The 72,089-nt window shown below is 38.2% G+C and overlaps 1 protein-coding gene across 4 annotated transcripts; it reads right to left on the reverse strand.

Moving 5' to 3' along the window:
• Positions 1 to 14,437: 14,437 nt before the first annotated feature.
• LOC121861693 (inositol hexakisphosphate kinase 3-like) lies at positions 14,438 to 41,961 on the reverse strand. Of its 4 annotated transcripts, none has more exons than XM_042359607.1 (6): positions 41,883 to 41,961; positions 34,801 to 34,881; positions 33,990 to 34,246; positions 21,671 to 21,909; positions 20,002 to 20,177; positions 14,438 to 16,858 (listed from the first exon to the last, which is right to left on the reverse strand). In XM_042359607.1, exons 2-6 carry the CDS (start codon positions 34,849 to 34,851, stop codon positions 16,166 to 16,168), a joined length of 1,416 nt encoding a protein of 471 aa, XP_042215541.1. In that variant the 5' UTR covers positions 34,852 to 34,881; positions 41,883 to 41,961; the 3' UTR covers positions 14,438 to 16,165. The 4 variants fall into 4 exon arrangements, with proteins under 4 accessions (XP_042215541.1, XP_042215524.1, XP_042215551.1 ...); XM_042359590.1 differs by having other exon boundaries at positions 34,789 to 34,881; XM_042359617.1 differs by having other exon boundaries at positions 41,864 to 41,948.
• Between the last annotated feature and the right edge of the window lie 30,128 nt (positions 41,962 to 72,089).

Below are 72,089 nucleotides of genomic sequence, written 5' to 3' on the forward strand. Positions count from 1 at the left end.
TCTGTGTTTTCAGTGAATCAATTACTGTACAGAAATTCCAGAATTCCAAGTGATACAAATCTATGATACTGTGGTCCCTGGAAAACAACATAACTTAGATACTTGGCAGGAACCAAGAACAAACACATACTCTTTGTTCCATCACTGTCACTCATTAACAAGAAATAGTGTACATACAGGTATTATAAATCTTCTAATTTATGATAAATAAGGAATTTTGAATACTGTAGTCTGAATGTTAATGCTCTACAGAATGTCAAAATTTATTTAATCTATAAAGTTCCTGTTCCATCTGGCACTTGCTTAATCAGTACAGTACAGGGTACTGGTAAAATAATGACCATAAAGTATTTCTATGAGAACTTTGGTCATGTTTGATTTTTTTAGTCAAGAACACAGTACAGTACAATATATATGTTGCAAAAAATTTATTCATTACTACAAAAAAAAAAAAAATCACTTGACTGAATTTCAGGTAGAATTTTTATGACGCCTCCAAAACACAGGAAATATGAAACCTGTTCACAACATGGGATAGGTAAAATATGTACACCAACATTATATACTGAATAATGAAAAAAACAAAAACTACCATAATGATTACCAATTATAAATACTGTACAAACTTTTTATATCTGATCAAAACCATAAAGTTTAACTTATCAACGGCTAAAAGAGACTATAAAAAATAATCATATCATCACACTCAGTGTATTAATTTACCTTTAGATATCAATCTTAATATCCATATCTATTTTCAATGTATTTAAAACAAAGAAAACATGTGTCTCTGAAAATCTCTAAAGTACTAAAAATATTTAAGTATTAAATGACATCACAAATGTGATATTGCACTTAATCATTACAAGGAAAGGTACTAGAATTAACTTTTTATACAAATCTGTGCATAACAATAAGCCCACTACATTTGATTACATTTAATTTGCACCATGATGTAGCAGGAGCCACTATTTTTTTTGTATAAATTAAAGTAACTTGATAGTCACACAATTATAACTTGATAAATTAAGTTACTTTTGTATGTACAGTACTAAAGAGAACAGAAGTAACTCAGTTCATCGCTAATATATACAACCCACTAAGAATGGTCTGACTTTATACATACAGTTGTACCCCACTTAACGCGGTCAATTGAACCCAGAGGGTCCCGCGTTAAGTGAAATCCGCGTTAAGTGAACAACAGAACATATGGGATTAATTCCAATAGAAACCAGCCCGACCCCCAAACTCCACTTTTTGACGACACATAACTATGTTGTAGTAAAAATTCTATCTTAACTTTATGATGGTATGAAAAAACAAGTAATATAGAAGAGGTTAGGTTAGGAAAGATAAAGGTTAACATAGGATAAATGAAGGTTACCTTAGAGAAACTAAAAGTTAGGTGGAACACTTACGGTAGTAGAAGAGATGGGTCGGCATACGGGGATGGAGGCTGGTTCCGAGGCAGAGGGCAGATTACTGGCCCTCAGGTGAATCACCATTACTAGGTGAATCAACATCACTGTCACTTACAGTTGTCAGGGCTTCCCTGACAAATCCCTCAAAGTCAACTTCACTTTCACTATCACTGGCTTGGGCTGGCTGTGGTGGGTTGCGGGCGAAGAACTCGGTTATGCTTTGCTGACGGCTGGCTTTGATGTTGTCATGATACACCGTGATGTACGGCTCCATAGCCTGCACCAGTCGGGTATGGAAGACTTCATAGCGTTCATCGTCATTGTCGCGGGAAAGGACGGACTTAATTTTTTCTGCAAACTCTATGGCACACTTAATATCACTATGACTTAAACTAGGTTCTTCGGAGAATGACGCACCTTCTTCCTCCTCTTCACTGGCGTGTTCTTCTTCCAACATCTCGTCGGCAGTCACTTCAGGATCTTTGATCACCTCCAGGATGTCTTCGTTGGTGGTCTCGGAGAAGCCTTCAGCTGTAATATTGAGCGCAGCTTCTCTGGCAAGGTCCACTGCTACTGCAACAGTCTGAACCTGACCAGTCACAGGTTCACTCCTCCTCTCACCTGGTATGCCATGCAACACATGTCTCCATGCGTGACGAATCGTAGCAATAGTCAGCAGATCCCATGCCTCCACCAAGAAGTCTACAGCTTGTTTAACGTTAAACTTCTTCCAAAATTGTTTGACGAGAAGTTCTTGAGTCACCGCCTCTTGTTCCTTGTCCTCGTCGCTTTTGCTCTCGCTGTCGGTGTCACCCAGCTTACGCAACTCATCCTTGGTGTTGGTAGAGTCGTTCAGGAGCTTGAACTTCTTTGCAGAGTACGCAGCTTTCACATTGCAGATCAACTCCTGGTCCATGGGCTGGATTAATGACGTAGTGTTGGGAGGAAGGAAGACCACTTTTACGTTGGGGTGACGATCCATAAGTAGGGGCGAGTGTCCAGGTGCGTTGTCAAGGAGCAACAAAATATTGAATGGAACATTCTGTTGCTCGCAGAATTTCTTCACGTCGGGAACAAAACAGTTGTCAAACCAGAAGAGGGACAGAGAAGAGGACATCCACGCCTTACGTGCGGTTAGCCAGTGGACATTAAGCTTGTTCATGTCCATATTCTTGTAGGCGTGCGGCTTGCGGGCTGTGTGAATCACCGATAACTTTGGTTTACAGGTACCGGAGGCATTGGTGGTAAACAGGACGGTGATGCGTTCCTTCTGCAACTTCCGACCCCTTACCTTGCTGGCAGACTGGACAACGAAGGTCTTGGAAGGTAACTTTTTCCAGAAAAGACCAGATTCGTCCATGTTAAACACCTGGTCGTCACTGTACTGTCCTTCCTCCATAATCTCACGTAAAAACGGAGGAAAATCTCTAGCCGCCACACGGTCAGCACTCGCTTCCTCACCACCAATGTTGATGTTGGTGATCTTGTTCCTCTTCTTAAACCTATGCAGCCAACCAGAGGAAGCATTGAAGGGTTTGGGCTCTGCAATTCCCAGTTTACGTGACACTGCTGCGTATAGCTCACGTGCGTACTCCTGCACTGAGCGCGTGTCCACCGCCATGTTGCGTCGCGCCTGACGCACCAAATAACTCACCAGCAAATTTTCCACTTTTGCCAGCACCCTGTTCTGGCAATACCTGATAGATGAAGCACCTGCAGACTTTGTAATTTTCATGTGCTCTTTGATCTTGGCTGCATCCTTCTTGATCGTACGAATCGTAGATTCGTTGACGCCATGCTGGCGCGCGAGATCAACTTGCCGTCTTCCTTTCTCCAAATCTTGAACAATTTGGTACTTCATCTCGTAGCTTAATGAACGTCGTGTCTTCTTTGGCTTAGTGCCGCTGGGTCCAGGTAAGGAAAGGTCTCTCTCTGGGGGCGGTGGTGGTCCGGCGGAAGCCATTTTACGGAACAATGGATGCGCGTTAACCCAGGGTGGCCTTGAGGGATGAAACTGCCGCGGCTAGGTCAAGCATCGTCTCTCCTCCCTCCCTCCCTCCCCGGGGTGGTCACGTCATAATACTTTAAGCCAATTACAGCTAGCAGCAGAGGGGGGTAGGGATGCATGGCCAATCACAGTCCGATACGTCATATGACGTCAGTGATAATGCAACAAAGACACACACTGCGCAACCTTACCGCGCGGCTTGCCCAAGCGGAGGGAGGAGGAGGGAGAGGCGAGGAGCACAGGCAGGCAGGCGGGCAGGTGGCGCGTGGCGCGTGGGCAAAATCTAAAAATAGCATCTCGAGCCGGACACTCACCGCGTATATGTGGAAAAAATCCGTGTTAAGTGAAAGTTCAGCTCTGGCAAGGCACCGCGTATATGCGAAAACGCGTTAAGTGAAACCGCGTTAGGCGGGGTAATACTGTAATCACATTTTATGTTGTAACTAATTCTTATCATAAACTGAGTAAGTAGTTGCATGCAAACCTATTTGGAGAGTTAAACATTTATCCTGTATCAGTATCACATTTCCCAAACTACCATATACAGATGAATACAGTTTCTTAAACTTGTAGGATGCTCCCATTTACCTCATGATATGGCATACATTAAATAATAACATTTCAGAATAATTATTGACACTGACAGTAAATTAAGCTATAGTCTGTTCACTCAAACTTTGCAACTGAGACCTTACTGCAAATTGACCCTTGGCCTTAGTTGCAATGTTTGAGTGAACAGATTAACTGTACAGGTACAAGTACAGTATACAGTACTGTAGTCTCTTTCATAATAACATTTTCTGATCACTCACTTCCTGTGGTTTTCATCCTTCTACACTGGCACCTTCATAATATGAAATAATACAACAAGTATGAACAATTCTAATAGTGTTCAACATTAGGTAGGACGTTAAAACAAAGATAAAGTTATAACTGTCTTGCACAATACTGATTTATATTTTTTCTTCAAAATTCAACACACACACACAACTTTGGGTGACTCATACCGGTAATTATATAGCCTAAGTCAAGTAACATCATATTAAATGGAGGATTACTGTACTACAAAAGTTAAAGGAAAGCCTCATCATTCCAAACATTGCAAACTTGTTAAGACATATACCAGACACACTCCTGTTGGATTGCTTTATCTTCTTGGTGGGTTGCCAGTTCACCAAAGGGTTACTCCCACCAACCACAAGTGCATCCAGTACAGTACAGTACAATACAGGGTACTCATATTATTGCTAAGTGTGCAAGGGAAATTGTACATGGAAGGAATTCAATTCTCTGACACAGAAATCAAACCTGGAACTATTCCTTTGTGAGGTGAATGTTCTCCCACTGAACTGTCATATTGTACAGTTGCTTCCATTTATAATGGGTACAGTGGCTGGTGTGTTTTGTGAAATGTGGCACCACTGCCCACCAAACAATAGGTACAGTAGTAGCCAATGATATCCTACTTGGTAATCTATATCAAAACTATAACCACGCAAGAAATGCACGCATTCACAGATAGAGTGGGACTGATTATTTAGCATCCTTGGTCTGGCTACTATAGTGAGGATAGTTCTGTCCCTTCTGCTAGTTTTACTATGATGTAAACAAACAGTCATGCCACATCTCACAAAACATGCCAGCCACTGTACCCATTATAAATGGAGGCAACAGTACAACATTAGCATTTAGCTAAAGCACAATTAATACTCTTCATATCTTCTTTAACTTATTGTTTAATGTACAGTATTTAAATGAACATTGAACTTGTTCATCTCCTTTACTCAAAATTGAAGAATTTTGTAAACACAAACATTTCTAAACTTACCCAATTTTTAACAAAATCTAGAAACATTAAAATTTTTGATTAGGTAAACAGTACTGGATATTAAAAGATTCATATCATTTATGTCTTCTGAATATTTGGTTTTTGAGGAAAAATTACTCGAGCAACGCACGCACGCACACCACATCCCACTGTACATACAGGTGTAAATATGATAATCCTTTTAAATAATTGTCTGGTTAAGAAATGCAGCAGTCTACAATAACCCGTACTACACGATCCTAGTGCAGACAACCGAGACATGGACCATGCCAGGCTAGTGATTTAGGTTTCTAAGTTGTGGGATTCATAATACCGGTAATACTTTTCAGATTATTGAATAAATAAAAAAGCTGTGTAATTCTGAATACTGTAGTTGTAGAGTTGTTGAACATGGATGAAACTAGAAGCATATTCAGTGTAAGAAATTTAGGCTTCTCTTAAAGGAAGAATAACAGTTTGCCCACCTGCAGTTGAGGATGGCTGGCCTTTGGGTCACAGAGGAAAGAATTTGTTCAAGGAATAGAAGGTGCCACCAATAGAACCACCATTCCCAATGGTGGTGTTGCAGCCCAGTAGAGTAAAAAGAAATAGCCCAGAGCTCAGATAACATGCCACCTGCACTGGACTTAAAGGTATAATATGGCCCTTTTAATGTCACCTTTTCTCATTGATTGTTCACTTTTGTCAGGTACATCAAGAGAACAACTTCCTAAATCAATGGTCAGTTGCAAAACAAATTACAATTATGTTGCAATTCTTTTGTTATGTTTTTGGAACACCTTAATTTCAGACTTACTCTCTATTAATTTATGTTAATAGTGGTCAATAACAATTCTGAGACACCACTTTCCATTATAGGAAAACGTCCAATGAAGAATCCTTTACAAACCCCATTGGTTATGGCACAAATGGTCACACTGCCGGCATGCTCTCTCTCAAACATACACTTTTCAACTCGTTTTCATTTCATATTTGGTCTTCATTTTCTTGTACCCTCTTAACTCACTCTTTCTATCACGATACCATACTTATATCTATACTATCTTATAGTACTATTATTCTACTGTGTGTTTTTCTTAACTAGTATGTAACTAAGTTGACACTTTGTTTCTAAAAAAAAATGCAGTTTACAATTCATCATTCACAATTTTGTTTCCAAAATTTATAGAGGGTAAGATGAGATAATCATAGGTGTATTCACAAAAATGGTATGTGGAGTAGTTTATCAATTATTCTAACACTTTTTGAAACTTCTGGCATAAGAAAAGAGCAAATGAACTCAAAAATAATACAGTACTAGATGTACTGTACAGTATAAACTAAATTAGCATATGCAATCCAGTAGTAAGCAATAAATATTCTATGTAGTTGGACAGACAGATAAGAAAATAATATTTTTTCAAGGTACTGTACAGTACTGACATGGAATGTACTAGGTTCAGTGAGAGTATGAAGAGGCAATTATTTATATCCATCCTCAATCTGTACAATATGTCGGTTCGTGGAATATCGATATTTTTTCCTACAGTACTTCTGTCATGAGACTTCCTCTACAAGTACTTGTACTGTACTTCCCTATTCTGTTTCTGTCCATACATCTTATCTTTATTCTTCTACAGTACTTACCCCCTAACACCTGATTTTCTGAACTCTTCATGTGTCAATATCGTTCAACCGTGCTTGTTTAATGTACAGGTGTACTACAAATTATTTACACAACTGTAACTTATCCATCTTTGATCCATCCAATCATCTTTTACATGCTGCCTCTCCTTTCTCAAACACAACCATCTAACATACATTTCCCTTCATGCTCAGTTTTGTCTTGGAGTTTCCCAGCGAGATCTTCAACTGTCTCTTTTCTCTATCACAATGGACCAGATTTATATAAAAAACACCTGGTACAGTATACCATTTCTTGTTTACAATTTCAAGAATAAATGCTTTATCAATACACACTTTTAAGTTTTGCAAACAAAAAGATTAAGGTACCGAAGATTGTAATTTTATCTACCAATAATTAAACAATTATTTTCATTAATTCCCACTATACCAAATGAAAATCTTTAAATTATCTCTAAACAGTGAAGACAACACACCTTGATCAAGTACAGTGTGCAATTCAGCAATAAGGGGATATTTGACATGCTGAGATATCTGAATTAAATATTAAGTGGAGCAAGATTCTGGATGGAGAATAATTGGAAAGAAATAAGAAGTGACTCAGCTTGGAGATACAGGCAGACCCCAATTTACAAGGATCTGATTTAAAAAAATTTGCAGTTACATTTTTTTTTTGTCCTGGCTTTGATTTGCAAGCACCCCCCCCCCCCCAAGTCAATTTTTTAATAGTTATAATGAATATATGCAAAAATTTATGCATTTTTTTTTACTAACAGTATGCTTACTTATTTCACTAACATATTTCAATATTTAACACGCAATTTTATCAAGTCTACAAATAAGCTTTCAATGTGTCAACATTCTCCTACAATTACCATATAACTCCCTCCTCAAACTAAATGAAGACAAGTGCTCTAGAGTGTAGGTTCATCTCTACACTCTTAAATTTCATATGCTAATTATGTACTGTACTGTACAATAAAAGTGTCAAGTTACAAGAGACAGTGTGAAATTTGTAAGTGAACAAATATTTGGAGATGTGGAGATTGTTGGTAACAAACTAGGGAGGGTGAGTGTAGTATCAGTTGATGGCTGGGACAGCATTCACACCGTATAAACAAAGTACAGTAGCACTAATTTAGGATGACACAGTCACACATCAGGGGTCAAGTGTGGGAGTTTTCTCATTGAGAACATACAGTATTTCCAATTACTACGTATATAATAAAAGTCAATGTATTACTATACTGTACTGTAGTTAAATATGGTAATTATTAAAGATGTTGGCTTAGAGTTTCATACTGTTCAATTTCTCACAAATACAGATATAAAATTACAGTACAGTAATACTGTTCTGTAAACTGTTCATTATTGGCTAATACTGTAGTCAATAAATACCTGTACAACAAAATTTATAATTAAAAACAAGTTATGCAGTATTTTAAGATGTTTTGATTAACAAAAATCTATTTATGTAAGGTTTTTCAACAACAGAACCCTTTCATAAATCAGGGTCTGCCTCATTATACTTTAGATTTTTTTTTTCACAAGATTGTGTTAAATAAGGTTGAAGGAGGTTTACTGAAGAGGATAAAATTTTTGGAGGATAAAGTATACTACAGTATAAAACTCACTGGTGGTGACAAAACAAGAGATCTATATACTAATAGAGCAGAACTAGAGATGAAAAAAAATTAAAATGGATACAGCGGAATCAATCAAAACAGGTTAGACAAAGGTAAGAAAAGCACCTTGGTACCTGAGAAATGGAAGATCATGGGTAGGAATCAAATGGAGAAGAGGGGAACCAAAAGACCAAGTCACTGGATGAAATGAGTGTATGCTCCCAAACAAGTAGATATACTGTAAGTGTGGACAAAAACCATGGGTTCATGACAAGAGAGTGACAGATGGGACAATAGGAGTGCAGTACTGTAAACATAGCTCCAAGTGTATACAGATAAAAGCAGACATTTCTATTATATAAGGTAAAAAAAAAAAAAAATATTGTACAGAATACATATTTTCCTTTATATTGGTGGGTAATATTTATGGTAGAAATGCAATTAATTGCAGAGAAGAAAACTTTGAGAGTGAAGAGTCAGGTAAGAGCAGGATGTTGACTGTATTTTAGTAATGTCAAGTTGTGGATAAAGTTTAAGATAAGAAGATACCATAAGCGTACACTACAAATTTCATGTCTGGATAAAGCATGTGAAAAATGTGAAATGAAATTATATTTGACATTGTTTGATTTTCCATTATTGAAGTAAAAGGAGTTGTAAAGAGAATACTGCAGCTTGAAATGAGAATGGGAGTAAACTAGAGATCAGTGACCTATAAACCCTTTGAGTTGTGAAGGGTTAAATCTTCATCATCAACGGGTAATTCATCATCATCATCAAAAAGTTTATAACTACCGGTAGGTTACTGGCCACCCTGCATTTAAAAAAAAAAGAAAGAAAAAGAAAGATGTAATTTAAATGAAAATAAGAAAGATACAGTTACAGTAAATCATGGTGTTAAATTATTGGAAACTGTTGTTACTATCACATACAAGTTATGGTGATTTTAGTTAGGTAAGGATAAACAGTTTTGTGAAGTATTGAAGATGAAGATAAAAAAGAGCAAAGGACAATTCTCTGCTTATATTACCTTGAATGTTGTACAGTTTACTCATATATTTGCTGATGAATATGGATGAAAATTCAGAAAACAAATGTCGAGATAATATGGGAGGAGCGGTAGCATTAAGCGATTGGTATGGGCTAAAACAGCAATTAGAACCATCCACTGTTGTCCACATCACTCTACACAAGCACAGCATAGAGCAATTCTTCACTACCAAACTGATTCACAGAGCTTCATTTGGACTAATTTAGCTTCAGTTTTGCTCAAGTTATCACCGTCACATAATAAAAAACCCACTGTTCAACATCTACAATCACATTTCAAGCACCATCAAATATGACATCTCAAGGCCCTAATAATTCACCTATATAATCTCTTGCTTTCACTCGTGCCTCAACGATACTGCCATACAACTTTCTTACCACTCTCGCTTATATGCCAATACCTATAGCTACTGTAGTACTTTAGTGCAGTTATCAACTTGACTCTCCAGAGAATATTTAATACCAAACTGTGTTTTAATACAGGATATTCATTCTTTACTCTATTAATATAAAAAACTCCCATAATTCTTTTCAAGCCACCTATTCTACAGTACTGTGCTAAAAAAAATAAGAGGCCAAAATTACTAATCAATACACTACCATTACAATAAATATTTAAGTAGAAACAATGTAAGAGACCTGTGCAGTGTATTAGTATATTCAAATGGGTGGAAGTCTGTTGTAAAATGTACAGTACTGAACAAGGAGAAAGTGTGACAAAAGACAGACTGGTACAATAGAGGGTGTAGCACAGAATGGAGATGAGAGTATAATTCAACATACTTAAAACTCCAGAGCCATTTGGATGCTCTTGACTTAATCTATTGCCTTCAAAAGGAGTTTAGAAATATGAATAGATCTATATTCAAATGTGGTGTGGATGAACCTAACAATTGAAACAGGACAAACTAACCAACCATTCATTATAAATTTGTTTGATTTATTTTCATTAATTTAATCTTACATATTTTGTACTCCAGTTCCACCTGGCAAGATGCAAAGGGAGGTCAGCAGTTTTATATTAACACTACATTGTACACAAAATCACCTCCAGATAGTTGTACACCAAACCACATCTGGTTAGCTGTACATCTTACTACCTCTTAGTTTCTGTACACCTGATTATCTCCAGAAAACAAGCTAATACCTCAATATAATTTTTACTTATTCTTTGCTATCAATCCTAAACAGCATCAGTACAATTCTGTCACACTAACTTCCTTCTATGATGTTGGACTTTATTTGGAAAGCACAAAAGCACTATCTATCCTCCCTTCCTGCAGAGGTCATACTATGTTTCCAAATCACCCATTGTGTCATGAGTGCACAGTAGCCTTGAGTAACATAAGGGTCTGCAAAGTAAACTACAAACAACAAAAAGATATACAGGTACTCATCTTTCTTTCAATATTTCTTTCATAATCACTGACTCCATGATCCCTTTCTCATATGATACACAAAACTTCTTACTTAGGTGAAGAGAGCTGACTTGACTTTGACAATCTGGAAGAGACTTAGAAATGTAAAAGAGGTTTGTTCATCAATAAGAATTTTTCAGGAATCAACTGGTTCACACAAAGCCAAGAGAGATAATTAGCTGTCTCTAGCCCTTACATGTGTACAATTTTTATTTACATATCTAAATTACATCTTTATAATTTTGCTTCTTGCTCCAAAAAGACAAAGCAGAAAACAATAAATTCTGCTGAGCAATAAAATATATATACTGTGTGTATATATATATATATATATATATATATATATATATATATATATATATATATATATATATATATATATATATATATATATATATATATATATATATATATATATATTAATGTACAAACAGTAGTTTGGTGGGAGTTAAAGATTAGATTTATGGCAGGGTGGTACCAGGCAACTTCATACTCTTCTGTAGATGCACATTTCATAACCATACCTAAGTGGTTGCAATACTTTGAGCAAGCCTCTACACAATTGCAAACTCACACATTTAATATTTTACTGACTTCATTACACCAGCATTTTGCATACTCTTCTTGTGAAACTTCACTAAAATATATAAAAACAGGATTGTGAACTGCCAATGGTTGACATTCATACAGTACTAAATGATCCAGGGCAGTAGTGGGATAGGTACAGTCTCGTTCAAGATTCTTCAAACACTGCTGGAGACAGCTGGCAACTCAAGGCCGTTTGTTTACTATAGTACGTAGAAAAAATTATGAATAAATGTAAAAGTGATCGGTTACTTAGTTCCCCGTTGCTTAATTTAATGGTTGGGCTCTGTTTTTTCGTATTATATTATACTACGTACTATAGTACACAAACGGCCTTGAGTTGCCAGCTGTCTCCAGCAGTGCTCAAAGAATCTTGAACGAGACTGTACATAAACAGTTTTGATTAGGATCAACTTTCACTCTCCCAACAGATCATTTTGTTTTCATTATTTTCCATTTATTTAGCAAATAAATAGAGCAGACACATAATCTTATCAATTATATTCACCAAAATTATCTCCTGACCAAAGATTGAAACTTTGTGAAGCAAAATGTTTTAAACTGTTGCAAGTTGTGTGATATTGAAAAATATATTTTTTGACAGTGTTCCACAGAATGCTGCTAGTCTGGGATATAAATTAATTTTGACAGGCAGAGAGGTTCTGGAAGTTGGAATACTGACAAAAAGGCAAGTGTTCTCACAGATGCAATCATGATATGGAGGAGAAAAGAGGGATCTGGGCATACCTTACGTTACAGCAGTAGTACTGTACTGTACTTCATGGTTGGCTAATGCTTAAAGCCTTCTACACACTTTTAAAACAAGTTCATTCAAAATCATACTGCAATTAAAAACAAATTACTGAGAAACTGTCAACCATCAAGCATACTAGAACTCCTTTGTAAAAAAATCATTAATAATAAAAGTATGGTTCCTTTGGAAAGTTACCGACAAAATCTTTTTTAATACCAAAACTGTTTACTCTACCCAAGTAATTGGTTATAAAAATTGTAAACATTTCTTATGAATACTAATTACACAAAATTAATAATTAAGGTATTTTTTGTAATATGACCATGGACTAAAAAACACGTTAAAACAGTTGTCTGATCCTGGAGACTCAGTTTCATTCAACAATGGTTCCTTGTAACTGAGGCTCAGATCACAACTACTTACAATAGAATTTTGCTGAAATTTTGACACCATTTGCTATCTTTGCATTGAATCCTGAATGAGCCAGTGAAGCATTTTCACATTCTAGCCCGTAGAGAAAATATTAACATGTAAATCTACACTATGATCTTGAGGTGTGGAGGCACAGTACCTGACATTCTGTAGTTACTTGTAATTTCTGTGACTCAACATAAAATACAGTATTGTATATCCTATCTGAATAATCAGAGTCAAACCAGAGTGATTCAAATAAAGATCTAATCTTTATTTCCATACAAAAGTATGCTTAAAAAGTATTTGCATATACTATATATCATATGTTTAATACCTAAACTTGTTAGATACTTACTTGTAACGCAACATTCCACTTGACTAGGGCACAAAATAACGTCTCTTAATTAGCAGGCTTTGCTAATTAAAAAGAGTCTGATTAAAAATAATACATCACCCTCATTATTTTGTATAAAATAGCATTTTATGCATCAGAATATAAAAAACAAAATACTTTTCATAACTGTACAGGTAATTAACTGGTGTAACTCTGTAATTTTCATGTTCTATTATCCAGAACAATCAATATGTACTGCTGTATCATCCAATAGTTCTACCGATGAAAAGATATTATGATAATTTAAATAAGGGCTTATGATCCCTGAGAAGATGCAAGATATTATTACAATCTGAAACTGCCAGTATGGAATAAAACATAACACAGGTATAAGCCCAAATTCTTCCTCTTAAAATGAGAGTACCCTTCATATAATAACTCTTACTACAGCATTTCAAATATTCTACTACTGTATATACAAAGGCCATTTATGCATTCACTGACATGAGCACACAGTAATAATGACAATATGAAACTAACCTGCCAGTATGCCAGTTCACAGTGTGTCAAGATCCTGGGAACTTGACATTCCATGATGAGATTGACAAACCTTGAAAATATCATGAAAACGACATAACCTGATATTTCATAGAACAGGAATGCAGAGTTTTCATGATGTCCCAATGATGTGTGTGTGTGTGTGTGAAAGTAGCTGTTATAGAAGGGTTGCACTGACATCACAAAATGCATGGGCTTATGTTTACAACTGAAATGAAATTGTGAGCCATTTTTCACTAACACAACTTTCTGATTATGCTTGGAAATTAGAAATGATTAGTTACTTTAAATATACAGAACCATTATTTGTAGTAAAGCACCGGTGTTGACTACTGTACTGGACCAGTAAATAACCTTGGGCCTGGCATATCTAGACTCCAGACTTGTACAAATTATTGCTTTCATCATAACCAAAGTTTTTATGGGTAAAATGATGGTAAAACATAAAACAGCCTGAATGTGTAAAATAACTTTATGGCTGGATATGCAAATCATATCTTGCCATTTTTAGCATAAAGCTCATTACAGTTAGGTGAGAACGTAAGGCCTTCATAATTCATAGTTCAATCCATTCACTCTTTTGTGTTTAATATTCTAATGAACCAAAATAATTCATGTGCCAAATTATACCCACATGCTTTCTTGAACAATATTTTCAAGGACCAGCACATTTACATTGCTACAGCCATGCTATGCTGTTAACTTTCAGAATACAAAGTACCGGGGTAATTATTTATTCTGTTGGAGCAGTTTTGTCTCAGCACTGCAGAAGAGGAGGAAAATAATGAAGGAAGGGAAAAGGTGAGAGAGGAACAAAGATGTTTTTGCATTTCAAAATCTAATCACAGCCCATTTCCAATTTTTGGTGAGCAATGTCATTAAGCACTGATGAAAGAGGATTGTCATTCTTCTTACTCACAAAGATTATTATTAAAATGAAAAGTAGTAAAACCATAAAACCACTAAAATGAGAACACAAAAAATATGGTGGCTTGCCTTGGCTTGGCCTGCATTAAGTGGAAGAGAGCTGATAGAAATACTGTACTGCTTTGTTTAATAAAAAATGAGCGAGTTAAGCTTGTGGTGAGTACTGTAAAAATTTATTAGTGACACTTTTCCCATAACTAACCAACACTGGAATAATTGTGCTCTTCAAAACTCAGTGGTACAGAATTTACTCTATTGCAAGAACATCCAAAAACTCTGTCTGGCTTTGTGATAAATCTTTTACAATACTGTACATTGATATGGCAGAAAGAATAATTAATTTGTTCTCCGTTTATGGGACAATTAACTATAAAATTCCACTAAACTTTACTGCATTTAATGAATTAGCTTATACTACCACTTCAGTGTAGATGACGTTCAGCCTTTTCAGTTTATTTCTCGTAGCCTATTATTATTTACGGTAAAAACTAAAATATTAATCCCCAAACTTTCCCTTGTGTGTCTATGCACCCAAAAGAACATCACTGATATATTTTGATCAGTATTTGGTGATATCATATTGCCAGCAACAACCATAAACAAACCATCAACTCCTCTGTGACATCAAAATGCAACCTTACTACAGGTATTGATCACCAGGGTTCATCTCAGCTCCAGCATAATCTGTTATTAGCGGATCTGGTCACTTAACATTTCTGGTCCGCAAAAAATCGAATTCTTCAGCCAAGACACTACCACACTACTCATTGGGTGTAAATTTTAAATGTAATTTGTTTGTTCACCATCAAAGACAGAGGCAAAACTATGAAATAAAAAAAAAAGCAAAATTTTCAATCTGTCAGTGACAATAATATATACCATCATGTTCTGTAACACGGTAACTTGCCTGCTGAATATAATAATGCTCCTACAGGATAAGCATGAAATTCACTGAGTATGGATTAAAAATTCTTAAAATATATCTCTCCTTTGCGTAAAAATCATACAAAATGAGGTAAACATGGCAAAAGCTGAAAGTGCCCCTTCAGTAGAGAAGAGAGAAAATAACTCAAGAGGTACACACAACCAGTCTCTCAAGGCTGTTTACTGCATCTCTAGACCAATCCAGCAATAGCTTTACCTTCAATCATTCCCATGATTACTCTTATGATTATACATGTACAGTGGTTCGGGGCCTAAAGTGTACTACCTAAATCATTCAGAATTATTTAAAACTTTATCAATCTCACTATTCATTACCTTTACCCCCTCCCCCATAATACACAATTTAGGATTGTTGGTGCTTTGGCACTGCAATGAGTTGATGTATAATAATGAATTTACACAACATGAGATTTTTACCACAAAAGTGACAATGGGTCAAAGATGCCTAAGCCATAGGTTGCTACACCTATACTCTTTTCACAGAATATAGAATTTGTGATACCCTATGTACAACCATCTTTCTGACATGGAATAATAATAAATGTACGACTACATTTGCACATACACAACAGACTGAAATATTCATGATGTGATGAATCTGAATATGTGATGTGTTGTCTAACATAGACAAAAAACACATTTAAAGACCTAGAATAAATAGGTCTTGTGAAAATGTCAATGGTCAAAGGATTCTCTGATATCAGTAAATATTTTTGTAAGACTATCAAGACCAAGCATTATACCTTCATCAGGTCCACTGTATACTTTTGAATCACCCATGCCTTTGTGAGTGGAGTGAGCAAAATCTATGAGACGTATGTCGATCGGAGGTTTATAGTTCCTATTTCTGTATCTGCCTTTTGCTTTATATGGAGGCTCACCTTCATTTCGACTTATCTGCTCTCTGGGGGCCTTTCCTCCACCTGTAGTTGGAGCCTCACGCATATAGGCAGGATGCTTAGCCCCTAGACTCGGTGTACAGGGTTCCTTTGGAGGCCAATTATCCCGAGGTGAGTTTCCATCGTCTGCTCGAGACTCTGGCCACATCTTGACTCTGTTACTTTCAGCATCTTTGCCCTCTCTTTCTCTCTCACATTCTCGTTCCCGCTGATGTAGTTTCACATTGTATGGATCATAGCCATCATAAATAATTAATAAAGATGAGGTAAAGAATCGAACTGAATCTAGTTTAGATATAATGGCTCTTAATTCTTCTAACTTGCTAATTATTAATTCAGCTATATCTAGTCGAAGTCTGTGACCATTGTGAAGAAACTGCCATAAAGTCTCTTTAAACCCTTCCTCAGAAAGTTTCTGTCCATAATATTTATTCTTGCAATGATAGCGCTTCTTTTCCTTGCTGTAGACCTGCAAATTGAGTCAGTATTAATAACTATGTAAAACAAAAATACACACACACATAAAACAGTTACTTTTCACAGAAACAACCAATTAAAAACAATGTACAGGTTTCTCAAGGTTTAATTACACAACATATTTCAGTACCTTCTGTATACTGAAGAGGGAGGGAATCTGTGGGTGCCTAACAATAAATGACTTGGTGATGAAATAATGTGAGTCCATAATATTCTTCCCAACACCCTCCTATGTCAACTAAATGCGCACACAAGATTGGTCATGGCATTCTACTGTAGGGATCTTGGTCACTTGTGCTCAGCCTGGTTGCTTAATCACAACTTTTAAATTTATCAAATATTTATTCCATGTGCATGACATCACTTCATACATTAAACAAAAATTCCATGACAGAAAAGAATGGTCATCAAATTGTCATACTTTCTTAAATTAAAAACACCTGCTTGATGCATGTAAGTATTGAAGTACTGCTCTGTACTTTGTTACTTAGATATATTAATAGAGTCAGCATAGCTGTCAAGTCACTTAAGCTATTTACAGAAATTCCTGGGAAGAAATGGCTATCAAATTTCCATTCTTAGTCATATATAACTTTACTTTTAAGTTTAAAAGAGTAACACATGACAGGTGTGCCAGATAAATATGTTAATCTATATAGCAAGTGCTGTGCCACAATGATGCTGCCTCAAGAGATTTAATGGAAAAAATGGGCTGTTAAATAATTTTCTATTTGATCAAGAAATTTCTTTTACCTGCACCTGAGGATTACAGTATTTTACACTTGTCCTACATAAACACAAAATTAATACATTAATTAACATACAGTACAGTAATCATTATGAACTAGTGGACACACGTTTTTTTTATTAGTTCATCTACACATGTCTATCACATAGGTAACAACTGAGATAAATTCAAGTCAATCTAGAACTGGAAACTGTAGGATGAGTCGACTAAACAAACTGCTCACCACTATCAGTTGGAAGGTTTTGTACTGTATGACAGGACATAAAGTTTGACAAAGTTCAGAATCCTTAATAAAAAATTAAAAAAATAAAATATCATCTAGTCCTGTACCTCCACAATGGGACTTAGAGAGTTCCATTAAGAGTAAAACATTTGCAGCAAGTTTCATGTCAATTTGGTACTATGACCTAAGTGACAGTTTCATGCCTGGCAAGCATTATACTGTACAGTAGTACAGTAGTTTATTTATGCTATGAGATGGTCAGGTGGACCTTGGTAAGCAACTATAGTGTCATCACCATTTTATTCTAGTTATTTCATTATGCCTAGAGAGCATTAACCTTACCTAACATTACTTTATTTACAGTACAGTATTGTATATACAGTATTATGTTTATACACATAATGTATAATATACACAGAATATTGTATGTTAAATCTTGTTTACAGTTATGACAACCAGTACATGACCCCATTATAGTTTTGAGGATAATATCTTGCATTTTTTCATTTCTAGTTGTTTACCACATATATTGTAAAGCTTATTTAACCATTTCAATAGGAACTGCCTATTTAAAATATTGAAAATATTTTCCATTTGTGCTGTAGAATATTTTACATGCCTATAATTTTTTTCCTCAAACATAACATATATTAAAAAAAAAAATAGCAATCATTAAAACCTAAAAAAAATGGCAGAAAGTGTTTCTGAAACAGTGCAGACTGTGAGATGCTAACAACAGTTAAATCATTCATGGAAACTAATGTTAATGGGATCTTTAACCTAACCTGAGAAAATAACAAATATGATAGACATTTATCCATGTAGCTATTTTGATTTAATAGGAGACAAAGCTACTTTAATTAAGGACTACTGTACAGTATTCCTCTTAAGTGTTAGCATTTGTTTGCTAATGCCAAAATAATGTTCTTACAGGCTGTCCTGTTTATTCAGTTTCACTGTTTATAAATATTATACAGTATCTGTGATAAAATTTTATGCAAACTGTCTATATGGGTACCAAAAAAAAATATTTGCTTTTAAAAAAGTGGAACGACAGTACAGTATTTTTATACTGACATGAATGACCATTGTGATGTCACCATCTGCCATCAGAGTATACATACAGGGTATTGTCCAGCCATCTGTATTTTACTATATTGTGAAGCATTCCCTCAATTTCTAGCACTGTACTCAGTTAATAAACATTCCATAGTTTGTTAACAGGACTTACATCACCTCTTAGTGGCTAAAAAAAAAAAAATCTCTCTCCACCCATGTTACAGGATGTTGATGTATATTTTGGAAGAATAAGTATGATCTTGGATACTTAGGCTATGATATAGTGCACATAGGGTATGTGTTCCGACTTACATACATTTCCGACCAAAGAACGTCCTCAGGAATGGAACTTGTTCGTAACCCGGAGACCCCTTGTACAGTAAGGTTTTCCTTAAAGAGCAATGTGCACTATTGAAAAAAATTTCATTATGTGAATTCTCATACAAAAGGGCCCATTTTCCCATAGGATCTAATGTTAAAAGATGAGATGAATTCCACCCCATAACCACAGGGTATAAACATAGATATGCTCCAGCTCAAATATTGTTGACCCTGTGATCAGTCACTGGCATGATATGTGCACTTAAACACCACTAAATTGCAATATATCCTTTTGAAAAAAATAGGCATCACAAAAGATGAGAAAACTGCAATACCCCATACACCAACTGTTGGAACTTAGAGGGATTTTACTAAATGCAGTGATCCACTTACTTTAATTAATTTTCAAAAGGTTTCTGAATACAGTACAGTATTAGAGAGACCTGCATACCCAGTAATCTGACTACAGGGACTTTGTTTTTTCAGCATCTACACTTGGGGTGGGAGGGATATATTAAAAGTCAAGTGATTGGTTGATACCCCCAGCAGGGTCCAGGGGCAGTGGTACCATTGAAGGTTAAAATCATTATTCCAGAGACATTGGTAAGATTTCATTTTGGTATATGTACAATGACATAAAAACATCATGTTTCATACAGTAATTAAAGATTATTGTATATTAAAAAAAGAAGGAAGGGAGACTTCGTTTTGGGGCATATACTGTATATAATATAATATACTGTATTTATAAAAACTCCTGGACATAGTATCACATAATAGATACCTGCATGCCCGCTAATCTGACTCCTAATGTGATCGTTGTTGTGTTAGCAGCCTTAGCAGTCTGACTCTTGCGCTTGCTCTCGGGGGCATCATCCCCGTATTGTCTGGTTCCCATCTTCAGGTCTAGTACACATGGATACCGGAATTTGAAGGTCAGGTTCTCTAGCATTATGCATTCTGGAAAGTAAAAAATACATTAGTTTTGGAGGATAATTTTCTCAATTATGAAAAGCATCTTTAAGGAAACATTTGGCCAATTTGCTCAATCTTTATTTACATAATACAGTAATTGCTTAAGTACTAATTTAAAGCTACATGGAAAATTATGGCAGTTCTATCATATAAACAAGATAAGTGATCAGCAAATTGATCATTATCTTAAGACCAGATGAAGCTCATATACTGTATAGTGAGTTCATGCTGAAATATCTTTTTCTGGCAGAGCCCGAAGTTAGGCAACCTTTATAATACAGTAAAGGAGCTGTGAGCCCTTATTTGGCCCCTAGTGTCAGCCAGGGTTGATCTGCTTATTACTGTCTAACTGATCACTCTCTTTTTCCCCTTCAACAGCCAGCCTCCAATGAGGTGACACAAGTGTCCTTCCTGGAAGGGATGGAGGAATGAAGGGTGGAAGTCTGCTTTCAGTCAGTATCTAACCAATCAGTATCCACCACACCATGGTGCTCACTCCATCCTCTGTGATGCCAGGCAAATCTGGATTTGCATAGTGGAAACATATTAGTTCCAGATGACTAGAGAAGAGTTCCAAGGGAGGTTGAAGGGTATCTGAGTCACCATGCTATATGCTCCACCAGAAATCAGGTAGCTCCTGTAATCCAAAGCAAGATAAAGCGAAGGAAAGAAGGAATGCTACCATATACTATTTTGATATAGGTCCTCCATCACTTTATGTCAACCTTCAGCCTCTAATGCCTGGTAATGCTTAATGTTTGACACACTTCTCCATACCAGTGTACTACATGTGGTATAGAATTTGTATAAGAACTACGATAGAAGGATGGAGTGCAGGCTCAGGAATACATGCATGTGAGGAGAACAGCGATGAAATAAATTGGAAATAGTTGCCATCGTACGGCATGTTTGGTTTACCTTTTTGAGCTTCAGATAACATTACAAAAGATATGTATAACATGAGTGACCAAGCATTGGTCATGAGCTGTTTTCAAGTAGACTTATCACAAACTTATCTCACTGGTACTGTATTCATAGAGTTGAATAATTCAACTAAAAATCACAAATTAAAGACGTCTTTTTTGACTATTTTAAGACTTTTCCTGTTCAAATGTAGGGTAATTGGAACTAAAGTAAAAATACACCTACACTCTTAAGAATATTCTACATGATATACTTAGTACATAATCCTATAAGATTAACTGGTTGGTGTCTTGCTGGGTAATAATGATCATCTGTACTTGAAGGAGCAGCAGTGCCTTGTTAATGCAAGTTATACTCTTAGTGTTCACTGCTGATATACCCTCTTAATATGGATAATCAATATCTTTACTTCACATTGACACATAATTAATCACTAAAGCATATGAAAATAATATAAATGCAACTAATTTTCAGACTTTTGTACCAAACATGTAGTATGCTTCAACTAAAAAAAAAATATTCTGAAATATCTGTCAGATATCATCTTGACTCACCAACAACATTAGATGGATCAGATTTTTGTTTTAGCTTGTGGAGGGTTGTCTGATGGCACTGCTGAAGCCAAGGGTTATGTGTCTCTGGGTGTGTGAGGGATGAAAGCGACTCATTTCTTGCTGATGTGGTGTTGGCTGTGCTAGAAGGGCTTGAGGGGCTTTGTGGACTGGAAAGGGGTTCTTCCTCCTCCCCTTCACTTTCCAATTCCACACTACTTGAACTTACTCGACGTAGATACCTGTGAAACGTTGAACAATTCAATTTGAATAAATTATCTATGAACAAAGATTTTTGCATTTCTTCACATGGTAACTGTGAAATGTATGGCAAGCACACAGATTGTCTTGGCCTTCAAACAATGAATTTCAAAAAAAGGAAAGTCACTCAACTCTAAGCAAAATCTCCCAGGCCCACAAAGTTGTATTTCACCAAGAATATGTTTTCTTCTAAAATTAAATCGGATCACCTTGAAGGGCAGTCCATAAAAAAAAAATTCATATACTACTTCAAACAGCTGAAGAGATAAATCTTATACACATACAGACCCCAACGAAAATATACGTCAGTGACTCTGATAAATTTGTACACAGCTACATCACACATAATTAAATTCAGTAAGATACAGTTAACCCTCACTTTACGCGGTTAATGTAACCCGGAGGGTACCGCGGAAAGCGAGAAACGCGTAAAGTGAATAACATAACATATGGGATTAATTGAAATGGAGTCCAGGCCGATCTCCAAACTCCACTTTTTGACGACACATAACTATGTTGTAGTAAAAATAACATCTTAATTTTATGATGGTACATGCACACAATTAATACTTAAGAGAAATAGAGAAATAGAGTCGCCAAGTTAATGTCCATTCAAATAATTGGCTCAACTCCCTCCCCCTCTTCTCACACTACACTGCTGGCTCTTCCCTCTCTGAGAAATTTTGGGGGGAAAACCAGGTATAGTAATAAATAATACCTCAAACTAAAGTTAGGATAATATAATTGACATTGCTGGATTCCTTGTAAGACCAGGAATATTTTGAATATAAATGTCATATATTTTTCACAAAAGATAACATATTTACTCAGATTAAACATTACATCTAAAATTTGTATGTCTAATGCAAAATCTATGATGTTTATATTCAAAATGATCATCAAATTGTAAGAATTCCAGCAATGTAAATTATATTCTGGCCGGGTAATTTGTATGAATTTTATGAGCTAAAACAAATATCTTCAGTTAATAAAAAAAAAAATATTCTTCACGACACTATCTGTCAATCAAAGTACCCCACCTTGCCTCCCCCCTCTTCCAACCGCGCGGTCAGTCCCAACCCTCCCCCCCACCCCCCACCAATCCTCCCTTCAAGAGAAAGAGTGGGTGAAAAAAATAAATTTTAACATTTTGTATTAAATAATACCTCAGATTAAAGTTAGGATAATATAATTGACATTGCTGGATTCCTTGTAAGACCAGGAATATTTTGAATATAAACGTCATATATTTTGTACAAAAGATAACATACTTACTCAGAGTGAACATTTTATCTAAAAATTTTATGTCTAATGCAAAATATATGATGTTTATATTCAAAATGATCATCAAATTGTAAGAATTCCAGCAATGTAAATTATATTCTGGCCGGATAATTTGTATGAATTTTATGAGCTAAAATAAAAATCTTCAGTTAATAAAAAAAAAAATATTCTTCAGACGGTAACAGATGGTCGGTCGCCGGTCCCTCCCTCCCCCCCACCAACGTCCCTACTAGATAAATGTGTGGGAATACCAGACTGTTTACCTTTTTAGTAATAAATAATAAATCAGACTAAAGTTAGGATAATATAATTGACATTGCTGGATTCCTTGTAAGACCAGGAATATTTTGAATATAAATATCATATATTTTGCACAAAAGATAACATATTTACTCAAGAGTAAACATTATATCTAAAATTTGTATGTCTAATGCAAAATCTATGATGTTTATATTCAAAATGATCATCAAATTGTAAGAATTCCAGCAATGTAAATTATATTCTGGCCGGATAATTTGTATGAATTTTATGAGCTAAATAAAAAAATTATACTTCACCCGTGTAAAGGGGTACACCCACTGCGGAATGTGAGCATCCTGGGTTCTGGCAGGGCACAGCGTAAACGTAGAAACGCGGAATGTGGGACCGCGTAAAGTGAGGGTTGACTGTATGTAAATGGTAGGGACAATATTGTTTACACATTACAATTTAAAATAAATTTGATAAATATAGTATGTTTACAGTATACAGTAGAGGACCTATAAAAAGTTTATTACCCAACAATTAAGCTTTGCTAATCACAGATGGAGTTATTTTTTCCTTTAGCATAGTAATGTAGTAGTATAATAATTCAGTTTAGCAACAGTGCAGATGCAGGACTTCAGCAGACATAATCCACACCAGGACTGCAGTTACTTGAATCCTCTCAGGTGTCTGATGATTATATACAAACACACAGACAAGTACAATAACCTCTGCATAAGGGCCAGTCTGAAAATGTAAGTACAGTTCTGTACTGAATATCAAAATTGGAGAAGCAATCCCCACCCACCTCAGAACTCATTTTGTAAGACTTACACAGGGATAATATTCTCATGCCTGCTTTTTGCACAAGTAACTGGTCAAAGCCTTGTTCTCTATAATATCTAAAGACATGTTAATTTAAATCCAATACACTAACCTTATTTTTCGCACCCTAAGGTTGAGGCAAAAATGTGTAATGATGATTAGTTGAATTTGAGTTGAAGACTTGCTCTAACCTTAGCATGTCTATTATTTTAAGTTTCCTGAGAACCAAGTACAATACCATCACTATAAACCAATGCTAGAACACTTAATTGTCACAAACCACAAATGAAAAGTAAATACAGTACAATAGTACAATGTGTACACAGAGGATTGAGGAGTATTGGGCCACCATGGTTGACAGGGTCCCACACTCAGTCCCACACTTCAGTGTTTCTGAGATGCTTCCTATTAAAACTATTCACAAGAACCACCACTGGAAAACAATGTTAGAGCAAAACCATAAATAAAAAGTTAAAAGTAAAATCTCTGACAAAAATTCCCTGAATATTTGTCCAGGGGTTAAAATAATCATATGTTCAGAAAAATTATAAGTAAGAGATGGAATGGTAAACTGTAGCACAGTACAGTACATGAAAATGAGTCTACAGTAACAAGTACAACAACAATAATCAATCTACCGAAATTTGGGCATAAATTACGATCCTGTTCGTCCCGTCCTACACCCAACATGTCCTCAGCAAACCCACCAAACTGCACTACAGTATTTAATCTAGGCTAATATAACCTAAACAATAACAGATAATACAGAAGATCATATACACCTAAACCCCGACTTACGACGGGGTTAGGGACCCAAATCCAGGTCGTAAGTCCGATATGGTCGTAAGTCCGATATAGATAAAAAAATAAAAAAATAAATAAAAAAATTTTCAAAAAAAAAAAATTCAAAATTTTTTTTTTTTCAAATTTTTTTTAAAAATCTACAATGAAATACAGTACACTAAACGTAAAAAATAATGAGGAATGGATACAGTACAGTAAAAGTAATAAATAATGAGGAATGGATACAGTGTGACTGAGCACTTACCTTAAATGTAGTCAGCTGAATGCACACAGAGCCCCCATAATTTTCTATTTACAGGATACATGGAGACTATATTAATTGGAAGAAGCAGAAGAGGAGACAGGGCTGGGTGGGTCATCAATGTCGCTTCCTTCAGACAGGTTTATGTACTGTGGTAACTTGCTGGTTGAAGGTATTGGATCATCTTGAGGGAGTGAAGAGGCAGCACTGGTGGGGCGTGAGGAGCCAGTACTGGGGGACTTCTTGAAATAGGTGTCCAATTTAGACTGCACAGTTTTCTTTTTCTTTTCATTATAAATTTCTCTGTAGCAAGCAAGTGAATCTTGGATCATTCTGTCAACTTTGGCATAACGCTCATAATTTTGATCCATGTCATCAAACATTTGCATTGCTTTATTAATTGTAGCAAATGCCTCTGCCATATGTTTCACTGAAAACTTTTTGGGGGGTGCAGGCTCTTCTTCTACATTTTGTCTCTCTTCTTCCTCTGCAACTTTCTGTGCATCTAGTTCAATAAGATCCTCGTTACTGAGCTCTTCTGCTACACTTTCAACCAACTGTCCAACATCTTCAGTATCAATTTCTAACTCCAGCTGTTTACCTAACTCCACTATCTTGTTACTAATATCCAAAATAACTTCACTTTCATTAAATCCTTTGAAACTGTTCACATATCTTTTCAGGATTTTCTTCCATATTCCATTCATGCAATGTTTTGTAACCTGATCCCATGCTGCACTAATGTTCTTTATACATGACAAAATGTTGTACTCCTTCCAAAACTGTCTGAGCGTTTTCTCACCTTCAGTAGCAGCAACAGCCTGAGCGAAGGTCGTGCGTAAATAATACGCTTTAAAGGCAGAAATAGCACCTTGATCCATGGGTTGGATGATAGAGGTAGTGTTAGGTGGCATGTACACTACCTTAACATCAGGGTGCATGTCGTCCAGGTGTGGTGGGTGTCCCGGAGCATTATCCAAAATCAGTAAAATCTTGAATGGAATCCTTTGTTGCAGACAATACTCCTTGGCTCGTGGAATGAAACAAGTCATGAACCAATCCTCAAATAGTACTAGGGTCATCCAGGCTTTCTTGTTACTGCGATAAAACACTGGCAGTGTGTGCTTGCTGACATGTTTAAAAGCCCTGGGGTTCTCTGAATGATAGATCATGAAGGGCTTTAGCTTGAAACCAGCAACATTCCCCCCCAACAGAAGTGTAATTCTGTCCTTGAATGCCTTGAATCCGGGCATTTTTTTTGCCTCTTTGTGGATGTATGTCCGGTCAGGCATGCGTTTTCACAATAATCCAGTCTCATCCACATTGAATATTTGCTCTGGCAAATAATTCCCTTCCACAATCACATCATCTAACTCCTCCTTAAAAGCTTCGGCAGCACCAACATCGGCACTAGCTGCCTCTCCACTCACCTTAACACTGTGTAGACTGTAGCGTTTTTTAAATCTATCAAACCACCCTTGACTTCCTGTAAAGGTTTGATCACATTCATCTCCTGCCTGCTCCTTCAGGCTTTGGAACAGGCTTCTTGCTTTAGCCTGTATGGTTAGAACACTTAAGGGTACACGCTTCTGCATCTGGTCTTCTATCCATATCACCAATAATTTTTCCATATCGTGGATAGGACCTTGTCTTTTCTTTGTTATTATAGTTCCCTTTATAGGTGTTGTTCCTTTCACTACTTCACGAATACGTTCCTTGTCCTTCAGAATAGTGGATATAGTCGAGTGTGAGAAACCTAGGTCGCGTGAGATCGTTGCTACTGTTTTTCCATTCTCATACTGTGTTATTATCTTCAGTTTCATCTCAAAAGTAATTGCCTGTCTCCTTTTCCTTGGAGTACCACCAGCACTCTCACTTTTACGCTTTCCAGTCATTATAAAGTCAATTAAATACAATAATAACGAAAGTTCACAGCGCGATCAGTATAGGATACGATAGCCAAACACAAACAAAGCGCTCCACTGAGTGAGTGCAGCCACGAGGCGACCCAAGCCATCCCTCCCTCTCGCCCGGGACGGAAACGTTTCGGTATAGAAAATGCGCGTGTCATTTGAAAAAATTTTTGGTCACTGCGGTCGCAGTCGTATGTCCCGTATGGACGTACGGTCAAAGCAGGTCGTAAGTACCATTGGACGTAAGTCCGTATAGTCGTAAGTCGGGGTTTAGGTGTAATAGTGTGGCATCAGAATATAATAATAATTTACCTGTCACACTTAATCCAACTTTTGTATATAAAGTAAGCACAGGTTAAAAGGGAAGGACTACTCAGCTAACTGTTGTTTCAAGGTGCTGCCATTAGGCCTTGTACACTCAAAGGTATGGATGTCGTTGGTTGTTAATATGGTTTGGCTCTCCATGTGTCAACCTGCTTTTAAAGTGGAAGAAAGTCACATATTGAAAGCAGGCAATATACTCACACACTCCCATGTAGTTTGTTTCTCACATTATCAAGCATGTTTTTATCCTTATTCAATGCTCATTTCCAAACATTTAAGGAATGCATGCACTTACTTCTTTGCATTTCTAACATATAATATTCAAATAATCAGCCATTTTTTCTCTCTTCATCTGTTAGTTCACTCACTTTCATGTTTTCTTAAAATCACCCATTTCAATAGTTGTTATTTCTTCTCAATATTCATTTCCCTAAATTTAACCTCTCCAAACTTGTATACTATACTCACTTTCTTCACTTTCAGCATACTTTGCAAAGTTTCTGTCTCCACTGTCAGCTTATCAGACACATATCAATCTTCCATCTTTGCTGAAAACAATAATTAGCTATTATCTGCTATTCAAACTTTCAACTGTTCTTAAATTTTTCACCTGATGATCATCTAAGATTAGCATGCCCTACACTCAGGTCCCTTCACAGTTATTACACTTTCCTTTTACTACAGAAGCTGCTCCATCCTTCCCTTTCATATTTATTTACCTTGTCCAATACATTTCCTCATGGAGAGTTTGGAATCTAAATTTTCTGACCATTATAACCTTCTCATTTAACTCTTTACCATCCACTACATACTTTGAGCAACAATTTTATCATTCATTTCTTTCATCAAGACATTCTATTATAGACTAATATTATTAATTGCCCTTAAGTCTTATGAAAAACCACCCATCATTCTGAAAGGCTTTGGTAAATGTGACTCATAATGAAATGAACTCAAAGAGTCTGAAAAATCTCCCATTTCATAGAATATCATCTGAAAGAAATGGATACTGATGAACAATTAATATTCTAGAATGACAAGTACTTGTCAATAACCTAGGAGACCATCTACATACTATGAAGATGAGTGTTGTCCTGCTTTACTAACCTTCCCTGAATACCACAGAGCACGAAATAGGCCTGAAGACAGCCAATGATATACGGGTTATTTTTTGCTTTATGAGTAATGCCAAAGGTTGTGCAAAATCTTGGTAACTTAGAACATAGTAAATAGATCTAAGTTATCTGTAAATTGCCAATGTACACTTTTCTTTTTTGGTACCTGAAAGAAACGACGAATCCATATGGAAATACTGTATAAGAAGATTTGTTTTTAATATAAATCACTTCCCTTTATTAGCATTCACTTTCCTTCTTAGACACAGTAGCATAAATGAAAAAAAAAAGAAAAAACGTCGAAAGATTTTCATTTACAATACCACATTGAGCTAGTTCCCGCACTGCAACCCCCCCCCCCAAAAAAAAGAGTACGCAAAGTACGAGTAAGAAACAGCTTAAAGAAAACATTACTGATAATGTAACAGGAGAAACTGAAAAATGCAAAATACCTTACTGTACAGTATAAAATTTTTTTACTTTAATAATACCTGTATTTCAATTGTTACTCTGTTAGCCTCACAACTATAACCAACCAATTGTTTGAGTAGTATTGCTAAAGCCAAGCAATGCAAAGACTATTTTTTTCATTATTCATGCGTGACCGGGAGCATTACAGTACCTGGTGCAACTTACATTGATACTGTACATGCAAAATTTTGATTCAGCATTGTGAATGGTGTCTAGCAAAATAGCTGAAGTGCATTGTTGAACGAATACAGTATGACTACACGAGGTAAAGTGAAAGAAGAATGAAAAAAGAAAAAAGATTGGCATTAAGAGAAGGAAGGGAAAAGTATTGATGATCTGAGAAGAGAAGAGAGTAAAACAAAATTGTTTATAAGACAAGCCAGTGCTGCTACATACAGAAAAGGAATATGCATGCCTGACTAAAGGGGTTTAATGAATGAGGTGAGCAATTAAGATACAGGACATGAAAGTTATGGCAAAAAGCAGGTGTGATCAATTGGGTAAATGCACAAGTATGATTGAAAGCAATTTTTTATGGTTGTTTAACACAGGAAAATAGTTCCAAATATAGCTGGCTCCCAATTATTGTGTGGAAAACAAATATAAATTTTTACACAGAAAATATATTACATTGGAAGCATAATGTGTTGTTTAATGGTAGACCCTGCTGCCATATGGCATCACGAAAATTGTGACTAAGTTCCAGGTTGCTGATCTGAATTTCTGCCTCATTTACACACAATTGCAGGTCTCAATTGTTTCTCTTACTACAGTATTGACAACACAACATACATACTGTATACCCTATAGAGTTTCTCACAATTGATATTTTTTTTTCTTTTTTGTATTTATTTATGGTTCTTTATTATTATTATTATTATATTTTTTGTAATGTGTATTTATTTTATTAATTATTATTATTATTGTATTATTATTATAATTTTGTCCCCCAGACCCTGATGTGGGTCAGTGACCTGTGCCCGGGTGGGCTAATCCCTGTAAAATTTAAAAGTCTGATAAAAGATTTTACTCTTTTTGGGTATTTTAAGTAAAGTTTGCTCATTAGGAATACAATGGCTTTTTAAATTAGCTGGCATGAATGAGGGTCATCAAAATACCTTTCACTTTAAATGATACCTAGCATCAATGGGGGTTATCCTAAATCAAATCTAATATCAGATTCTTAGGGCTGATTTAATTATGAATGTTATATTAAAAAAATCTGTATCATACATATGATGTCTGATAAATCTATTTCTGCACAAGTATAGGCCCTCAAATCTGGGACCCTTAGGGCTAAAACAAAACCGGTGTTGAGGATTTCCAGTTTCCTGGGTCCCACAATAAGTCATCCATGTTAACGCATGCCTAGATCAGGTTTTGCTTCCACACACACAAACTCAGTTGAACGTTTGTTTTATTTCTTCAATAACAAAATAAAGAAACCATCATAACCTAACGCAGGAAGAAATTTCCGTTTTTTGAGAATCTTCAGTTTTCTGAAATCTAATTTTGATGGTCTGTACCAGTATAACATAAGGCTTAAAAAGAAAGTTCTTTTCAAAACATACAAAAAATAACTGGGTGTTACATGTATCTGGGAAGCTTTCACATTCTCAATCATTCTAGAATTATGCTTCCAAGAATACTTCAAGAAATTTGAGCCACCCTGCTTTGATCACAGCCAAGTACAAATTAGATACAGTGAGTTCTGCTACAACGCGTGTTTTGACAACGCGAATTGGCTCTAACGCGATTTATGAATAGAGGAACGATATTTGTATAACACGAACGCTTGTTTGCTGTAACGCGATTTTTGCTTCCTATTTCTCCAATTTTGTGGTATTAACTGTGAATATGGTAAAGAAGAATATCTCCAAGAAGAGTTCTGGTGATCGCATTCCCGGTGATGATCGTAAAAGAAAGGCTATAACCCTTGAAGAGAAGCTCGATGTTATCTACCTCAAAATCACCTTTCTCCCCCATCAAGTTATATTCATATTTTTTCAAGGTAAAGTGTTACATTTACTGTATGATTTCATTATTAGATATGAATGTAACATTTATTTAGACTGTGCTATCCTTTGTGTTAGGCTAACTACTAAATTTTTTTCGATTTCGAGTAATCTGCACCTAACCCTATTTTCTCCATAAGCCCTGTTATTTCTATTACGCGAATCTCTATAACACGATGTTTTACAAGAACACATCTGTCGCATTATAGCAGAACTGACTGTACTGTACATATTGTATAGCTATAAGTTTTAAAATATTAGGAGTTCATCCCAAGAATCAGAGAGGCAGGCCATTTTGGCCCAACATACCTTTCAATGTGTCAAGGTACCAAGGCCAACTGAACGGTAACAATGACCAAAACAGAATGTACAACTGTTTGTTATTTCAACTCTTGATGGGAATACTTTTTTACTCCTTAAATTAACACGAGAATTCGTTGAATTTTATCAATGTGGACCACAAATGTACTCTGCGGGAGCACCGCAATTGCTACTGTAAATATCAGAGCAAAATGTACTGTATTAAATCTTGAAATTGACATTAAAATCACTTCCTTCATGGAGATAAGAATATCACAATAATTCATGGAGGCCAAACATTTACTTTTTTTTTTTTACAGTAATACAATATCTAAACCATATACTGAAGCCCCTTTCTAGTTTCTGACTCAGTAAACTTTAGCTGATTATGATTTTTTCTTAACATCTGAATATTAAATGATTAAAGTATCTTGAAAATCTTACTTTCCTCAGAGGTACTAACATAAAGAAAGACCGACCTGTTATAATGACTACTATACATTATACTGTATATAAATTGCATGTGTATGTGATACAGTACACATAAAATAATACTGCACTGCCCATACAAAATCAATACTCCCGATATCAGAAACACCAATACAGTGAGTTCTGCTATAACGCGTGTTTTGATAACGCGAATTTGCTCTAACGCGATTTATGAATTAGGAACGATATTTGTATAACGCGAACGCTTGTTTGCTATAACGTGATTTTTGCTTACTATTTCTCCAATTTTGTGGTACAGTGGGGTATGCTATAACGAATCTAATTGGTTCTAGAACCTTGTTCGTTATAGCATTCGTTCGTTATAGGATTAATCCGTTCCAGGCCCCCAAATACAACAACTTAACACTGAAAAATATAATATAAAATTGTAAAAATTGTAAAAAAGTGCATAAATATGCATCTAAACCCCTGAAATAAAGAATATCATTAATATTTGTAATAAAAAAACAATAAATTAGAAAAAAAAAAATTAAATAATGTTCGTTGTAGGAGTTTCGTTCGTTATAGCATTCTCAATTTTATAGGTAAAACCGTTCGTTATAGGAATATTCGTAGTAGGATCCGTTCGTTATAGCATACCCCACTGTATTAACTGTGAATATAGTAAAGAAGAATATCAACAAGAAGCGTTCTGGTGATAGAATTCCCGGTGATGATCGTAAAAGAAAGGATATAACACTTGAAGAGAAGCTCGATTTTATCAACCTCAAAATCACCCTTCTCCCCCATCAAGTAAAGTGTTACATTTACTGTATAATTTCATTATTAGATATGAATGTAACATTTATTTAGACTGTGCTATCCTTTGTGTTAGGCTAACTAAATTTTTTCGATTTCGAGTAATCTGCACCTAACCCTATTTTCTCCATAAGCCCTGTTATTTCTATTACGCGATTTTCTATAACACGATATTTTACAAGAACACAATTATCGCGTTATAGCAGAACTACCTGTATACAGGTACAGTACTGTATATCATATGCAAGTATCACTATCAGCAGGAAATTTCATAAAATTACCTAAAATACTGTATAGCTTCATTACTCAAAACCTTGAAAGCTGTATGAAATTGTGACCAATACCTCATATATTATGTCCCAATCATATTACAACACCTTCTTTCTTCATACCAACATAATGCCAGTGATTTTCTACTTTCAGACCAGGCCAAGTTTGAATGCTACTACCAACCCATATATGTTATCTATATAAGGGGTTTGGGCATTATGTAACAGCTTGGAGACTAAACACATTCTTAATCCAGATAATCAATGACCCTACCAGTATACTGTTGTACTACCTCTAGAAAACCACGCTCAAGACATCAACTGGTGGCTTACCAATTGCATACATGCCAGTTACTTGTGGCTTTAAGATTTCTGACAGGCAGCTCATTTCCTAGCACTTTTTATCAATATATTCTGGGTTTTCCTAATTGTTAATGTACGAGGCCCAGAGAAGATGTGAACAGGCTGGGGATCATGTGACCAATAGTTTATGTACAGTACTGCAAATTATAAAACAAAAAGCACAAACTAAGCAAAATATGAGTAATCATATGAATAAAGATATATTTAGAAATTAAAATGTTAATAATGTTCCTATTGTCAGAAATTTATTATTTTTTTTAGAGACCCAAGATGAAAGACCTAATGTATCATCTGAATCAATCAATTTGGCCAGTACAAAATCAGATCCCTGACTACTAAAATAAACTTAGTTACCCCTGTACCCCATAACACACACATTCTTTTAATAATTGTCATACTAAATGCTCATTTAGTCTTTAATATGTCTCATCAAAATACTACCCATGTTGATGTACCCCAAGTTACTGACCCATGTTGATGTGCCCCTAGTTACTGACCCATGTTGATGTACCCATAGGTGTTGATCTGTACTACCACAATTCTTGGTGGTAACTTATGTTGATGTTCCCCTTTGTTGACACATGCTGGTAAGGAATGGCGAAGCTCTTGGTCGTAAAATCCATGCTTTAACAATCAATGATCTTACCCATGCTTGAGTGCCCTCTGGTTGCTCTTGAGGGATGGCATCTGTTCATTTGGTAATGCAGCGAGTGAGAGTCCGTCCCCAACTTCCTGAAGGACCACCTGGAGTGTGCCATGAAATTCTGGGGTGTACTTCTTCATTTCTTGCGGCAGAGTCCGGTAAAAGCGATACTCTCGACCGATGAGTGGTTTGCAGACCGTCACATCATCCAAAACAAACATGGACGAGTGGCCGCTCACTTGGTGTACCAGCGGCTCTAGCTGTAAAAATTATACACATTACAATATGGTTTCACCTACACATTATTTCTTGAGTGACAGTTTCATTTCCCATCATCTTTACTCCCTTCACATTTTTCATATTTTGCATCTTCCTGAAATTTTTTAATTCATTTATTGAATAACAATTCCTTTATATGTACTACAATATTTTAGGGGTCAAAATCTACAAAAATAACATTATTAGTTAAAGAGTTACAATTACTAAATTTTAATTTTTTAATCTTTAACTGCACTTTCTTGTATTTTTTCTTTTTTTACATTTGTCACTTGTCTACTTCTTGCCTCAAGTGCCTCAGATACTGTACTTAATGAAGTACTGTATCTTCATCCTCACAGCTGTTGTAAATCAAGCTTCTATTACAAAAATTTTGCAGTGTTCCCAAAGTTGATGTGCCAAACATTAATGAAAAAAGAAAGGATACAAGCATAAAAAATATATGTTAGCCTTCAAAAAGTAGTTAGTATTTATGTGTGATTCTATTATACAGCAAATACAGTAACAGACAGCCTTTGGGTCTTACATGGCATCTCACCTGTATGAGGTCATCTTTGTCACTGTCATGGTTCATGGTCCCCAGGGTCATCTATGTGGGCTCTTTGTCTTGCTCACACCTCTGGAAATTTAAATCCACATATGTAGAAGAATTAATTGCTACTGCATACCATGATGATGCCAAACACAAAATGCTAAGTATAGATGAATTAATTATTTGTTAATTTGGTAATACAAAATTGGTACAGTATTTCTATTATATTTAGAACATGCATTCATAAGGCAGATGTTTGTAAGTTGGGGGCTCCCTATATTAAAACTGTCTTATACAGTAGAAGTCCAAAAATCCGGACTGCTTGGGGATTGGGTCGGTCCGGATTTTCGGATTTTCCGGATTCTCAGGCAGTACTTTTAAAATTCAAATTTAAGGAGAAATAAAGAAGAGATGAACAGGTACATTTTGATAGTTTAATCATTAGCAAATATAGCATGCTTCATTTATCAAAACGAGCAGTTTTAAAGAAAAAGCTGAGAATTCTAGAATTTTATTCTTTGCCTTTTTTATATCATAAATTGTAGACTTTCCAATGTCGTATGTTTCCATTAGAACAGTATTGCTCACACCACGTTCTAGTTTCTTAATTATTTCAAGTTTGTCTCATTTTCAACGTGTTCTTCTTTCTCTTCACACAACGAAGTTTATCTACTTTAGAAGCCATTATTATGGGCTTGTACAGTATTCTGTAAATGGAAAGAGTAGGACTCAAAATTACATACGTCGTCACAGTTTGATTGCTCATTTTAAAGTGGCGACCGCGTGGTCGCTTGTTGTCGCTGTGCAGCTATGGCGCTCGCGCATGTGCACATACACACAAAAGCCAGCTAAATTTATAAAAAAAAAAAAAAAAAGTTTGGGTTTTCGAAAAGTCTGGATTCTCGGGTGGTCCGGATTTCTGGACTTTTACTGTAGTAGTGTGTGTGCATAATCATCATGTCAAAGAATGTCTGGCCAAAACAGTCATCTGCTGTTGACTGGGGCTCTGGATTCCAATAGCTGAATTATGTACTAGAGGTTTCCAGGATAACACCAGAAATGTATGGCAAGAGACTTGGGTGTCCTCCCAACTTATTAATGACAAAGGGACGTCTCATAAGAGGTTATATATCTGCAATCTCGGAGATATCATAGTACCCTAAATTGCGATAGGGTTGCGTTCCTGAAAACCCTAAAGTAAATAAAATTAACGTAAATCACGAGACTTTTAACATAGGTTCCAATGGTATATGTTTTGGGCCTGTCTAACACAGACATGTAACACAGAAGAAAAAATGATCCTACAATAATTAAATAAATGGAAACAAATTAAACAACACTCACCATATTAATAATAATAAGCCTGGTTGTCATCACATCAACAGAATGCTTGCTATTCATTTTGAAAGTTACAGACTTACAATGATCACTTCACAGTCATCAAAACAGAGCAAAAGCTGAACGATAATGTTTTCCTCTCACCAATAACGTCAAAGTATAACAGAGATAACAAGGTTATACAACGATTAATAATGATAACGTTTGTTTCCTAAGTGAGGGCAGATGTGATAATGTTCAAAGAAAGTGCGGGGCTGTAGTTTGCACGGTGGCCATGAGGCAGTTTCTGCACCTATTGGTGCTTCCACAGTGTCTACATTCAGCATCAGCAAGTTTAGCCTAACGATAACTATCGGCAATGTGGATTTTGCCTTACATACCGGGTAAATTGCAAGAGGGTGTTAAAACTTAATTAACATAAATGCGGATTATCGTAAAACAGATGATCGTAAATTGGGGGATATGTACCTGTACCACCATCACCTCCTTCTAGTTGGCTTTGGATTATTAGAACTGTACAGCTTTAAGAGAATTACCAAGAATGGAACTCATCCTGAAATCTTTTTTCTAACAGACCCCAGCAGCCAAGTGGCTTGGGTACCCTTCCTCCTCTTTTGGTTACTACTGTATCTTAATCACCTGGAAATTAATTCAATTTGACAGAATGATCAGCCATAAAGATCACAGACACTATACACTGGCATATATGGTGCGAACTGGACAGAATGAACTCAATTAAGACCTCCTAGCCTTTAGGGGACAGCTGTTGAAGGACACGGTATGATGGGGGAGTGAAGAGTAGAGTACGTACTGTATATCCAAACACATTAACATATCAACTTTGAATGACATTATGAACTGATACTGTTTTTAAATACTGAATCCACCCCAGGCTTCCAACCAGAAAAGACCTGTATTACAAAAAACAACTAAAGTAATTATGGCTGTACCAAAAAGTGTTTTCAGGATCAATCCTACATTTAAGGTTTTGTCCGTTCACTTCACATGGATTACACCATGGATTGCTCAACATCACCAATTTCATGAATAATGAAATCAAATTTACAGTAACGTACAGGTACAACAGTTTATCATAAGCTCACTGGTATCCTTGTGCTGGTACAGGCATCCCTTGAGTTATGAAAGGGTTACTTTTCTGAAAAATTTTCCACAACTTGAAAACTACTTTTCCATTCCCTTCTATTATACAATTGGAGATTTGTTCCTACAGATAGAATTCTCTCCCCCCAAACATACTAAAATAACTTGAGATTCAATTAATTAAAGAGATCATTTTTCATGTAATGTGCTGTAAACAACACCCAGGGCTGCAGGTGTTACATGAACAATCCAGGACACTTCGGACTCAGACATTATAAGTTTTATAAATTTACAAAATTTCCGACTTTTTTTACCTTATCACCTAAACGTACAATTTAAAATTAAGTATCCTGTACAGTACTGTACAGTACAGTGGTCCCTTGGTTAACGAACGGTTCGATTAACGAATTAGCTCTCATAATGATTTTCAGTTCAATTAACAAACAAATCTTCGATTAGCGAAATCCTTACAACACATTTTGTTGTGCGCATCAGCTGATCAGCTAGTCCGCCAATACAGTAATCAGCTTAATGTTTCATTCATTTCCAGTGGAGTAGATATCAATAAGGTTGTGCTCTTTAATATTTTTGCACTTTTCATATCAAAATTATTAGTCATTTTAAAATTTAGTTAACATATTGATAATATATGCAGTACAGGAAACTAGTTTTTTGTGCGCCCATCAGCCGCTTGACTCACCCGCCAAAGCGTCTTTGTTTAACTTTGTTTACAGTGGAGGAAACATCGTGTTTGTTGTTCTCTTGAATACAGAGAATTTTTACGTTTTACATTAAAATTATTGGTCATTCTGAAATTCAGTTCACATATTGATAGCATATTGTGCAGTGCAGTGTTGATTTAAATAAAATAATCTTTAATTACAACTAGTGAACTTTAAATTTTATTGGTGAAATTACTGCATCAAGCATGGGTCCAACATTCTACATACACACCTCAAAGTAAGTGTACTGTACTGCATTTTGTTTATACTTTGTATGTACTTTTCTGTGAGTTGGAACCAATTACAGTGGGGTATGCTATAACGAACGGATCCTACTACGAATATTCCTATAACGAACGGTTTTACCTATAAAATTGAGAATGCTATAACGAATGAAACTCCTACAACGAACATTATTTAATTATTTTTTTTTGCTAATTTATTGTTTTTTTATTACAAGTATTAATGATATTCTTTATTTCAGGGGTTTAGATGCATATTTATGCACTTTTTTACAATTTTATATTATATTTTTCAGTGTTAAGTGGTTGTATTTGGGGGCCTGGAACGGATTAATCCTATAACGAACGAATGCTATAACGAACAAGGTTCTAGAACCAATTAGATTCGGTTAATGAACGACTCTGTGGAACGAATTGTGTTCGTTAACCGAGGGACCACTGTATTTGAAATAAATAAGTAACTAAATAAAGGCTTGATAGGCATTATAATTGTTATACCTGTATAGCAATACTGTATAAAGGTGTTGGTGACACAGCAGTAATATGCATATCTCTCACAAGTGTGTCTTGGGTTCAATCCCCATGTAACCCTACCAAACAATGTAGGTTTTCTCCAAGTAATTCAATTTCCTCATGTACTAACACTGGATACAAAAAGTCATGACAAAGTAACAAAAAACACAAGACTGTTCAATAGGCTAATAAACTGATAAATGGTGAAATGATTAATAGGTCAAATTTTCTTCCAGTTCCTGTTTTTAAATCAGCCTTTATTCACATCAAGACTCATACTTCTACTGTAACTAAATATGTACTGTAAAGGTTAAAAAGACAATTGCCATTTCACTTCATAAATTTTTTGTGATGGACAACACATAAAATGTTAATCTATTACTCTTAGGTTATTTTTCTAATTACATTGGTTCATGTGTGTGTTGTAATTAATGCTGTAGTTGTGCATCCTCCCAAGGTTGGTATTGTCGACAAAACTGTACAATAATGCTCACGTACTCATATGAAGATCTGGTAAAGGTTAATAAGAAGGTCACCACTGTATTTCCTGGTACAGTATTTTTAATTGGATCCCCAATGATTCAGTACATCTATCTAATTCTGGTGAATTGAGTAAAAAAAAAAAAAAATATATACTATATATTTTTATAATTCACACACTTAAAGTCTCATTTCTGTATGATGGCCTCCGAGGCTAAAAGGCTATAAGATGATGCAAATTAAATAAAGTGGAGGTGTAGTTAATTCTGATTGGTTCATATACAGTACTTTAAGAAAAGGTTAATCTCCCCAACAGTACACCAACTTTGTCATAAACAGGCAGGTCCACCTGTTTCAATTGGAATTAAAGATGTTACAATTGTAAGATTCATAGTAATTTTCTTCTTTGCTCTCCAATCAATTTTCAGTTATAGTATACCGTGTGAATTAACACAAATCATGTGAGGATTCCTCTTATTAAATTCTATCAGGATGAATCCCTCTCCTGAACCAATGACTTGATATCAAAAAAATTTTGTTTTCATTTCACATAAGCATTTTTCTTTACTCTTCCATCAATTGTGCATTTTATATACTGTATTAGAAAAAAATTTATTAAAGAAAGATAATTGAATATTAATAAATTCTATCATCTACATGCATTATTTGGAACCCAAGTACAGTACTGTACTTCTAAATTATTCATTGTACACCTGATTTATGCCCGAGTACAACTATATAAGAGAAGCGATGGTTAACTTGTTTAACTGAAAAGTTGGACAAAGCCAGATCGACTTATGTAACTGTACAACCACATATACAACATAACACAGAATTCCAAAACTCAGCTGCAGATTTTTGTGATTTGTATAGTTTACAGAATGTGTACAATATACAGTATGAGCATATCATTAAAATTCTATAAATTGCATAACTATCATGTATAATTTAACATGATACATGTAAAGATCAGGAGCACAACAACACTATCCGGAAGCAGATTCAGTTTATGTAATATTTCCTTCTTGAACGTTGCTGTCCTGATCTGATGTTGGAACTACAAATTTACGATTTTTGCTTTGCAGAAAGTATGCATCAGCTGCTATGTGCACACAGGTGAACTGAATGAAACTATATCAACGAACTAAGTTTGAAGGAACAGATTAATGTTTGGCAATGTTCAGTGGTTCATTCCTGATGAAATTTGCCAAAGTATACATAATGGTTTATAATCATGATTTTCCATATAGGAGTGTGTTTTTATTCATAGTACAAACATCTTAAACCTAACAATGTTTACACTTATGGTACTTATAAAGTTTTTCTTACCTCACGAAAATACCAAAAAGTTCACAAGAAATATATTTCCCTTTATCTTAGTTTTATGAATTTTTTCTCCTGAATACAAACCAAAAGCCAAACTTCGATGTTAAAATTGCGCCTTCACAAGATAATAATAAACGATAATTGCATTATTTTAAGTTAGGTTAGGTTAAGTCTGGTAGATTATATTGATTCACTTTGTTAATGAATAATCCTGAATTTTGCAACTGAGACTTCCCAGTTGTAAACAATGAGCAACAGCGGCTTAAATGTCTTGAGCATACACGCGTGTTGATGAGGGAAAAAAGTCTTGAAATTAAATTATATTAAGGTAAACGTTTTCCTCGGGCACTTTTTGTCACTTTCATGAGGTAAGAAAGCATTTATCTTCTATAGTGTAATTATATAGGACTAACCCGCAGGCGAAATTGGTTGAAAGCAACTATAAAAATGCCGGGTTTTCATTGTTATATTATATTGGACACTGTTGAAGTTTGTGGAAATGTGTTAAAAAGTGGATATTTTTAAAATAAAAGCTACTTAACATTTGTGGCTATGAAGAACAGACCTAACCAACCAAACCAAACAGACCTACCTAACCTTACCTAACTTCCCCGGTATATTAAACAGAAAGAACTTTGTATGATATGGTGAAATTCGAGGAATTTCTGGACTTGAGATGATACGGCCACATCGGCCCTATGCAGCCCGGCGGGTTAGTCCTATATATTAACCGTACTTTTAAAAGGGTCAAACCACAAAGCATTTTATCTGAGCCTAAACTTAATAATCAGCGGTTCATTTCTCCTAAGGATGGCCATAGAGTGCAGTGGAATAATTGGAAAAAGTAATTGCACTCACCTAGGCTTTAGTTACTTCCATAGTTGAAATAAAAACACACCTACTGAAAGTGTGGTCCTATACCAATTATAAACTAGTGAAACAAAACTTGGAATTCTTTAAAATATGTTAATGCAATAATCTTTGACATCATGTTTTCTAAATTACCAAATTATAAAATTAACACTTTTCAAAAAAAAAAAAAAACTATGCAAGTACATCTATTTTTCCTTTCAATTTTAATGGTTTTCTATCAAATCAGCCACATAACTGAACTACCTTGGTTCAAACTATGCTGTTAATGGTATATGGGCTATTTGATTACTGAATAAATAAATTCAACACGAAAAGTAGGGGTGTTGGCAGTCAATGTTTAGGGTGACAAGATAGTCACCCCTTCTGCGCAACGCTCTCAGTCTCGCCGGGGGGTTCATACACACAATTTTTCACTTAATACTTCTGCGTACTTCAAGTGAATGAATCAAAACGCTATACTTCACAAGGACATACCTAAGACAAAATATCAAACCTTAAGAACGTAGAGAATCTTGGAACTTTCCTAGCATTCTCTGGTGAATATGGCGGTCTTGTTAACCAATCAGGAGAGAGCACAGACATTTTCAGTTAGATAACTATAAAGTTCCTTTAAATTTTGCAATATAAATAATGATTTTTTCTTAGTTTCTTAATTATGTAATTAATTTTAAGTAAATTATTGTACTTATAATTTATTTTATGTAATAAATTACTAAAAACTACGGTTACGTTTGACAAAGACTATAGACATACAGTTGCATGTTTACAGTTCCAGCTGATAGAGCAACGTGTGTCGACCATCCGTCATTAGTGTGTGCCAACCATGACGTCAGACGCGAGGAAGTATCGCCAAGGTTGGCACCTAGAATGTTTCTCACCTTCAGTGCGCTGAGTGGTGTTGCTTTGGAATGGTTGGACATGCAGACCAGTGAGCTGTGGGTTAAGTGAATTAACTTGCTTTGCGAGTGTCTCGTCAGGCTTTGAAATTAGCTTCAAATGCAAAAGATGAGAATAGTTCCCATACAAAGTGTAGTTTGCATTGTCCCAGATGCTTTGATATCTATATCTTTTATTTAGTATCGGGAATTGACACTTTGTAAAGCAAGCAATGCAAATGTAATTGTGCATTTATAAGCAGTGAACATAAACTGAATCAGGCTTTCCAATTACAATTTGCGTCACTGTAAGGGACCATAAGTTTTCTTGAAATACTTTGTGCCCCAACAACTTGACGACTTGCGGACTTCAGTCTCAGGTGTTGGCCCACAGCTACCTAACAAACTTCGAGTACACGGGATTCCAGAGCCAGCCAGATGTCTGCTGTTGCTCTGGATAGACAGTACCGGTGGAGGTCAAATCTGCAAGACTTAAGTTCTCACCTCCAACCACCTGCTCCACTTCCTCGATCTACCTGCATTCTCAACTACCCTAGACAGCCCACTCACTCGATCGCTGCAGGCCAAATAATAAGTTCTCATCTTGACTCATCTTTCGGCCACTCTCACGCCCTCCAGAGTCAGTCGGTGTTACCCACACCCTCTCACATTTTTAATTACCCAAATCCATCCTCACTCACATCCACCCACACTCCCATCACCCAACAGTCTACTACACAGTCATCAAAACGTGACTGTAATCCAAACCCTTCGCTGAACGTGAAGATGCATGCTCAAGTCACTTCGGCCAGCCTAGCTGTTAGCACTATTGAAGACATCGCGGCTCCAAGGAAACTGTCGTCAGGGGTCCTCTCCTCAGAACATATTTATGAGCCCCAAAGTCTTGCTCCTAGTTCTCCCCACACTTCTTGTAACTCAAATACGACTACCATCACTACGACAGTTCTGTGCCAAGCCAGCGACACCAAGACATTCACCAATGCAAGCCCTAACACCACTTCTTTAGCTCACTTTACTGCAACTAATCATGAATCCACTGAATCATCAGACGAAAATCAAAGTAACTGCTGTTGTAGGGCCAAGAGCTACAGCAAATGCAGCAGCAGGAATAGCGTGGTTGCTAAGAACAAGGGCGGCTGTTTCCAGCGACGGCGACTTATTGACGAGGAAGGGTATATCAGAAGAGCGGCATGTGTGTGCGTCAACAAGGAAGAAACTCAGGTAGGGAGTTAATCCATCTTCTCATATATATATATATATATATATATATATATATATATATATATATATATATATATATATATATATATATATATATATATATATATATATATATATATATATTGATTCCAAAATGAATAAGGGTCTTTCTTACTGCATTAACAACCAACTGTATTTACTGTACACAGCGTTAAAGGAATGGGTGGTCTGGAACTAGAGGTTTTGCGCGGAAACCTATTTGTTGATAGATGGACGGGAGACGCCCATAACATTACTGGTATACATCTTACGCTTGACGGGCGCATAAAAATTAGAATGCCAATTCGTGATGCATAAGTGGATCAGATATATTAATCGTTTCACGCGAATTAAATAAAAATCTTAAAATATGCCCTTAACTTAGGTTCAGTAAACCTAAGTTCTTCAGTAAATTAGGGCAGAACTAAACACAGGGACCTCCACTTTGACGTTTCATATAGTCTGTTTACCAAGTTGATTTTTTTTAAGTGATTTACCAGCATCTTCCTTTTTATATCTCCTTTCACTCGGTTTTGAAGAAATATTACAATAATACTTTAAGGTATCGAGTAGAAGACGAAACAGTAGGTTCAAGTTGATTAAATTACATCGTGGTAGAGAGGCGAGTGTGATGTCCCATCTGAAGACTAGTTGAACAAAACGCTGTCTGTCGCTCTGGCGGTGTAACGTTTAGAATATGCACCCCATCGGAATATCCACTCCTCAGTCATTATACACACCTCCAGCTGTTATTAGCATACATTTAAGATGTAATACCTCTTGTTTATGCTTGAATTTTGTTGAATATACAGTACATGAGAACATTCTAAGACATACAACAATGACCTCTAGGCTCTAGCTAACTTAAGTACAACTGGTCAAACCTGTATATTATTTGAGGACATTTCTTTATTACCTTACTTAAACCATCCTAACTTATATTCAAGGTCTGTGTTGTCACGACCTGCGTATTGGGGGGAATACACGTTATATATTATATATTGACTGGGGTACTAAACATTTGTTTAATATCCACAAGGGAGTTCATTAATACTGTTAACGCTCATAGGAGCGTTATTGGTTTGTTGCTGGAGAAATAAACCCTCAACGTTGACGCGTACCATATAATTCGGTCAAAACCTGTTAAAGAACAATTCACATATAACAAATGCTGTCACCTCAGGACACATAGAATGAATAATACAATCAATATACAGTACATAGCCTGTTAACATCTTAAGTATAACTCACATGTTACATTTGTTGATACATCAGGAGACAAGTTGTATAATATGATCAAATTACAGTACAAAAATATACTTATTAAAGTTATTTAGAGTTTATATTTACGTTTTAGGGTCTTGGGTTCGACCAGCGTGTTGTTTCTTCTGCAAGAATTGGTAGACTACTGAGTAATCGCCATCCAATCGCAGCCCTAGACGAGGGCATCTGTTTTATATTAGACGACCAACAAACACGTTGTCAGCGGTAACATCTCAACCTCTCTCTCTCTCTCATGTTTATCTTACTGTGGCGGTAACAAATACCAATTAAAATGAAGAGTGTATGTGACTGGTAAGTGGAAGCTTTTGTAATATTGTTTAATACAGTATCTTCCTTTAAAAGAAAAGTGTGTGGAAGATGCAAGAAACTGATGTTACAGGGTATTTAAAGCACAAGAGTGATAAACGTTTAAGTTTTCTTCTTGGTAAAGGAGTTGGATATGTAAAGATGCCAAGATGGCAGAGTGATTTGCGTAGAATAAGCATCCCGGGAAGAGAAGAAATTACGCTTTCCATCCGTGCATTCGAACAGTAATTTGAAGAAATAAGGACGGATCTTGATCAAACTTAGTTTTTTAATTAAGTAGAGCTTAGAGTGTGAGACCCAAAATATAGTGTCAAAAGTAAATATATTTTTATTGGAGTTCCAAATAAAAACGTATAAATTCTTCATATTTTCAACAAAAGATGGCGATGACAGTTCACTTAAAGCGTACTTGGAAACATTTAGGTATCTGACGTTACAATAATTCAAGTGGGAAATTTTACTGGTAAACACAAGATCAGTCGGAGTGTTATTTGACAGTGTTAGTTGTATAGAGTGCTCGTAGTTTCTTATACAAGCGAAGATGGATTAAATCAAATGGTAAGGTATTGTTAGTTGTGAAGTGTGTGCAACACGCTGAAGGAGGGTTTGTGTGCTGTGCTCATGTTCACAGTGACAATCTATCACTGGTATACGGTGACGCTTCTATCAAGGCACAGGTCCATAAGATGGTCGTATTATTGTGCCGTTATCGACATTTGGTTTAATATTCGTCCATTGGCTCTCCTCGGGTTCCCGCCATGTTTACTGGAGGCTATACTCCTCAATTAGTCACTTGTCTCCTTTGTTAATTTTTTGCAAAAGCTGCCAATTTGCACAAGATTTGAGCAAAACAAAAAAATAACCAATTCTCAAACCAAAACCTGAGGACAGCTAATGGACAAATATTTACTGACATTTGTTCTCTGTGGGGTCTAAAACAGCAGAATTCTAAAACTAGGCGTAAGGTAAACAAGGGAAGGACAAGTTCTCTCACTTCCACCTCTTCATATTGGTTCTGTAAGTGTTTAGAGTAAGACGTAGTAAGGCAATTACAGCCGTGATTTGATTTACACCGTCCTGCTCATATTATTTGTAGGTTAATCGGGACATTAGTGAGCGAGACATGTCTAGATCCCAGAGTCTCATGGCATCATTTTAATACTGCTCGTATCAAGAAGCTTCCCCGGCTGATAGAAGAACGCAAGCGAAGGTTGATAGCAGTGCCTTATGTAATACTGTAAGTACAGTAGTCAGCCATTTGTCTTTATATATATATATTTTTTTTCGTGTTAGGTACTAAACTTGAACTATAATGCAGCCTGCCTGGAAAAATTACTCTCACTGAAGCAGAATACAATTTGATTAGTCAGGATCCAAGAATGAAATTAAATTTGGTCGTGGGATATGCGCAAGTGTTATCAGTCCATTAAATGGTCTTCTTGATAAAGTTAAGTAAGGGATGCGACATCGTTAAATCAGGTTTATGACGATAGCGTTATAAATTTAAGTTTTTGTTCAGGAGTTAATTTTTAAACTCAAAACTGTTCGTGTCCCTTGATATCATTTGCGTTTTGAATGTTTTATAAGAATATATTATTGGTAAATGCATGCAACAGAAAATAATTTGCGTTTAATAAACACTCTATTACTTACATCTTGACAGTTTACAGTTTAGGTTTTTATGTTTCACCAGTGCGGTTTGTACGAATGAGCAGGTTAGATGAGGGCTTATTTTTTCTGTTCATTTTCTAATGTTTTTTCTTGTGAAATTGCCGCGTCTGTACTAATGCTACCACATTTTGCCTGAAGCAAAACTCAAGCGTATGTTTTTGTCTTATGATTTGTACGTATTGTTTTTGTTGTACTCGAATTATGTATTCTATACTTTTGCCTCATTATTTACTGTGAAGTTTTTATAAGGTAAACACGTGTCATTTGTTTTTTACCGAAAAGATCTTAACCATAGTTGCCACAGATCTCCATTGGACCTATCTCAGCCTCTTTTAAGGATTTGTCGTCGTACTTACTTGGTGTTAGCATTTTTTAACTCCGCCATGGTTAGAGAAAGTAACCATACAGTGAAGGACATTTAAGTAGGAAGTCGACGTGGGTCGCGTAGATCAGCAGATGTTCAGGAATAAGTTACGAGACGTCATCTGGTGGGCAGCAACTGGTGAAAGGTATACAGACAAGATGAGGAGTGGCGGAGAAGGTCAACTCCGTTTCGCCTGCCCCCTCTGCTGCTGGTGCGTTTCCAGGGACAATTTTTTTTGGGGGGGGGCAACCATTGATCTTTTTGATAAGAGAAAACTTTGATTTCGGGAATTATTGTTTTAGTGAATATTAGGGTGATCCCTAAACTTAAATGTTTCTTCACTTTGAAGACATCTTTGCAGCCGCTGAATTGTTTGCTTAATACAATTCCGGACAAAGACTTTACTGTTTGTAGTTTGTACAGTATACAACTCTTAACGGCTTCTTTAATATTAGTCGATGCCATAGCGGACGAAATAGTAGTATGTGACATTCATTTAGGGCTAGGTTGTCCGAACGATAGTAACACCTTGATCTTCGCTGTATTTGACCAGGCTTTCTCGAAGGTCAACACGTCTGGAGACTCGCCCGGGTACCTCTCCCGTATCCTTGTTCCCTTTTATTTGAACGGTTTAGTAGAAATTACGTTTTTTAAATGTCATTCATTGTTTAAACGAACGATGAGTATGATTCCTAAACTGATTTGCATGTTCCTGAGCTTGGAAACGTTAGCTTTATGCGGGTCGCTCCCAAGGCTCCAGGAAGCGGGAAATGGGGGCAGTCACGAGCGGGTAAGGACTGACATAAGGTCAACTCAAAGAAAGTGAAATAAATGATCATAAAGTTCAAGGGGCGATTGTATAGGTAAAAAAAATCCCCTATGCAGTAATCAGTGAATCTAAAACACGGCTATTTACATTACTTTTTAATTTGTTACGCATTAGTGGACCATGCCTTTAAATGTGATAACCGGTTATTTCACTCGTTGATAATGACCGTTGACCGGTAATCAAAGGAGAAGGTTAAGGAATATATTATGAGATAGCTATTTAGTTGGTACTGCCAGGAGTGAGGCTGTATTGCTTCTGTCGTAGTCCATTCCAACACGAGAACGTTGTACTAAATTTGCCTTCATTTATAAAAAAAAAAAAAAAATCGGATTTCACTTTTTTCTCTAACGTTGTTTTGCTTTCAATAGAACTATTGAAAACGAGTTTGAATTACATTAGATTATTTTCTCTTTTTCCCTCAGATATACAGTATCGCACGGTCGTTTATCTTCCTGGCTGTATCATTTATTGTTTTTGCTTACAACCGCTGGGGTTAAATGCACTTTGTCCTTTATCTTGATGATCCGGTTGTTGGCAGGTGTCGGCGCTCGGTCACGCTCTTATTTAGTGTTGCGAGTGAAAATAATATTTTGTACGTGTGTGGAAGTAATGTAAGGTCGTGGTTGATTTACTAGAGGACGAGGAATATCGCAGATTTTCTTACTGTACATTCTTGTGGAAAAACGACCTCGCTCACTTCCACTGACTGATACACATTGTTCTAATTCGGTGCAGTAAATTTATTGTAAAAAAAATAGAAGCATATTAATATAATGAGACAAAACTCACAAGAAGAGAATTACATATATAGGTAGGAAGTATAGAGAGTAGGAATGTAAAGATAGGAAACTTGGTAGCGTGGCCTGGATGTTATTTGCACAGCGTCACTACGCTTATCTTATCTCGTATGTCAATACACGTATATTACTTCTTAAAGGGACAACTTGTTAAACACCTCTTCGATACAACTATTTATTAATTCACTCAATGACATGGACACATTAATATCACTATTATATCGGGGTACTAACACATTATGCTTTACGTTACTTGACACTGACTCTCGGACACACCTGAATGAATACACTTCCCACAGTAGGTAACTCACCCTAGGACGTTCTGACAAGACTCACGTGTACCCTGACGTAGGCCCAGTGAGTGCTGGCTGGGCTGCCTCCTATGGGAGAGTCTGCTTAGCTGGCGATGCCGTGGTCTGGTCGGGAGGTCTCCCTCCCGACCTGGGGAGGGGACGTGCGTGACTCTGCTTAGTGGACCGAGTGACGACCCGAACGGGAGAGAGATGACAGCAACCAGAATGAGGATCAGTATGACCAGGATCAGAATGATAATCGTAATCGAAACGAATGCCCGTGGACGGGACTGTAGGGCCTTTATATGGGGTCGGCCCAGCCGGCTTCTGACCTCTAACAATTAACACTAAACTGGTTTGATCTGAATAGTTGTGTGCAGGTGTGGTCCTGGCCAGGTGTCTTGGCTAGGTGCGGTTGTAGGTCACCGGCTCACGTCATTAGCGGGCGAGGTCAAGTCCCTTGGGTCGACCTGAGGTGTGTCAACCCGGAATGTGGTGGTACCACGAGGTCTGTGGTGTACTTGTTGTTATATGTGACATAATTCTGGGCTGTAAGCTTTGGTCTGACAATCACTCATTACACCTCCCGCCAAGACCAAAGCTTCATCACAGGGACTGATGTCACATATAGACAGCAACATCACGTGTGGTGTCAAAGATAATCCCTGGGGCGATAACATAGTCTCACATTTACAAACAACAATCTCATAGGTGTATGTTTTTCTACTGCCGCTAGTTTGATCTGACAAAGCTCACTATACCTCCCGCCAAGATCAAAGCTTCTATGCCAGGAGAAAAAAGAAACATAGCAAGTGAACATAGAATGAAAAAATCCTTCATATGTAGCATAGTGTCCGAGGCAAACTTGCAAATCACATTCTACAACCAATAATAGGTGTTACATTTCCTTATCAGCCCATGTCAAAATAATAATTCATCTCAGTCAGTAATATAGCTACAACATCGTGTTTCATAGTCCAAGACATTGATCAAATGAACTCATAGAAAAAAGTGAGACTAAAAAAAAGACATTCTTTGTAGTAAACATCAACAAAATCAGAGAAAATACTTCAAAATACAAAAAATGTTCCTACTTCACATATTAGGGTATTGATATCTTTTTATTATACATCAACAACATCAGTACATTAGTTGGGTCCGGCATAGCTCACGTCTTCCATCCAGCTGGTATCTGAAAAATAGGTGATGGCGGCAGCTCAGCAGCTGTAGTCGGTTGGTCCTTCATCATCGACTTTCTTGTGATGTCAGGACAGCACATCTTCTGTCTTCTTTCTTCACATAGCATATCTTCTGTCTTCTTTCTTCACATACCGCACCTTGTAGGTCGTTTCTCCACACCTTCTGACTTCTTCTCACTTCCTCCTGGTTTCTATACTCTTCCAGACGAGTTTTCTGTCCCATCTGCGTTCTTCCTCTATACATCTTCATTTTCATATTCCAGATGAATTTTTCTGCTCCATCTGAGTTTCTTTATACATCTTCGTTTTCCGTCATATTCCAGATGAATTTTTCTGCTTCATCTGCATTTCTTCTCTGCAACATCATCATTTTCAACATATTCCAGACGAATTTTTCTGCTCCATCTGTATTTCTTCTCTGCAACATCATCATTTTCAACATATTCCAGACGATTTTCTGTTCATCTGCCGCCGGCCCTCTCCGGCCGGGATGAAAGCCGGTCCACTGTTTGGGCTGTCGTCTCCTTAGATGACTGTAAGGCAGGTTCCGCGGACCAGGGCTCGCCCTCCGTACGTGAGTGTCGGCGAGACCAAAGACCGTCCTGTCTTACACCTTCCACAGTGGTGAATCCCTCCCTGGCTGGGCTCACCAGGGTTCGTTGTGTGGCGATCCATTCCACACTCCTTACTTCCTAAAGTAGAAAAATATAAAATCTTCTTAATCCTATACCAAGGGAGGACTTGAAAGAAGTGACGTGGTGTGTGGTGGGTTTCGTGCTGCCTTCATCAAGCTGCATTCATCACGCTGACCTCACTAGGGGAAAGGTCACGGCAGGGTTAGCTCCAGAGGGATAATTATCAGATATGGCCAGTGATATGTGCGGTCTTGGGTATGAGAGTTTGTTGACCAAACTGGAGTGGTCCACTGAAGAATTGGCGAGGGCCAAGTTAGAAATTGAGAGGGCCACGTTGGAGAACCTGAAATTAAGGAAAGAGCTGGCGAAGTTAAAAAGAGAGGCTGGACGAGTAAAGCCAGTGTCTGACGAAAAATCAAACGAGTGGAAAGTCGTGAGTAGTGGGAGGACCAAGCTGGTGGTCAAGAAGCACTCAAAGGATACGACAACAACGACAACAACAGCTAAGTGTACCAACCCGTTCAGTCCCTTGATAGACGAATTGGACGTTAGTACAGTCAGGGGCAGGGATGACAAGGAAGGTATAAAAACTTTAATTGTTGGTGACTCACAGGTAAGGTACATGGACAGGGCCTTTTGTGGTAAAAACAAAAATAGGATGAGGGTGTGTTTGCCAGGAGCTGGGGTGGGGGATATAGTTGACAGGATGGACAATATCTTGTCTGGTAATGGGAACAAACCCATTATCTGCCTCAGTGCAGGAGGCAATGATATTGGCCGGTGTAGGAGCGAGGAACTTCTTGATAAGTTCAAGGCAGCCATAGATCGTATTAGGACTAAGGGAGGGATCCCTATCATATGCGGTGTCCTGCCTAGAAGGAAAGTTGGCAGTGAATGGTTGTCAAGGGCAGTTGGTGTTAACGACCGTCTTGACAGATATTGCAAGTCAATATCAGTCCCATTCATTGACAACTGGGACAACTTCTATGGCAGAAGGGACCTTTATGCTAGGGATGGGGTGCACCTGTCTAGGGATGGAGTAGCAACCCTGGCTGGGGCTCTAGAGGGGGCAGTTCAAAAGATATCGAAGTCTTTAAACTGCTAAGAGAACATGGGAGCACGGGGGTGGAGGAGACTGCAGTGGGAGCGGGTAAACAAGGCGAAAGATTACAGGGAAATAGTGTTAGGAATGATGACAAAACTAAATTAGACAGGGAGTTTAAAACTAAACGCGGTAAGGGAAGGACTCAGAACACGACTAACTTAAATGTATACTACGCGAACAGTAGAAGTATGAGAAACAAAATGGATGATATTAAGGCCTTGGTATGTACCGAAGAAATCGATATAATTGCATTCACTGAAACATGGATCAACCTAGACACACGTGAATTACCAGTCGAATACCAAATTGCGGGTTACAAACTGTTCCATACCGATAGGCAGACCAGGAAAGGAGGCGGAGTAGCAATCTATGTTAGGGATAATCTGAAGTGTGAAATAAATAAGGAAATAAAAACTGAGAGGAATACAGAAACAATTTGGATAGAATTAAGCGACGGTCGGGAAAAATTAATCACATGGGTAATATATAGACCCCCCAATCTTGATAGCGTCAATGAGCGACTTATCTGGGATGAAATGCGCAGGGCTTCCATACACAACAAAGTCTGTATAGTAGGCGACTTTAACCTTGGCCAAATAGATTGGACTGTCCTTACGGGTAACTCAGAATCAGAGGATTTTCTCGAGACGATCCAGGACTGTTTCCTAAGTCAACATATAACCGAACCCACACGGGGTAATAATATACTGGATTTAGTTCTGACGAACAGAGAAAACCTCATTAGCAATGTCGAGGTAGGGAACGAACTTGCAAACAGCGATCACAAAGAAATTCGATTCCAGTTAGATTTTCAGGGCAGACGTAAGGAAAATTCCACTAAAAGTACCAGATTTCAGAAGGGCAAACTTTGACAGTTTAAAGAGGCAGCTGAGAGAGGGGGTGTCGCGCTTGGCCGTGAACCTGACAGATGACACCGACCTGATAACGAGATCTGAGATTGCCGAGTTCCACGATAATTTAAATAGTGAGTTACTTAATGCACAAAGGCAGAACATACCATACAAAAAACTCAGATCAGACAACAATGACCTTAAATGGATAAATAATTATTTAAAGAACATCATTGGCCAAAGGAAGGCTATAGGTAGAAGGATAAATCGTGGCGAAATTCACCTCCGGGACTATTATAGGGTATTGGCGAGTAGAGTTAAAACCGAGATAAGGAAAGCAAAGAGGAATAATGAAGTAAGGATAGCAAGGGAGGCGAAGACAAACCCCAAAGGATTCTACCAAATGTATCAAACTAAAACACGAGAAAAGATTGGACCAATACGGTCAGACTCCGGCGAGCTCACTGATAACGACGGAGAAATGAGCAATAATTTGAATAAATATTTTTCAACAGTTTTCACCACCGAAAATCTAAACATGATACCCGAGGCACCGACTCTATTCAGAGATAGTGAAGAAAACAAATTAAGTGAGATAGTAGTGACTAGTAACGATGTTAGTAAGCAAATAGACAAACTAAAGCCTAATAAGTCACCTGGTCCCGATGAGATATTTGCCAGAGTATTAAAGGAATGTAAGGAAGAGCTTAGTATGCCCTTAGCAAAGTTGTTTAACATGTCCTTAAAAACAGGTGTAGTACCAGAATCCTGGAGGATAGCAAATGTAATACCGATTTTCAAGAAGGGGGATAGATCACTATCCTCTAACTACCGCCCAATCAGTCTAACATCAATAGTAGGCAAATTACTGGAAGCAATCATTTCAAACTCTATTCGAAATCACCTGGAGAAGCACCGATTGATCAATGATTCCCAGCATGGCTTCACAAGCGGACGTTCTTGTCCTAACTAATCTATTAACATTCTTTTCATCAGTTTTCGAATCAGTGGGACGAGGGGCACAATTATGATGTGGTATATCTCGACTTTAGCAAAGCCTTCGACAGAGTCCCCCACGAAGACTAATTAGAAAGGTAAAGGCTCATGGCATCAAAGGTGACATCTTAAATGGATTAGGCGTGGTTACAGGACAGGAAACAGCGAGTGAGCATTAACGGCACTAAGTCCCATTGGAGCAACGTCACAAGTGGAGTTCCCCAAGGCTCAGTACTTGGACCATTATTATTTATTATATACATAAACGACATAGATATCGGCATAGACAGCAACATAAGCAAATTTGCTGATGACACTAAAATAGGACGTGTTATTAAATCTGACGAGGACTCCGCAAAACTACAGGAAGATCTAAACAAATTTTTCGAATGGTCTGAAAAATGGCAGATGAAATTCAACGTGGACAAATGTAAAGTACTCAGTATAGGAGATGTAAACAGGGAAACCAGATACCAGATGAACAACGATGCCATAGAGAAATCCGACTGCGAGAGAGATTTAGGAGTAATGATAAGTAGGAACCTTAAGCCAAGTAAACAATGTGTTTTTGCTCGTAACAAGGCTAATAAAGTACTTGGGTTCATACAAAGGAGTGTTAGTTACAAGACTAGCGAGGTCATCCTAAAACTGTATCTTGCTCTTGTGAGACCACACCTGGATTTGCAGTTCAGTTCTGGTCACCGTATTACAGAATGGATATAGAATCCTTGGAAAGAATTCAGAGGAGAATGACAAGACTAATCCGGGGCATTAGGAACCTTGAGTATAGAGACAGGTTAAAGCATCTTAATTTGCACTCCCTCGAGAGACGTAGAAGCGAGGGGCGACCTGATAGAGGTGTATAAGTGGAAGACAGGGCTAAACAAAGGGGACATTACAAAGGTACTCAAATTATCCAACCAGGAGCGAACTCGTAACAATGGTTTTAAATTAGACAAATTTAGATTTAGGCGTGAAATAGGTAAACACTGGTTTGGAAACAGAGTAGTGGATGAATGGAACAAGTTACCAAATATCATCATTAACTCGAATACGCTGAATTGCTTCAAACATAGGTTGGATGCTCATATGAGCAATAGGGGTTGGGTGTAAACGGGACTGCCCAGTATGGGCCAATAGGCCCGCTGCAGTTTCCTCCATTCTTATGTTCTTATGTTCTTATGTTCTTCTCTGCTCGTATGTACTGTGGTTGACGTCCGGCTGGCCATGGGTGGTACTGTGTGTGACATTTGACAGAGAAACAATCCTAAAGGGGTGATGGATTAGTTGGAAGTGCATTCGCAAAAAAAAGTTTACTTTATACGATACGTCAATGTTTGGCAACTATCATTTCCGTCACGACAATGTTCTCATCAGGCTGGGTCGGGGAGTGAAGCTCTGCGCACTACACTGAATATCATTTATCACTGCGCGTCAAAGAGTACATCACAAATCATAATAGCATAAAGATACACTGAGTGAAGCTCTGCATTCATCGCAATATTACTTTATATTAACCATCATCATCAACACACAGCTTACGGGACAAAAGACGGGGAATTAGTGTGGTCAAGCGAGGCGGGGCGGGTCAGAAAGACGTGAGGTCACACGAGCGGGGTGGGGCGAGGCGGGGCTGGCCAGGCCCAGCCAGGCTGGTGCGTTGCGGGTGAGGTGGGGAGGAGCCGAGGAGTGGTTGATCGGGCCAGACCGAGGCTTTGCGGGGCGGGGAGGGGCACGGAACAGAGGGGCAGGGCAGGGCGGGGCAGGGATGGGAGGAAGAGTAAGGAGGGGTGAGGTAAGGATTAGGACAGGGAGGAGGATGTAGGTTAAAAGACATTTTAAGTTATAACAGTTAGTACAGACACCGCTTTCATCACTGAAACACAATGGCTACATTTAACACTGACCAACAATCAAACTGTACTTGGGCTACTGAGAATGCCACAGATAGCGGGAGACACTGAGAAATTACGTTAAGCACTGAACATATTTCTATTAAAAATTCGCCCATACCACCACAAGAGACATTTACTTGAGCTGTAACGGAGACACACTAGGACACTTTTCACGCTACTACGCAGGAATTTCTTATTACGCACTTTTGAACTAACGAGCCAGGTGTTATGGCTAACGGGGGAGGGCATGGGTTTACGTTAAGTACACTGTTACCAATAACAAGGGACGCGGGGGGCGTGGGTTAACGTCATAGTTCGCTGCCACCAATGTAATGAGACAAAGACACAAGGAGAGGAAGAATATATATATATATATATATATATATATATATATATATATATATATATATATATATATATATATATATATATATATATATATATATAGGAAGTATAGAGAGTAGGAATGTAAAGGTAGGGAACTTGGTAGCGTGGCCTGGATGTTATTTGCACAGCGTCACTACGCTTATCTTATCTCGTATGTCAATACACATATATCACTTCTTAAAGGGACAACTTGTTAAACACCTCTTCGATACAACTATTTATTAATTCACTCAATGACATGGACACATTAATATCACTATTATATCGGGGTACTAACACATTATGCTTTACGTTACTTGACACTGACTCTCGGACACACCTGAATGAATACACTTCCCACAGTAGGTAACTCACCCTAGGACGTTCTGACAAGACTCACGTGTACCCTGACGTAGGCCCAGTGAGTGCTGGCTGGGCTGCCTCCTATGGGAGAGTCTGCTTAGCTGGCGATGCCGTGGTCTGGTCGGGAGGTCTCCCTCCCGACCTGGGGAGGGGACGTGCGTGACTCTGCTTAGTGGACCGAGTGACGACCCGAACGGGAGAGAGATGACAGCAACCAGAATGAGGATCAGTATGACCAGGATCAGAATGATAATCGTAATCGAAACGAATGCCCGTGGACGGGACTGTAGGGCCTTTATATGGGGTCGGCCCAGCCGGCTTCTGACCTCTAACAATTAACACTAAACTGGTTTGATCTGAATAGTTGTGTGCAGGTGTGGTCCTGGCCAGGTGTCTTGGCTAGGTGCGGTTGTAGGTCACCGGCTCACGTCATTAGCGGGCGAGGTCAAGTCCCTTGGGTCGACCTGAGGTGTGTCAACCCGGAATGTGGTGGTACCACGAGGTCTGTGGTGTACTTGTTGTTATATGTGACATAATTCTGGGCTGTAAGCTTTGGTCTGACAATCACTCATTACATTAAACTTTATATCTGCCAGTAACGATATCTGTTGAAAATTGGATACAAGAGCGCTGAGAAAACTAAAGAATTATTAAACAAAAAATAGAAATAGAAAACTGTAAGGTCATGGAAGCAAATGACCAAAACGTCGGACTAACAAACGTCGATTGTATGCATTCCTAAGTTTATTATTGAATTATCAGGTATCACCTCCACCCCGGAGCTATTCTACACCGCACTGCAAGGCTTGAGTATCTAATATACTATAGGACTAGGCGTGTGTGTGTCTGTTCTGGGCAGCCGAAACTGCTCAATGGTTTTCATCAAACATGGTGGAAAAATCGCAAAAAATTCGTAGAGTGGAACAAACCTGGTCCCATGTCGATGGTTTCTTTAGGAAGGCATTAGTTAACAATTTTATTTACGATGGAAAATGATGCAAGTCTACGGACTTGGCGCACCCTAATTAACAATGCAAGCCTGCGGACTTGGCACACCCTCATTCGCTGTACGCTGTCACGAGCGTTCAAACACTCACAAGGGCACGAACGTGCCCGCGATCACTTGTTTTTTATATTCCGCTAAGAACCTTGAAGCTATTATTGTCATTCTTTGAGCGTGGGATGGTACGCTATATGCTCTTGTGTTTTTTACATAAGTGATAAAGACTCCAAGTGCGCATTCACTAAACATACAACCTTACACACTTGTAATTATTTAGGAAATGCAGAGGCTAATAAACGCACATATTTAGAGTACGTAAGGTGTTGGGAGGCCCTTAGTGTATTAGCATGAACGATGGTTACATACTGATTTCACTGCGTATTGGACGTCGGGTAAGAAGAGCCATATATATTTGGTACACTTGCTGCGGTGACGTCAGCCTCGTGCTGGAACATCTCTTCCTGCTGGCCACTTTACTTCCGTAGAACTGAGCATGATAGTGAAGATTCCTATTGTTTGTGGAAGTCTCTCGCGATCCAGTGTGTTAGGAGAAACCCTTATCCACCCTATTTGTCAGTCGGGTTCCTACCCAGCCAGCAAGCTCACGCCACAAGGTTGGCCACTTTTGCTGAGGTCCTTGCCAATACAGGAGCGACCTACCTACCCCCACTGCATGTCAACCCACATAACTTTTACTTTACGTTGGGCTCTTAAATATTGTCGAATATTATGAATTATATTTTTACATTAATTTCAAACTGTCATTTAATGTCACATGTACTTGTCATTATTGAAAGTCACACGAACTTGAGTAAGGGAGAGTAGCTCATGTCCAGGAAATGTCCGCTGAGTAGAACATTAATGCCATGCGAACAGTCTCGTACGACACCTGCTGCTGTGATGGCCACTTCCTGGGAGTGTTTCCACTAAATATCTTGATACATATCTCAGTCACAAGAATGCTTTGTAATCATACACTAACTCCTTATATCTTTATTTCTCATTCTTTTTCCACTTCATTTTATGTTTTAATATTTTCTTGCCTTTTTTTATTTATTTTGTTTACTATGTTTATTCTATTAACACTTAGTCCTCCTTTAACGCGGATCTCCTTAGCTACGGTCACCTGTGTTATTCCTCAACACAGCTAAAGCAAGACAAGAGTTAATCATCTCTGGAAGCAAGCAAGGTATCCTCCTCTTTGAAAAAAATGTGCTAGGGTAGGATGTGCAGTACAATATCAATTTTGAGAGGAATTAGTACAAAAATACACGGAGGCGCAGTAGTTTGCGTCACCTCACTATTGCGACCCTGGATAAATTTTTATATTCAATATGATAATTATTTTTTGTGGTGAAAAGAGTGAATCGATGCATGAGGTGGGTGACATCTCACACCTCAGGTACTTCATTAAAGGTTCAACCAAACTACCGTCTTTATATGAGGGTTTTCGACCACAGTCCCCCATTCTTAACGTTTTCGAGCTGTTTAGAAATACTAAAAAAAAAAAATACTAACCTGGTATTGCCATTGTCTAGGTCAGCATTCAATTATTTAATTTTGATAAGTCCAAACAATGTTATGTATATATTTTATTTCAAGATAAAATTCAACATTCCCGCTGCTAGATTGAGGTTAAGATTCGACATCATTCCTGGGAAGCTTCCTCGTGCTGGTGCTCGTAACTGTGTCATGACTCACCTGGGGCCTGGAGGTGTGTGTTAAGGTTATATTGTCACTACCACAACACTTCGGTATCTCCCACAGAATATTAATCTTCTATGAAATTCCTCGCTTGTTGATAATTTAAAGTAGTTGAACGATGCGAAGTGAGACATGAATTATTGGGTCTAATGAGAAAATATGAGTGCACAAGCTCTGATGGATGTTGGGGAGATAAGTTGATCTTGGATGGCGTTGTCAGTATATTCTAGCTATTAGAGGTTACTTGGGTCATTGATAAAGCACTGGGTCCTGGGTATCACTCATCATAGCTTCACTAGTCTTTCGTGCACTCGGCAATAAAATGAAAACATACTGGCTTCCCTTGTTGATAGTGGAATAACCTTTGGGGTGGACTATCCTGCTGAAGGATAGACCAATACCTACCCGGCCACATTGCACCATATCAAGAGAAAGCTTTATGTGTAAAGAAACAAATAAGGGGTGTGCTAGAGAGGTCATCAGTCTGAACATTGGCGGCGGAGAGCTCTTATATACCTCTCTTACTATTGTATTATGTTTTGTTCGGGTCACTGATTCCACGGCTGACTAAATTCAGCACTGTGACTTCCGGTTTCTGATACAGAGGTCAGTGAAGTTTAACCTGACTTTAGTGGTCTTACGATTATGCAGTACAAAATTTTCTTCTAAATTTGAATAGAAAGCTGTTCTTGGAGTCACAGAAATGGTCCGGAAGAGATGAACCTTTTGTCACTGTAACGTTTGGCTAGGTCTAGATAAAGGACAATAGTGGAATTTTAGATTTTCATCCAATTTTCGTATAATACAGGGATAAAGTCTGTACGTTTAATAAATATATCCGAATAACATTCATAGGGCCAAAAATTTAGGCATATTTTTCTAGTGGCGACAACACCTTTGACCTTGACTGTACCTCCGGTAAAAATACTGACTGATACAAAGACAGACAGACCGACGCAGCTCAAACTATTATACTGTATAATTTTGGACAATTACCGTGATATGGATATGTATTGAAGGCTCAGAAGATGGACGGTGTACTGCACAGTAATTGACGGTAACAGCCATTGCATAGCGTATAAAGTTTATTGTTATCACCGTGTCGAGCTGTCTTGTCACTTGTGATTTATGATAATTCCTGTATATTTTTATACTGAATTTGGGTACAGTACACTGCTGTGTGTGTGTGTTGCACTTTGTGCAACCATTGTTGGTAATGGAGGAGGGCGGGGGGGGGGGTCATATCTCCACAACTACTCATTTCCGCTGGAAATGAAGGTTAAATTCGTACGAAATACGATGAAATACACCAAAAACCTATTTTCCGTAACAATTTCCTTGCATGGCAAATTTTAAATATTTACCCTGTTAATTAGTTCAGCAATAGTTAATTAATAGTGATTCTGTCAATTTTCTTAATCCCTGTTTGATGGTGATTATTGTTTGTTTTGTGTACAAGTGGCCACAGCTGGCGGTGAGAGTGCCAGGGCTCTATTCTTGCGTGATTTGGTAATGGTAGATATTCGTGGAAATTTTTGCTTATTACTCATGAATCAGTTAAGTATATTTATTTGTTTCCTGCATTGACCAACAGTTAATTTACCCAATAGTGAAATTATTAAAGAACGAGTTCTGGTTTATATACTTAAGCACCGTTTTTTTCTTCTAAATTTGTGATGGACATGAAGAGGTATACATGAGGCTGTGCTCAGACAATGTAACCATATGTTCAAGCTAGGTTTGTCTTGTACACTATGGACTACATATCACTGGCAAGTGTTACTGTATTTTGTTTTCATCGCTTTAGAGACGTTGTAGTAATAGTATTTTATCTTGTGTGTTAATGATGATGTATAATAAGTTAAGCCACCGCCTGTTTGTGCCCACTCTTGGTCATCCACCTGAGTATTAAGTGGAAGCCCTGTGATAGGCTTCTCTGGGTAGATACACGGTTAGAGATTACCTATCACCTTATTTCACCTTATCAATCGCCCTAACGCTAACCTTATATGACCTAACCTAACTCTCCAAGTATCATTAGGTTATTTAATCATCAGCCGGGGACTAATCTTCAGGTGATTTTCAATAAATGATGATTAGTTGGCCCTTAAAAGGTAAACACATTCGACTGACAGCTGGAGTTGTTATCCCGTAGACTTGATGTAAGTGGTAGTCGTTGATGCCTTTCCCGTCATTTATATTTATGCATACGCTTTTATATATCCTGTGTTGTGGTTCTTATAGTTTATATACGTTCGCTCCCTTTATGCTTTCGTAATGTCATCCTTGTGGTGTTACTGTGAGATTTGCGTTGTTATTGTCAGTTCCTGTTACGTAAGTTTTGTCATCCTCCGAGCGTTCTTGTTATTTATGATGCGTTTTCGCTAGTTATGCGTTTTTTTGTTGCCATCCATGCTTCCGTACTACCATCCATGCTTCCGTACTACCATCCATGCGTCCGTACTACCATCCACGCGTCCGTACTGCCATCCACGTGTATTATCACTGACCCTACCAATCTACCTTGTTTAGGTGTGAATTTATTTGAATATCAACATTACAAACACAAATTTTCTTGTCTTATTATTTTGTTACTTGAAGAAAGATGGGATCACCCGATAAATCTCCACCCTAGCTTATTTCACCTGAATATTAACCACCCTATCCTATCGTAACCTAACCTCATCCCTCCACAAATAGTGTTAGGGTGGTTAATCTTTAGGTGAAATTAGCTGGGGGTAAAAATGATGTGGATGATGGTGTAACTGGTATAGCCACAGCAACGTTAAAAGATGACACTGGAGCTAAGGTGTAAAAAACAGTTTATTAGACGAGCGTATTATTGCCCCTTCTGTTGAATGTTGATATAGATGGTGTTTTTTTTTTCTGGCTGGTGTATTGACGTTTGTTTGTTTTTCTCTTGCAGGTACGTGAGGACTTTTATCAGCGTCATAATCACGTCATCACCACCTTGTAGTCGTCACCATCACCTTGTAGTCGTCACCATTGACCCCCACCACTTTTACCATCATCATCATCTTTACTTCACCATTATCATCATCCACCACAAGACTGGAGCACCAATATTGCTATATATCCCCCACCTGAGCTGCGACGATCACCAAGGGGGTAAGTATACAATATACAGTTCAACATCCTCGTGCGTGTTATATCGCCGCTATCGTGTGTAACTCCACTTGGGCAGTTGTGACGCGTGCTTTCACCATCCAAGGAGCGCTAAGTCTAGACGCAAGGCGGGCGAATTATAGTTAGACGTAATTTTCGTAAGGCTATCTAGTCTGTCTGTCTGTCAGTCAGTGTATAGGGCGTCTAGGTGGCGGGGTAATGTTTGACTGGTGCTGTTGTTTATATAAACTGTACTCACGCTGGCGATGTTTTCATGCCTTGGGGGGGGGGGGGTCTCCCAGCAAAGAGGTTGTTGTAGGTGACAGACATATACTTTTCTCATATGAACTGTCTTTTTTCGCGTCTTTCTTGTGTTTATTACAGGTAACAGGTACGGTGGGTGGGGGCGGCTCAGTGAAACCGTACAATACATATCTTAGTCACTGCCTTTTGTGTTGTGTACTGATGAAGATGTGGTGAAAATAACACATGTATATAGTTAATCACCCAGTGGTCAGTATACGATTCTCGAAGGTTCGTACGCTAAATTTCCCTCTCAACTAGTGTCGAAATATACACTTTGCTTGCGGACTTAACCTAAAGAATAAAGATATTGACCACAAAGGTTTAAATATTACCAAGAGACTCTACCTTGACTAGATTCATTAACATAACTCCAGGTAAAGGACAAACTTAGCAAATAGACTTTGTGAATCCGGAAGTGGATCCCCAGATGGCGTTTATTTAAGACCAGCGTGTGTACTTAGCCGCCAGTGGTGTAATCTGGGTGCTGGCAGTTGATGGGCACCTCCTTGGAGTCGTTTCCGGTTATAAGAGCTCCTACTTGGAGAATCTTGAGCAGCCTGGTCAAGGTCGAGTGTGTCCATGTGGAGAAGGATGATGAAGGGTGGGTGGCGATGGATTTGCATTGTGGTGAGATTTAGTAAAAAATCAAATAAAAAAAATGAAGCATCATCACAGCGCCTTCAATTATACTCGCGTGATCACGTGCGCGGAACTCATAGGAACATGCTTGTCTTAACCTAACCTAACCTAACCTAATTACAGCAAAGTCCCGCCACTGTCACCACCGCCTGTGTTACCTTTACTATCATCATCAGTTATGGCTGTAATAGAAAGCACTACTTTCGGGGTCTGGTGCACCGACAGCCACAGCACAGAGAGAGGAGGGAGGCTGTATCGGGTGATGTGTGGTTCTAACTTTTGTTATTGGCATAAACGAGCGCTATTGCCGGCTGAAGGAGCAAACGTTCCCTATAAGCTTGTCATTGTGGGGTTAAAGGGGGCGTCAGGCTATGTCGATTGCTTGTGCTAGCCTTGTTTTTTTCTCGGCTTAGTTTACCTTGTGGCCACCTAGCAACGTTTATAGTATACCTTGGTTTATTTCGAGTCTTCCTAACAACGTTTGGTAGTGACTGAAATTTTTTTGTTTCATCTCGGCAACATTTGATAGCGGTTTGTGTTAATTAGTACTTCCCCAGCAACGTTTGATAGTGATATAGGTTCCTCACAGCCGTGCAGATGGTGACTGGTGTTAACTCGTTTTCAATTAGTAACTTGGGAAGTGTAGCTTTGGTGTTAGTGTAACCAGGGAATATTTGCTCACACATAGAACCCATTACATACAGGTAGTTGTCAGGCGTATGTTTTCACAGTTATTTCTGAGCAAAGAATAATAAAAATAATGAGTGGGAATGATAATTAAGTACTGTAGATAAGTTAATAGAATATAAAAAGGAAGAATAGAGTCCACGAGAAGAAAAAGTCCAGACAGAAAGAGGAAGAGAAAACAGCTTGAAAAGTGTTTACGTGAGAGAAGCGTCCCATTAAATATCTTGGTGGCTGTCGCGTTATAGCTATCTGTGACGGGAGGCTGTGAGTCAAGTGGCAGGAAAGGGGACTATGGTGACGCAGTGTGACGTCAACACCATAAGATACGTAAACATTTTACTGTGAACACTTTACAAGCCTCCTATCTCGGTTGTCTCAAGAATTTACGGACAATTTTGTTTAATCTTAGTTTGTGGGTTCTTTTTTCTCGTGTACAGACAACTATTAAAGTCTGTTCGCATCTCCTGAACCACGAACCCCGAAATTGACTCATGAATCTGAAACATTTATGGACAGAATAATGTATCAATCTACTGCTTCGGGCTCACCAATCTGAATCTCTCGGGGTTCACCGGGAGAGGCGAACGGACTTTTACGGCGGCTTCACGCTGGCATTCTTTCGTCATTTTTTTTTGTCAACTTTCAGAAAATCGTCAAACTTATTTTGTTGTTGTTCACCGTCACACATGCGTGTAGAACCAACTCTCCAGTTTCCCTCGTTCGACAATCTGTCAACAAGATAGATCCAACTGACGAAGAAAGCGCAGCAATTCTACGCCTTTTTTGGTGTATGAAGAGTCCTGGTGATCCCAGAGACCGGCGCTGCCTTATCTGGTCCACCAAGACCTCCCCAGAGAGGCGTGTCCATACTTGGGAAATTATTTTATTTGCTGGCTCCGTCATGTTGTTATTCCCTCGTGGTCAAAATGTAAACAACAAAATGTGACATTTTCTTACCTTTTTAAAATAACGAAATTAAACATAATAATGAGTAATCTTGGGAAGAAGAGTAATAATAACTGCATAGTAATGTTAGCTTTATATTTTAAGTAAAGATTATTTTTATATTTTATAACTATTTGCAGTATCAATTATATATCTTGAGTTGACTGAGGTAAGTTGTCGTACGAGTCGTCAATACAGACGGTCTGCACCTTTTGACAAAAAGTCGACGATTCATGAAAAAATCGACGATTAATGGAAAAGTTGACAATAGAAATGCGAGTGTGACTCCGCCTTTACTCGCCCACAGCCACTTGTCCCCAACCTCATGCCATTTTCTCCAACATTTTTCCTGTTCACGAATACACACTCTGCTTCCTGTCACTTAGCCCGTCCCCGTCCCATGCCACTTCTTGCTGTCACTTACCCCGTCCCATGCCACTTCCTGCTGTCACTTACCCCGTCCCATGTCACTTCCTGCTGCCACTTACCCCGTCCCATGCCACTTCCTGCTGTCACCTCGTCTCATGCCACTTCCTGCTGTCACTTACCCCGTCCCATGTCACTCCTGCTGTCACTTACCCTGTCCTGTTACTTCTTGCTGTCCTTACCCCGTCCCATGCCACTTCCTGCTGTCACTTACCCCGTCCCATGTCACTTCCTGCTGCCACTTACCCCGTCCCATGCCACTTCCTGCTGTCACCTCGTCTCATGCCACTTCCTGCTGTCACTTACCCGTCCCATGTCACTCCCTGCTGTCACTTACCCTATCCCATGTTACTTCTTGCTGTCACTTACCCTGTCCCATGTCACTTCCTGCTGTCACTTATCCCGTCCCATCACTTCCTGCTGTCACCCCGTCCCATGTCACTTACCCTGTCCTGTGTCACCTCCTGCTGTCACTTACCCTGTCTCATGTCACTTCCTGCTGTCACTTACCCCGTCCCATGTCACTTCCTGCTGCCCTTACCCCGTCCCATGCCACTTCCTGCTGTCACCTCGTCTCATGCCACTTCCTGCTGTCACTTACCCCGTCCCATGTCTCCCTGCTGTCCTTACCCTGTCCCATGTTACTTCTTGCTGTCACCCCGTCATGTCACTTCCCGCTGTCACTTACCCCGTCCCATGTCACTTCCTGCTGTCACCCCGTCCCCTGTCACTTCTTGCTGTTACTTACCCCGTCCCGTGTCACTTCCTGCTGTCACTTACCCCGTCCCATGTCACTTCCTGCTGTCACTTACCCCGTCCCATGTCACTTCCCGCTGTCACTTACCCCGTCCCATGTCTCATCTACCACTACCTTCCCACCTTGTCACTTCTACTCCTGGATGTGAATAAACGTACATGTGAGGGTATGGCAGTAAACGTACATGTGAAAGTATGACAATAAGCGCACATGTGAGGGTATGACAGTAAACGTACATGTGAAGGTCTGACAGTAGGCGTACAGGTGAGAGTATGACAGTAGACGTACATGTGAAAGTATGACAGTAAACGTACATATGAAGGTTTATGAGTACTCCTGCTTGCGAAAGTTTGTGAGAAAATTAATTTATAACAGACAAAATAAAAGAGTTCTACTGTGGTACATTGTATTTATTTATATTGTGTATAAATGTGCGTAGTTGTTGTGTGCGTGTGTGAGACATAAATAAGACCTGGCGCGTCCATATGAAATTAGTGACCGAATCTGCTGTCTGATAATACATCTTGTGTTGTGTGTACAGTAGATGGAGGGAGGGAGTGGGTACAGAGAGATGTTAAGTGACTCGTTTATGCACCTGTTGTATGTTGATGACAAACGAAAAAAATAAATGAGTATTGGACGTGGAAACTGTGCCAAGGCTAGCTAACACCATGGCCGGGGGGGGTTGCGGGGGAAGTACATTGGCCGCCATGTTGGCAGCCAGTACCCACCACACTCCGTAGTCGATTGCTTTAAATTTAGCCCCTCGGTGTATGTCCTCCAGCGAGCCGTGACTCCCTAATACATCTCACAGCCAGAGCCTCCTCTTCCTCAGACGACGACGATAAGTCACATTTTCTAATTATAAGTAAGCGTTTGCCTGTGTGTAAACAAGTGAAGGTCTGGCGTCAAGGTCGTTTACTCTCCGGTCGCGGCTGTCAATACCCGGGGATCTTGCTGTCTCATTCTCAACCTCAACACTCCGTTCAATTTTTTTTCTTCTTCTGGAGGTTGAAAGTGTTTGGCGTGGTTTTGATTGTTCATAAAAGTTACAGTTAAGATATAAGTATGAGGGCAAGTAATGATATGAGGATGGCGTGAGTTGCGAGGGAGGGAAACAGCGAGCAGTGACAGTTGGCAGTTACAGTCGGGAGGGCTCGGCTCTGTTGTACCCGACTTCTTTATGGTATGATCAATGATGAACGCTGTCCTACCTATGTGTTATGACCTACCTGCTATTAAAAAAAAATACATTAGCTACTCTCGGGTGCATTTTCCTACCATTGATTAAGTCAGTGTCCAGTCTTGGGAATAAATAACTTTATTGCGGTACTTTATAAACACTGCATTAGAACTGTATAACAAAATCCAAATTCTTGCGAAATGTGAAGGAACGGATCACACAGGGGTACGAAGCAGCGCGTTATTTCAATCGTCCGTCAGCTAACAATATATACATTTGACTGAGTAATGTCCTTTCAGATGTGTATTCAGTATATACATATCCATAAATCCCACCTTACCCAGTGGCAGGATATAAACTGGGCAACCACGGACGTTTTAAGCCTCTCGTGTTAAGGGTAGGTGTGTGGTTCAGTTTTGATGTGTATGAAATGATACCTGAGGTGTGTACCTGTATAGGATGGGTGTGTTGGTAAGATACTCTCTCAAAATATTCTGTATATATTTTGTAAGATTTTCGTTCTCGACCTGCTGACTGCCTGCCTGACTGCCAAATCCACAAACACCAGGAATGACTTTGATTTAATTATGCTTCTAACAAAATATATATATATATATATATATATATATATATATATATATATATATATATATATATATATATATATATATATATATATATATATATATATATATATATATATATATATATATATATATGTGTGTAGTGATGGGTTGTCAGACCACAGCTTACATCTCAGAAACTCTAGGCCTTCCCTAGGTCAAGTGTAAGGGTATCCCTCGCAGGTGCTCAAGGATGTTGTAAATCAACTAGCTCCCCCTCCCATGTCACACATGTAAGAGGACACCAGCCGGCTCTCTCCCAATATACACAATGTCCTACACCGCAGAGGGGGGCCAGTCTTGACCCGACATTAGGGGGGTCAAGTGTAACTCTGCAGTTGACCAAGGATTGTAAATCAGCCTAGCTCCCCTCCCATGTGACATGTGGCCCCAACAAAACATGTAAGAAGGCACCAGCCGACTCTCTTCCAATATACAATAACCTACTCTCTGAACAAAGGCCGGACCTGACCTCACATTAGCCAGGTCAAATGTAACCCTTGGAGCCCAACTCAAGGGGCCACAAATCAACCAGGGCCTCTCGTGTCACACGGCCCCACCTGATGACTTCTCCTTACATCTCAGAAACTCCAGTCTGACCCGACGTTTGGGAGGTCAAGTGTAGGGGAACTCTCACGGTTGCTCTCCCAATATACACACGGCCCCACCTGATGACTTTCCCAGATAGTTCTGAAAAGTCCAGACCTGACCTCACATTTGCGAGGTCAAATGTAAGGAGACCCTTCGCCGCCCCCCCCCCCCGGCCAGCTGAACCTGACGGCTCGCATCCCAATATATAGGACGTCCTGGTCCTCCCTCGGGAATTCGCAGAGAGAGAGTTGTCTTGTAACAAGGTGGCCAGCTACTACACCACCAGGCCTGCTCGAGAGAAGTCAAGGGCCGGAGGCAAGTCGCCTCCGGTCAGGACCGAGACTTCCCTCCGGCGCCCAGCTAAGCAGTCTCCCATAGAGACAACCCAGGACTACCTGCTAGGCCTCCCCTAGGTCACGTGAGTGTTTGTCAGAGCTTTCCATGGGATGAGTTACTTACGTGGGAAGTGTATTCATTTCATGTTCGTGTCCGAGAATCAGAGTGTCTAGTAACGTAATATGATGTCCTAGTAACGTAAATATAATGTCCTAGTAACTTCAATAGAAGGTGTTATTAATGTGTCCATGTCATGTTCGTAATTAATAAAGAGTTGTAACGAAGCAGTGTTTGAGAAGTCGCCTTTAAGAACGTGATAGATGTGTATTGACGTGTAAGACACGACCAGTGTACGATAAGAGTAAATAACTATCACGGCCACGCTACCAAAATCTTCCTCTCTTTAGACTCTTATACTATCAATATTCTACTTATATATTAATCATCTTCTTGTGAATATTTTGTAGCATTACATATATATATATATATATATATATAATTCCTGGTATTTTTTTTAGCTCAATCTCTGCTAATCCGTTAAAAATATTATATTCATATCATCGCTAAGAGTCACTGGAGTTTGTTAAAGGGGTCATATTAGGGAGGTTCAAAGTTGACAATATACTGTTTGAAACGTGTGTGTGTAATAATAATAATAATAATAATAATTAACGGTTTATTGAAAAAGTTCTGCAGCCCGAAGGCTGAAAATATACATTGGACATAAATGACTTATTACATACATTGGTGGTTTAACAAAAGCCTTCATTAGAGAAAGGTAAAGGAACATACAGTGAACATACAGATTATTGTAGGTGTTGAACAGCAAAAACGTAGTGTAGTAACTCCCTCCCAGATGGTGTTAGGAGGGACCTCACGTGGTGTAGTAATTCCCTCACAGATGGTGTTATGGGGGCCTCACGTGGTAGTAATTCCCTCACAGATGGTGTTATGAGGGGCCTCACGTGGTGTAGTAATTCCCTCACAGATGGTGTTATGAGGGGCCTCACGTGGTGTAGTAATTCCTCACAGATCACAGGTGTAGTAATTCCCTCACAGATGGTGTTATGAGGGGCCTCACGTGGTGTAGTAATTCCCTCACAGATGGTGTTATGAGGGGCCTCACGTGGTGTAGTAATTCCCTCACAGATGGTGTTATGAGGGGCCTCACGTGGTATAGTAATTCCCTCAGAGATGGTGTTATGAGGGGCCTCACGTGGTGTAGTAATTCCCTCACAGATGGTGTTATGAGGGGCCTCACGTGGTGTAGTAACTCCTTCACATATGGTGTTATGAGGGGCCTCACGTGGTGTAGTAATTCCCTCACAGATGGTGTTATATGAGTGAAGTGTGGTTCCAGGCCTTCCTATGGTAGACGGATTAACACATCGCTGGTTGTTGGGTCTCATGGGCCATTATCACTGGGTACCTGGGACCTCACTGTGTGAAGGTTAACTTGGGTACTACTGTTACTGTTGAGTTCTCACTGACTTAAGCACTGTTCACCACTGTTCACCTCTGTTTAACACTGGTTCCATTCCTTTCCTAAATGAAATAGTAACTTCTGGCGAGAACATGTTGATATTCCGGTGGGGAGGAGGGTTCAGGGGAGGGAGTTGGTATGGGCCAACATAACAGTTGACCTGGCTGCTCCGAGAGGAGCAGCCAGGTACGTCTTGACCCTTCGGTGGTCAAGGATGTGTGTGTGTGTGTGTGTGTGTGTGTGTGTGTGTGTGTGTCATCTTTGAACCCCTGAGCCTATGCAACCTAAAAAAAATAATTGTTTTGTCGAAATATATTATGGTGTAATATGATCTCCCAACATTGAACCAGCAATATGACTCCTAAGTTGTATATAGATGTTATTTATGCTTGTATTTGGCACAAGCGTAGGCTGCTTTAATAGTACTCTGATGTGCATTGGATTATTTGTCGGATTTAGAATGGCGATTTGGCAGCCTTTTTTTGGGGGGGGTGAGGTCGAGGAATTTCCACCAACATCGACAGCTCAAACGCACACTACAAATCTAACTACTTGAGAGAGAGAGAGAGAGAGAGAGAGAGAGAGAGAGAGAGAGCACATACCATTATTAGCCTCTTGTCACGTGGGGGGAACAGGTACTTGTAAATATTTGGTGGCCAGCAACTGTTATTTTGATCACCTGTGACAGTAGTAGGCAGTAGTAGTGAAGGTTGTGGGGTCAAGGCTATAAAGATATATAGATCATGGCCAGTCTTATAGCCGTTCACCTCTCTCGATCGCTTTAGCTGTGGAGGAGGACCAGAGGCTCTTTATTTTTTGTACCTGTTGGTGAGGGAAGTGTTGGAGGAGGCTGTAGGGCCGGTGTAGGCTGTTCTTTGGTCATATATTTGGTGGAATGTCATTTCGGTGGAATATTTCACTTAACTGACTCGAGTACATAGGCCTATGTAGGTTACGTGAAGGCATTAGGAGCTTGATTCATTATTTTTTTTTGTAATTTTGTCATTGTTATTACTTCGTTAGTGCGGAGGAGATAGAAAACAAATGTTATTGGAACTTAAACACAGGTGGACGATTTTTTTTGTTTAATTCACACAGGGTATCAAACGTTCATTCACTCTTAATACAGGGTGTCCATAAATGATTACCCTAAAAACAGTACTATGCTCTCATGCATTAATCAGGGTATTCATTTATGGACACCCTGTAGATCTTTTTGTCAATATCATGAAGGTGGTATTGTTTCTGTTAAAATTTTTCCTCGGTCTTTATAACAGTGGAGAACTTTTTCCTCAGTCTTTATAACAGTGGATAACTTTTTCCTCAGTCTTTATAACAGTGGATAACTTTTCCTCGGTCTTTAGAACAGTGGAGAACTTTTTCTTCAATCTTTATAACAGTGGAGAACTTTTTCCTCGGTCTTTATAACAGTGGAGAAATTTTCCTCGGTCTTTAGAACAGTGGAGAACTTTTTCTTCAATCTTTATAACAGTGGAGAACTTTTTCCTCGGTCTTTATAACAGTGGAGAACTTTTCCTCGGTCTTTAGAACAGTGGAGAACTTTTTCTTCAATCTTTATAACAGTGGAGAACTTTTTCCTCGGTCTTTATAACAATGGAGAACTTTTCCTCGGTCTTTAGAGCAGTGGAAAACTTTATCTTCAATCTTTATAACAGTGGAGAACTTTTTCCTCGGTCTTTATAACAGTGGAGAACTTTTCCTCGGTCTTTAGAACAGTGGAGAACTTTTTCTTCAATCTTTATAACAGTGGAGAACTTTTTCCTCGGTCTTTATAACAGTGG

This window comes from Homarus americanus, unplaced genomic scaffold (genome assembly GCF_018991925.1).
Source record: "Homarus americanus isolate GMGI-L3 unplaced genomic scaffold, GMGI_Hamer_2.0 scaffold40248, whole genome shotgun sequence".
In the NCBI taxonomy this organism is placed as follows: Eukaryota; Metazoa; Arthropoda; class Malacostraca; order Decapoda; family Nephropidae; genus Homarus; species Homarus americanus.

Bases quoted from the DNA above. Each gene is read 5' to 3' on its own strand.
- LOC121861693 (XM_042359590.1), bottom strand. From the start codon at position 34,851: ATGACCCTGGGGACCATGAACCATGACAGTGACAAAGATGACCTCATA. The intron at 34,247-34,788 runs GTAAGACCCAAA...TAATTTTTACAG, and splicing joins TCATACAGGTGAGATGCCAT to CTAGAGCCGCTGGTACACCA. The intron at 16,859-20,001 runs GTATCTATTATG...CTCAATTTGCAG, and splicing joins TCAGATTAGCGGGCATGCAG to GTCTACAGCAAGGAAAAGAA.